Source organism: Bufo bufo, chromosome 5, assembly GCF_905171765.1.
Source record: "Bufo bufo chromosome 5, aBufBuf1.1, whole genome shotgun sequence".
In the NCBI taxonomy this organism is placed as follows: domain Eukaryota; kingdom Metazoa; phylum Chordata; class Amphibia; order Anura; family Bufonidae; genus Bufo; species Bufo bufo.
The window spans coordinates 203,973,951-204,046,039 of record NC_053393.1 but is presented as its reverse complement, the minus strand read 5'-3'; the positions used below and the strand labels follow the sequence as shown (position 1 = coordinate 204,046,039).

General features: G+C 44.0%; 1 long non-coding RNA gene across 1 annotated transcript; it reads left to right on the top strand.

The window, feature by feature from the left end:
* The first annotated feature begins 26,302 nt into the window (after positions 1–26,302).
* On the top strand, positions 26,303–51,292 carry LOC121001202. Its single transcript, XR_005779002.1, has 4 exons — positions 26,303–26,427; positions 40,726–40,735; positions 50,337–50,342; positions 51,283–51,292. It is a non-coding gene; the product is annotated as an uncharacterized LOC121001202 (long non-coding RNA).
* The last annotated feature ends 20,797 nt before the right edge of the window (positions 51,293–72,089 follow it).

The window sequence follows — 72,089 nt, the reverse complement described above, 5'->3', positions numbered from 1 at the left end:
CATTTGGATCCCAGACTTCTTCTCACGCTTTAGGGCCCCTAGAATGCCAGGGCAGTATAAATACCCCACATGTGACCCCATTTTGGAAAGAAGACACCCCAAGGTATTCAATGAGAAGCATGGCGAGTTCATATAATTTTTTTTTTTTTGGCACAAGTTAGCGGAAATTGATATTTTTTTTGTTTTCTCACAAAGCCTCCCTTTCCGCTAACTTGGGACAAAAATTTCAATCTTTCATGGACTCAATATGCCCCTCACGGAATACCTTGGGGTGTTTTCTTTCTGAAATGGGGTCACATGTGGGGTATTTATACTGCCCTGGCATTCTAGGGGCCCTAAAGCGTGAGAAGAAGTCTGGAATATAAATGTCTAAAAAATTTTACGCATTTGGATTCCGTGAGGGGTATGGTGAGTTCATGTGAGATTTAATTTTTTGACACAAGTTAGTGTAATATGAGACTCTGTAAGAAAAAAAAAAAATTTCCGCTAACTTGGGCCAAAAAAAATGTCTGAATGGAGCCTTACAGGGGGGTGATCAATGACAGGGGGGTGATCAATGACAGGGGGGTGATCAGGGAGTCTATAAGGGGTGAACACCCCCCTGTCATTGATCACCCCCCTATAAGGCTCCATTCAGATGTCCGTATGTGTTTTGCGGATCCGATCCATGTATCAGTGGATCCGTAAATATCATACGGACATCTGAATGCAGCCTTACAGGGGGGTGATCAATGACAGGGGGGTGATCAGGGAGTCTATATGGGGTGATCACCCCCCTGTAAGGCTCCATTCAGACGTCTGTATGTGTTTTGCGGATCCGATCCATGTATCCGTGGATCCGTAAAAAACATACGGACATCTGAATGCAGCCTTACAGGGGGGTGATCAATGACAAGGGGGTGATCAATGACAGGGGGGTGATCAGGGAGTCTATATGGGGTGATCACCCCCTGTCATTGATCACCCCCCTGTAAGGCTCCATTCAGACGTCCGTATGTGTTTTGCGGATCCGATCCATGTATCACTGGATCCGTAAAAATCATACGGACATCTGAATGCAGCCTTATAGGGGGGTGATCAATGACAGGGGGGTGATCAATGACGGGGGGGTGATCAGGGAGTCTATATGGGCTGATCACCCCCCTGTCATTGATCACCCCCCTATAAGGCTCCATTCAGATGTCCGTATGTGTTTTGCGGATCCGATCCATGTATCAGTGGATCCGTAAATATCATACGGACATCTGAATGCAGCCTTACAGGGGGGTGATCAATGACAGGGGGGTGATCAGGGAGTCTATATGGGGTGATCACCCCCCTGTAAGGCTCCATTCAGACGTCTGTATGTGTTTTGCGGATCCGATCCATGTATCCGTGGATCCGTAAAAAACATACGGACATCTGAATGCAGCCTTACAGGGGGGTGATCAATGACAGGGGGGTGATCAATGACAGGGGGGTGATCAGGGAGTCTATATGGGGTGATCACCCCCTGTCATTGATCACCCCCCTGTAAGGCTCCATTCAGACGTCCGTATGTGTTTTGCGGATCCGATCCATGTATCACTGGATCCGTAACAATCATACGGACGTCTGAATGGAGCCTTACAAGGGGGTGATCAATGACAGGGGGGTGATCAGGGAGTCTATATGGGGTGATCACCCCCGTCATTGATCACCCCCCTGTAAGGCTGCATTCAGATGTCCGTATGCGTTTTGCGGATCCGATCCATGTATCAGTGGATCCGTAAAGATCATACGGACGTCTGAATGGAGCCTTACAGGGGGGTGATCAATGACAGGGGGGTGATCAATGACAGGGGGGTGATCAAGGAGTCTATATGGGGTGATCAGGGGTGATCAGGGGTTAATAAGGGGTTAATAAGTGACAGGGGGGTGTAGTGTAGTGTGGTGCTTGGTGCTACTTATTACTGAGCTACCTGTGTCCTCTGGTGGTCGATCCAAACAAAAGGGACCACCAGAGGACCAGGTAGCAGGTATATTAGACGCTGTTATCAATTTCCGCTAACTTGGGCCAAAAAAAATGTCTGAATGGAGCCTTACAGGGGGGTGATCTATGACAGGGGGGTGATCAATGACAGGGGGGTGATCAGGGAGTCTATAAGGGGTGAACACCCCCCTGTCATTGATCACCCCCCTATAAGGCTCCATTCAGATGTCCGTATGTGTTTTGCGGATCCGATCCATGTATCAGTGGATCCGTAAATATCATACGGACATCTGAATGCAGCCTTACAGGGGGGTGATCAATGACAGGGGGGTGATCAGGGAGTCTATATGGGGTGATCACCCCCCTGTAAGGCTCCATTCAGACGTCTGTATGTGTTTTGCGGATCCGATCCATGTATCCGTGGATCCGTAAAAAACATACGGACATCTGAATGCAGCCTTACAGGGGGGTGATCAATGACAAGGGGGTGATCAATGACAGGGGGGTGATCAGGGAGTCTATATGGGGTGATCACCCCCTGTCATTGATCACCCCCCTGTAAGGCTCCATTCAGACGTCCGTATGTGTTTTGCGGATCCGATCCATGTATCACTGGATCCGTAAAAATCATACGGACATCTGAATGCAGCCTTATAGGGGGGTGATCAATGACAGGGGGGTGATCAATGACGGGGGGGTGATCAGGGAGTCTATATGGGCTGATCCCCCCCCTGTCATTGATCACCCCCCTATAAGGCTCCATTCAGATGTCCGTATGTGTTTTGCGGATCCGATCCATGTATCAGTGGATCCGTAAATATCATACGGACATCTGAATGCAGCCTTACAGGGGGGTGATCAATGACAGGGGGGTGATCAGGGAGTCTATATGGGGTGATCACCCCCCTGTAAGGCTCCATTCAGACGTCTGTATGTGTTTTGCGGATCCGATCCATGTATCCGTGGATCCGTAAAAAACATACGGACATCTGAATGCAGCCTTACAGGGGGGTGATCAATGACAGGGGGGTGATCAATGACAGGGGGGTGATCAGGGAGTCTATATGGGGTGATCACCCCCTGTCATTGATCACCCCCCTGTAAGGCTCCATTCAGACGTCCGTATGTGTTTTGCGGATCCGATCCATGTATCACTGGATCCGTAAAAATCATACGGACGTCTGAATGGAGCCTTACAAGGGGGTGATCAATGACAGGGGGGTGATCAGGGAGTCTATATGGGGTGATCACCCCCGTCATTGATCACCCCCCTGTAAGGCTGCATTCAGATGTCCGTATGCGTTTTGCGGATCCGATCCATGTATCAGTGGATCCGTAAAGATCATACGGACGTCTGAATGGAGCCCACAGGGGGGTGATCAATGACAGGGGGGTGATCAATGACAGGGGGGTGATCAAGGAGTCTATATGGGGTGATCAGGGGTGATCAGGGGTTAATAAGGGGTTAATAAGTGACAGGGGGGTGTAGTGTAGTGTGGTGCTTGGTGCTACTTATTACTGAGCTACCTGTGTCCTCTGGTGGTCGATCCAAACAAAAGGGACCACCAGAGGACCAGGTAGCAGGTATATTAGACGCTGTTATCAAAACAGCATCTAATATACCTGTTAGGGGTTAAAAAAATCGCATCTCCAGCCTGCCAGCGAACGATCGCCGCTGGCAGGCTGGAGATCCACTCGCTTACCTTCCGATCCTGTGAACACGTTCACAGGAAATCTCGCGTCTCGCGAGATGACGCACGGATGCGTCCAGGAGGAATGAATCAACCACCTTCCGGACGCATCCGTGCGTTAGGCGGTCGGGAGGTGGTTAAACAATACTACCAGAAATAACTAATTATAGGTATGTGTGTGTTCTTTACTTACTGTGTTCAGTACTCTATGTGGTGCTACTTAGATCTATACGTATTTTTTTCTTGTGCTTGTAGCCGTATCAGGAAAAATACCAGTAACTAAGATGGCTGCTGGGCAGGAAGTTCCCTCAGTTAATATGGTCGCTGGGCCGTCCGGAAGTTGCAGGAGTTAAGATGGTAGCCAGACCAGAAATTGGATTAGTTAAGATGGCCGCTGGTGAAGAAGTTACCTTAGCTAAGATGGCTGCTGGGGGTGTGTCGGGTCTCTCAGCGCATCTTGGAGGGTAGTATTAGAGGCATGTAAAAATAATTGTTTGTCTGTTCATCATACATTTCTGTCTGGCCTAATTTTATATACTTAAAGGGGTTGTCCAAGTTATTTTTTTATTCTTTCTATGTTTCTAACTAGGCAAATGTAACAGCTTTCCAATTAACTCACTTTATCTCCAGTTGCTGGTTTCTCAGATTTCACTGAGGGTCGCATGACCTATGATGTCAACTTCTCTCCCTGCTCCGATAATGTTAGTGCACAAGTCTGTTAGTGCACAAGCCTGAGAGATCTGTACACAAGACATCACTGTGCTGGCAACACCCCCCTGCACTGCTGGCTGCTGCTTATTGCTCTCTCCCAGGATTCTTAACCCCTTCTGCTGCACAGACTCAGGGCTGAAGAGTTTACTGTGTAGCTGAAGGCAGTGAGGAGATAAATGCTGGGCACAGGAGCTGAAAGAGAAGTTCTGCAGAGCATTGCAGGTAGGGGGAAGATACTGTGTGTATCAGCAGTGTCATTGTACAGCTAGTAGTTCTATACATATAACATGCTGCTGAGTCTCCCAGCAGGCAGACATGTTACTCAAAGCAGCACTTGTATTCACTCCCTTAGGCCCTTTTTACACGGGCGAGTTTTCCGCGCAGGTGCAATGCGTGAGTTGAACAAACTTTGTAATAATTTCACTCCTTTTTGGCCTAAAGCCAGACCTATGTCTCTGTGACAGTTCTTTTTTATTTTCGATTTAACTCTTAATTTGGTGTTATCACATCAGTAGAGGTGATTTCGCTAACAGTAAACTTGGCTGTGTGACACAAGGTCAGATTCCTGGTCCACACAGACATCCAATTCAACATAGAACAGACATAAAGAAAAAGACAGACATAAAGAAACATTTCCCATGCATTAGCACACACAAATCTTTGAACTTATTAACAAATAACATTTTCTAGAGCTTAATACATGCACACTCAGTACCTCACACACATTGCCTTGTTAGTATTGCAGACATTGTACTCGCTATCACACATTCCAATATTGTGATGTCATTCCCCTCACAGCTGCGGCCCCCACTGTCTTCCTTCATACACACTTGCAGCTGCGGATCCCACTGTCTCCCTTCATACACACTCGCAGCTGTGGCCCCCGCTATCTCCCTTCATACACCTCAGCCACCAGCTGCAGGGCCGTATATTCACCGGGCAACAGAGACACGGTACACCCCATGGTACACAGAGAGACAGGCAAGACACGACATTCCGTGAGGATCACAACCGGACTCAACTCTTGACAGTCCTTCCTCTTGGGGGAGACACACAATTAGGGCACCAACTTACTTCCGTCTTCGCGGGCTACCAACTCACTGTCCCGTGAGTTTAACTACTCACTCAAACACAAACAAGACAAAAACAACCAGCACCTTCCCCTTTTTACCACCAAGCAGAGCTCCACCCTGTGTAGAATTTATATATTTTTCCATGGCTCTCATGTCTGGTCTGCCTCCTAAGGAGGGACTAATCCAACTGCCGCCTCCTAAGGAGAGATCCCTTAAGATGCCCCAGTCCAGGTCCTGCAGGTCTTCGGCCTCCTAAGGGGAGATTTCGTAAGATGCCCCAGTCCAGGTCCTGCAGAAATTTACTGTAGTCCCCTGGGGCTACTCCATCTGCCACCTCCTAAGGGGAGATCTGTAAAGATGCCCCAGTCCAGCAGAAATCTATTGTAGCCCCCCGTCCACGAAGCTCCCCGAGGCTATTCCCTCTTCCACCTCCTAAGGGGAGATCTCTAGAGATGCCCCAGTCCAGGTCTCACAGAAATTTACTATAGCCCCTATCTTGAGCTCCCCCCTGCCAGGGGAATTCTCTTGCTCTGCTTAATTGTTAACCGTGAAGGTGCCTGATACAAAACACAGACAGAAAATAAGTACCCACTGTAGAGCAAATCTTTTTTCTCTTTCAATCTATGGTTCTAGGTCCTCAGGATTTCAACATCAGCCGAAGCTGCTACTCACAGGGTAATATAACATCAACCAGCAGAACAGGTCACCACTGCACAACAGGGTACAAGAGGCAGGTAAGATAATCAATTTTCTTACCTTGTTTCTGGGGCTGCAGTCCCCATCCTCAATTGTTATACACCGGGCTATGGGAACCCAGACCTTTGGGTACGAATGCTACCTTTTCCCGAGGCACCACGTTGGGCACAAGACTCTTAAAGATGCCCTCAATCGAGGCTAATTACGCTTGCTCTACTGCTCCAAATTGTTCTAATCCTAGGATTTTACATGCATGGAAAAACCCACACTGACACCAGAAAAGGGTCAAAGCAGTTCTAGTTTTATTACAGGAAATTAAGTAGTATATAAGTACATCAGAGGAGGCATCCCCACTGAGGCTTGTGGCATTGTTTCATTGGCTAGAATACAAAACTTTGAATAGAGATAACACTTGGCATCTGCGCATTGTGCATTGTTTTACTAACTCTGGTATGCAAATTATGTAAACATCTAGGTGCCAGCGCCATATTGTAATGGCTTCACACCAACAGCAGTACAGCATATGGTACATCATATATGACACATCAGGGAGGAGGGTCCTCTTGGAACTTAAGTGAATAAGGTGTTAGCTGAGAGGTGGAGGATATGGAGGTCATCTTACTTAATCAAGAATGATATCCACATCTCCATCAATAACTATGAGATCGGTGGAGTTCCTACCACTGGGACCCCCACTGATCACGATACGTGGGCCCTGCAGGCCCCTTGCTGGTCCCCTAAAATGGTTGCTAAACCAGTCGCACATAAGCACAGTCGCTCAATTAATTTCTATGGGAGTTCTGGTGATAGCCGAGTAGAGCAACCCCGCTCCACTCATTTTAGGGGAGCAGCAAGGGACCTTCAGGGGGCATGGGGCCCCCGTTTTCATGATTGGTGTGGGTCCCAGTGGTAGGACACCCATCAATCTCAGTCATCCTATCCTGTGGATAGAGGATAACTTGCATCTACCAGAAAACCCCTTTAATATGTAACGTGAGGGGTGTAATTTCTAAAATGTGGTCACTTATTGGGGGCGACATTTAGGGTGTTTCTAAAACCAGAAGACAGCATAAAAATAAGAGGGCTGACCTTTCACACTGAAACATGCTGAGCACAGTATATTGGGCTCTAAAATGGAGTATCTGTGCAAAAATTGCAATTTTTACTTTGCACATATGTTGTGAATTCATTTTTGCAAAACATCTGTGTGATCAAAGAGCTCTCTACATCCCTTGATAAAGTCTTTGAGCATATTGGTTTGTAAAATGGGGTCACTTTTTTATTTAATTTAACCTCAGAGACTCTTAATTTGCCAACCAGTGCTGTATAAATAACCAAACTAGGCCTCAAATGCACATGGTACTCCTTCTCTTCTGAACTCAGCAGTGTGCCCAAACAGCAGTTTAAGATACTCAAGAAAAAATATGCAACAAAACTTAGGGTGGTTTTTCTCCTGTTATACTTTATGAAAATGAAAAATCTGGGGCTAACATTTTATTGGAAAAGATGTATTTTTTTTTCTTTTTCAGAGCCAAGAAACTCATGTGAGGCTAATGAAATCACTACAACCCTTAATACATTCCTAGAAGGTTTAGCTTCCAAACACTAAAGTGGAGTAACTTTTTGGGGATTTCCACTGTAGGGATACCTCTCTTCAAATTCTACATGGTGACCAAAAGCATTTCAGCAAAATCTGTCCTCCAAATGTTATATGGCACTCCTTCCCTTCTGAACCCCGCAGTGTGTCCATAAAGCAGTTTATGACCACATATGGGATGTTGCTGTATTCATGAAAAAAAAGGGTAACAAATTATACGGAGTTTTTTCTCCCATTACCCCCTGTGAAAATGAAAAATTTGGGGCTGAGACAACATTTTATTAGAAAAAAATTACACTTTTCATTTTCACATTTTCATTCTATAAACATTTGTGGAATCAAAGTGCTCACTATACCCCTTGGTAAATCCTGTGATAGGCATAATTTGCAAAATGGGGTCACTTTTTGGAGGTTTTCACTGTAGAGATACCTCAAGGTCTCTTCAAATGCAGCAGGACTATTTTTCCGTCCTGCATAACAGAAACCAGACGGATACATTATGCTTGCCCATAGACTTCTATTAGGACGGAGCAAAACGGAATGCCTCTTAAAGGCTTCTGTTATGCATTCCGTCTGACCATTCCGTTATAAATGGAACCTATAACAGAATGGCATAACACTAGTGCGAACCCATTCTAAGCAGTTCTATTAAGGCCTCTTTCACACGACTGTTGTTTTTTTTCCGTTTACTGGCCGTTTTTTGCATTCCGTATACGGTCCGTATATGGAACCATTAATTTCAATGGTTCTGCGAAAAAAACGGAATGTACTCCGTATGCATTCTGTTTCTGTATTTCCATTTTTCCGTTCCGTTGAAAGATAGAACATGTCCTATTATTGCCCGCAAATCATGTTCCGTGGCTCCATTCAAGTCAATGGGTCCGCAAAAAAAAAGAAACACATACGGAAACCTGCAAAACACTGAAAAAGCCATACGGTCGTGTGAAAGAGGCCTTAGGCTAATTTTCCATGTAGGCAGTTAGGATAAAAAATAAGGAATTTTAAATTAATATAACATGATTCTTTGTAGTTATAATGGTTCATTAATGTATCATTAGAATATCATTCATTATATGTATACACATTGGGCATTTTTCTATGACACATTATATTATGAAGTGAGAACATTTAATGTGTTGTAAGTGTCAATTATTCACTTCTTCATCTAAATAACTTATTAAAATGGGTTTTCAGGGCTACAGATATTGACAACCTATCATCAGATGTAAAGATTCCAAATATTAAGGTACACTTTGTAGCCACCCACTTAAAACACTTGAATTGGTAGGAATAGATGGCCAAAAATAAGATATATTTCACAAACAGTGAGCTTCAATGTTACACAGTGGAGCAGATATATTAAGATAGGCCTATTTTGCTTCAGAATATTATCCTTGCCACTGCGCTATTTCAACTTGCTCCACATTTATGATTTGGATTGATATCTGTGATGTTGTGTTAGAAAGTGGCGAAGGGAAGATGTCACACAATACGCCACGGGGCTTTATACTATCAGAATGTTACATCACTTTTTATACCACCTTGGAGCTGGTATAGTTTACCTTACATCCAAAACAAAAGCCAACCAACAAAGTGTCTAAGACTACAACAAACGCCTCAAAGTAGGCCTAGACAAAAAGTTGGCGCAAAATTTGTTTTAAAAAAAATTGTATTAAGCATGTCGCAAATCAAACAAAATTGTGGCACAATCAGTTCATATACTGTATTTCGGGCAGCAAGCATGCATTGCTCTTTCTGGTACAAACCAACACTCTTTCCAGTGCAGTGACATTGATAGATCTGGCCTAGTGTATCAGATTTTAATGAATTGCCTTTTATCCAGGCCGGCAAATAGGCTAGAGGCTTTTTTTAAGGAGAAAAGCAGGTGTTAGTGGATCTTTATCTTTCTCAACTCTGGGATAAATTTAACTGAAGCGATTTCTATAATTTTGTCACTTTTTTAAATTTTTTAAATGAGACTAATACTTGTATCTCACCTGTTCAAAGAATGCATTTTTATTTCTTTTGCAGATTTTATATCTTGTTTTGCTTTCACTTATACTTTTTAACATTCAATTACACCATACCTACATTAGTGCTAAGGATAAACATAAGGTCCATATACGTACAATTTAATCCTGCCATGGAATTTTTGACTAACGTATCTATTCATGAGGGTTTTATTTCTTACTAAACATTAAGCCAGTCACAATAACGGGCGCTAGAACAGTAGTGCACAAAAATTAATAGGAACAGTCTATATTGAATGGCAAGGGAACTTGACCACACTGACTGGTGGCTGAAACTGGTGGCTGTGGCTGAGACTGCTGGTACTGACTGGTGGCTGTGGCTGGTGGCCGAGACTGGTGGCTGTGGCTGAGATTGCTGGCTGTGGCTTGTGGCTGAGACTGCTGGCACTGAGTGCTGGCTCTGGCTGAGACTGCTGACTGCGGCTGGTGGCTGAGACTGCTGGCACTGACTGGTGGCTGCGGCTGAGACTGCTGGCCTTGATCGCTTGGTATTACACTTTTTGCGATGCAAGGTGATAAAAAATGGCTTTTATGGCACATTTTTTATTTTATTGTTTTACAGCGTTCACCAGATAAGTTTGAGTCACATACTATTTTTATAGAGCAGGTTGTTACGGACAAAGTGATGCCTAATATGTGCATTTAAAAAAAAATTGGGTTTACACAATAAAAGCATTTTTTTTTTTTTAAATCATGTTTTTGTGTTTCCATTTTCTGAAAGCTATATCTATATTGGGACCAGCCTGGGTAAGGTTAATTTACTGTATAATATTTACAAATGCCTATCTTGGCAGAGAAACCTATCTTGACCCAGGTGTTAAAACTTCACTTTTAATGAATTAATTTAAAAGTAAATAGTGTGTATGTGCAACATGCACTCCTTAATTGAAGCAACCAAAGAATGAAAAATTAAAAATACAAATCACCTCAACTCTAATAACAGTGGTGCCTGCACTAAGTGAGGGGACGGGAGAATGGCTCTGTCTCTCACTAAATATCCCTATGAGCAGGGTGCCACTGTCAATGGCAAAGCTACACACTGCCTTGTCAGTTGCAAAAAGCGTATATCACTGACTGGAGTAATTGTGTAACTGTTATCGCACAGAGATGCTGTAATCAGCAGCTAACCTTAGCCTACTGAATGTTTGACCTGCACCAGACAGCGACAGCTGAATGACCATGGAGCTGTGGCTGCCAGTGAGGAGGTGAAATGCAGTTAAAATCTACTACTGCCCCCCGACATGTTTCGCCAGAGAACTGGCTTCTTCAGGGGCAAATGGGCAGCGACGAATGGCCCCAAAAGTCTGCAGGTTTAAATGTTGTGGTTACCTTGATTGGCATCTGTACATGCCGAATCAACCCACTGCACACGGAACGAGCGTCCAATCAGAGCCGTGGAGCATCCCCTTCATTCATCCCATTGGAGCATCACAAGAAAAACGCCCATCCAATACGTCAGAGGTGACGCTCTGCGTGTGGGGAGGATGCGCAGACACTTAGATTATATGCGCTACAGCGGTGATGACGCGCATATGTCTGTCGCCCATTGCAGTCGTCACCTATGAACTGCGCATGCGCTGCGCTCCTTGTATATGCGCACAGACTTGGACGTGAGGGAAGAAATGAAGGGATGAAAACAAAAGATCAGCTGGATGGTGCACCCAAACTGAACTAGAGGTGGTGGTAGGTAACCTTGGAAACACATCCCCATCCAAAACAAGGGGGGTACCTTGTTTAAAACTGCGATTACTGTGCCAGCAGTTAGCCAGTGAAACGCTACATGTAAAAACAGTAGAGGTGGCACATTATGGCAGTTGGCACTATGTAATCACAGCAGTTATTCCAGAATTAAAAATAAAAATAGAATAATGGATGGAGTGGCACAACCTATTGTAAATCAAGCAGTAAGTGGGAGCCATACATACCATTCTTTGGTTATGTGTCAAACCATATCACAAAATGACAAAACGAACAAAAATTGAAACAAAACAAACAAAAAATAGCAAACTGCTCCTCTTCTATTCATCCGAGGAAGGCAGTGAAGGCAAAACCTTCATTAAGCCCTTTGGGGCTCAGGCTGTCCAATCGATAAATCCACCTGGTTTCTTCCTGCAACAAGATGGCATCAAGATCACCTCTTCTGGCACCCAAGGTTTTCTTACATATACCCCAAAATTTAAGTACCTTATAGTCCCCTCCATGATGGGCTCTGACATGCCTGGAAACAGAGGTGTCAGCTTTGGTATTGATACTGCTGATATGTTGGCAAATCCTTCTGCGAAACTCTTGAGATGTCTTTCCTACATAAATCTTAAGACAGGGACATTGAATAGCATAGACAATTCCCTTGGTCTTACAGTTGATAAATTGTTTGATATAATATTCTTTTTTGTCTACAGGATTAATGAAGGATCGACATTTTTGGACGCGAGGACAAAAGATACAGTCACCACAGGGGTGAGTGCCCACTACATTTGACTTGAGCCAGGTAGTTTTGGGTGGCGTTGGACAGAAATAACTATGGACCAAAAGATCCTTGAGATTCCTACCTCTTCGGTAGGTGACACTGGGGGTCTGCATGATGACTGTCCTGAGATCATTATCTGCCCACAAAACATGCCAGTGTTTCTTTAAAATGCGAAAGATCTGGTTGTTTTGGGCATCATAGGTGCCAATACACCTAACCAGTGGTGTCTTAGGGTCCTTAGTTCTGGCCTTTAGTAAAACACTCCTGTCAGTACTCTTGGCTCTAGCATAGGCCTTATGTAAAGCCTTTTTCGGGTACCCCCTGGCACGGAACCGATCGTATAGGGCATTACACTCTTTAGCAAAGGTCACCTCATCCGAGCAATTCCTACGGGCCCTAATGTATTGTCCTACAGGAATGCCCATTTTTAGGGGTCTTGGATGATAACTGCCCCACTGTAATAAATTATTCGTAGCCGTGGGCTTACGGTAAATTTCAGACTGGATGTGGCCATCAGGGTCCAGGGTGAGCTTAAGATCCAGGAAAGTGATAGTGCTATCATGTATCTCAGAGGTGAAAACCATCCCTATAGTGTTGTGATTAAGTGCTGAAACAAAATTGTGAAACTTATCAGTGGGGCCTTCCCATAATATTAGTACATCATCAATGTACCTGCCCCAAAAAAGAATGTGCTGTGTGAACTCAAAAAAATCAGGTGTAAAGACAATGGTGTCCTCCCACCACCCTAAAAATAAATTTGCATAATTTGGTGCACACTTACTTCCCATTGCGGTCCCAACCTTTTGTAAATAGAATTGGCCGTCAAAGAGAAAATAATTGTGTGTGAGTAAGAAGCTGAGGAGAGTCAAGAGAAAATCATTATGTGCACGAAACTGGATGCTCTTAGTGGAAAGAAAAGAGGAGACTGCCCTAATCCCTAGCTCGTGTCTGATGTTGGTATATAGTGCCTCAACATCAAGGCTAGCTAATTTAGTGTCAGAAGTGACCTGAATATCCTGGAGCCTGATGACCACATCCTTAGTGTCTTTGATATAGGAGGGCAAGCTCGGAACAAAAGGTGCTATAAATACATCGACATACTGACTGATGTTTTCAGTCAGACTATTGTTACCAGATATAATAGGTCTACCTGGTACTGGTCGTCTCTGTTTATGCACCTTGGGGATGGCATATATAGTAGCAATGGTGGGGTGCGTCTTAAAAAGGTACCTATATTCCTCTTTTGAGATTAGGTTAGCTTCCCTAGCTGTTGAGAGTATTGTTTTTAATTCTCCCAAAAATTTGTCTGTTGGATTAAGATCCAATAGCTGATAAGTGTCTGTTTGTTTAACCAGGGAATCAACCATTTTTTTATAATCAGGTTTATTCATTAGGACGACATTTCCGCCCTTGTCCGAGGGTTTGATTACCAGTTGATCGTTTAAACTAAGTTCATCCAATGCCCGTTGTTCGTACACCTCCAGATTAGACTGAGTAGTCGGTATTTTTTCACTCAAAGTCTTAAGATCACCTGTCACCAGTTGTACAAAGGTGTCAATGTTGCCATACTGGGAAAAAGAAGGTGTATATTTAGATTGAGGTTTTAAATTTGATAGCGGTGCTTCAACTAGATCCTGTACATTCTCATCCAGAGTATCCAATGACTCAAGAATAGCTAGAGCTTCTTTTTCTCTAGCCTGTGTACGCTGGAAATCCCTGGACTGCTGGTTAAAAGACTTGTACAGAGCCAGCTTTCTTGCGAAAAGGTTTATATCTTTAACCCAGTTAAAACACTGGAAAGCTGGTGTTGGTGTAAAAGATAAACCCTTTCTAAGTACCTGAAGATGCCCTGGTCCTAACTGAAGAGTGGAGAGGTTAATCACTCTGAGTGGGTCGTCTATGTCCTGACATTGTATGCCCACTTCTCCCTGTCTCTCAGGGCTGGGCCCTGACCTAAAAAAGAGGGAAGACTGACAGGCGCTGTTGAGGTAGGCATTGTCATAGATGAAACACATGAAACACCAGATAATCCAGGCGGGAAAGATGGTCCTGGCTGTTGTAAATTGGACAGTGGTACTGGAATGGACACTGACGGAGTGGTATTTAGCATGGAATTGTACCCCTGGGTACCTTGCCATGTTTGCCCTATTTGCGTCACAGGACCCGTCTGAGGAGCCGTTGTCTTCCTTTGACTGGACTGACCTCTGGCCCGATATCTACGTTTAGGCCGCCCTGAATTTTTTAGGGGACGAGTTTCTGACTCTGACCAGTCAGATTCTGAGTAATCGGATTGGGAAGCACCTGACTTATTGGGATTGTATCTATTTCCAAAGTTGTATTTGTGGTGATAGATCTGGCCAGTATCAAAATCCCTCTTGTCTCTGATGTATTTATTGTGCTTCCTTTCCTTAATTTCAGTTTGAAATGATTCAATGTGTTTCTGAAGCTGCGCCTCTTGTGCAGCAAAATCTGGACTGTGCCTAAAGTTCTGAATCTGTGAGATTTCTGTCTCCAACTGCTTCACTGTGTTTGTCAGTGAGAGTCTCTCAAAATCTAGCAGATATTGCTGCATCCGCAGGGAGTTCTCTGTTAGTAACTGTTGCCAACCCTTTATAAAGGTGGCATCATCCTGATGTGAGTGGGGGATAATGTTGACTCGCATACCCCTAAACACCAGACCCTGCTGCTGATAGGTGTCTAGACTGGCGACTTCCCACTGAGCTCTGACATATTGTTTGTAGGTCTTATGGATTTCTTTAAAGGCTACTTGTATGTCCGTGGTGTTAATGGGGAGACAATCAGTGGAAAAAACTTGTGCTGCCTCTGTGATGTTGAAGCCAGATGGCGGTGCGTTGGACAAAAAACCTGCCATGTGATTTTAGTCCACCGTGGTGTTGGCTAGAATAAAACTGCAAACAACCATGGGACTAACTTGACATGAGGGAGAAAGCGTTTGCTACTAATGGGCGAAGCTAGGGTCCCCACAAAAAAGGCTGTTGAGCCTACAAAATATTAGATATATCTATATTGGGACCAGCCTGGGTAAGGTTAATTTACTGTATAATATTTACAAATGCCTATCTTGGCAGAGAAACCTATCTTGACCCAGGTGTTAAAACTTCACTTTTAATGAATTAATTTAAAAGTAAATAGTGTGTATGTGCAACATGCACTCCTTAATTGAAGCAACCAAAGAATGAAAAATTAAAAATACAAATCACCTCAACTCTAATAACAGTGGTGCCTGCACTAAGTGAGGGGACGGGAGAATGGCTCTGTCTCTCACTAAATATCCCTATGAGCAGGGTGCCACTGTCAATGGCAAAGCTACACACTGCCTTGTCAGTTGCAAAAAGCGTATATCACTGACTGGAGTAATTGTGTAACTGTTATCGCACAGAGATGCTGTAATCAGCAGCTAACCTTAGCCTACTGAATGTTTGACCTGCACCAGACAGCGACAGCTGAATGACCATGGAGCTGTGGCTGCCAGTGAGGAGGTGAAATGCAGTTAAAATCTACTACTGCCCCCCGACATGTTTCGCCAGAGAACTGGCTTCTTCAGGGGCAAATGGGCAGCGACGAATGGCCCCAAAAGGCTGCAGGTTTAAATGTTGTGGTTACCTTGATTGGCATCTGTACATGCCGAATCAACCCACTGCACACGGAACGAGCGTCCAATCAGAGCCGTGGAGCATCCCCTTCATTCATCCCATTGGAGCATCACAAGAAAAACGCCCATCCAATACGTCAGAGGTGACGCTCTGCGTGTGGGGAGGATGCGCAGACACTTAGATTATATGCGCTACAGCGGTGATGACGCGCATATGTCTGTCGCCCATTGCAGTCGTCACCTATGAACTGCGCATGCGCTGCGCTCCTTGTATATGCGCACAGACTTGGACGTGAGGGAAGAAATGAAGGGATGAAAACAAAAGATCAGCTGGATGGTGCACCCAAACTGAACTAGAGGTGGTGGTAGGTAACCTTGGAAACACATCCCCATCCAAAACAAGGGGGGTACCTTGTTTAAAACTGCGATTACTGTGCCAGCAGTTAGCCAGTGAAACGCTACATGTAAAAACAGTAGAGGTGGCACATTATGGCAGTTGGCACTATGTAATCACAGCAGTTATTCCAGAATTAAAAATAAAAATAGAATAATGGATGGAGTGGCACAACCTATTGTAAATCAAGCAGTAAGTGGGAGCCATACATACCATTCTTTGGTTATGTGTCAAACCATATCACAAAATGACAAAACGAACAAAAATTGAAACAAAACAAACAAAAAATAGCAAACTGCTCCTCTTCTATTCATCCGAGGAAGGCAGTGAAGGCAAAACCTTCATTAAGCCCTTTGGGGCTCAGGCTGTCCAATCGATAAATCCACCTGGTTTCTTCCTGCAACAAGATGGCATCAAGATCACCTCTTCTGGCACCCAAGGTTTTCTTACATATACCCCAAAATTTAAGTACCTTATAGTCCCCTCCATGATGGGCTCTGACATGCCTGGAAACAGAGGTGTCAGCTTTGGTATTGATACTGCTGATATGTTGGCAAATCCTTCTGCGAAACTCTTGAGATGTCTTTCCTACATAAATCTTAAGACAGGGACATTGAATAGCATAGACAATTCCCTTGGTCTTACAGTTGATAAATTGTTTGATATAATATTCTTTTTTGTCTACAGGATTAATGAAGGATCGACATTTTTGGACGCGAGGACAAAAGATACAGTCACCACAGGGGTGAGTGCCCACTACATTTGACTTGAGCCAGGTAGTTTTGGGTGGCGTTGGACAGAAATAACTATGGACCAAAAGATCCTTGAGATTCCTACCTCTTCGGTAGGTGACACTGGGGGTCTGCATGATGACTGTCCTGAGATCATTATCTGCCCACAAAACATGCCAGTGTTTCTTTAAAATGCGAAAGATCTGGTTGTTTTGGGCATCATAGGTGCCAATACACCTAACCAGTGGTGTCTTAGGGTCCTTAGTTCTGGCCTTTAGTAAAACACTCCTGTCAGTACTCTTGGCTCTAGCATAGGCCTTATGTAAAGCCTTTTTCGGGTACCCCCTGGCACGGAACCGATCGTATAGGGCATTACACTCTTTAGCACTCAGAGCCCATCATGGAGGGGACTATAAGGTACTTAAATTTTGGGGTATATGTAAGAAAACCTTGGGTGCCAGAAGAGGTGATCTTGATGCCATCTTGTTGCAGGAAGAAACCAGGTGGATTTATCGATTGGACAGCCTGAGCCCCAAAGGGCTTAATGAAGGTTTTGCCTTCACTGCCTTCCTCGGATGAATAGAAGAGGAGCAGTTTGCTATTTTTTGTTTGTTTTGTTTCAATTTTTGTTCGTTTTGTCATTTTGTGATATGGTTTGACACATAACCAAAGAATGGTATGTATGGCTCCCACTTACTGCTTGATTTACAATAGGTTGTGCCACTCCATCCATTATTCTATTTTTATTTTTAATTCTGGAATAACTGCTGTGATTACATAGTGCCAACTGCCATAATGTGCCACCTCTACTGTTTTTACATGTAGCGTTTCACTGGCTAACTGCTGGCACAGTAATCGCAGTTTTAAACAAGGTACCCCCCTTGTTTTGGATGGGGATGTGTTTCCAAGGTTACCTACCACCACCTCTAGTTCAGTTTGGGTGCACCATCCAGCTGATCTTTTGTTTTCATCCCTTCATTTCTTCCCTCACGTCCAAGTCTGTGCGCATATACAAGGAGCGCAGCGCATGCGCAGTTCATAGGTGACGACTGCAATGGGCGACAGACATATGCGCGTCATCACCGCTGTAGCGCATATAATCTAAGTGTCTGCGCATCCTCCCCACACGCAGAGCGTCACCTCTGACGTATTGGATGGGCGTTTTTCTTGTGATGCTCCAATGGGATGAATGAAGGGGATGCTCCACGGCTCTGATTGGACGCTCGTTCCGTGTGCAGTGGGTTGATTCGGCATGTACAGATGCCAATCAAGGTAACCACAACATTTAAACCTGCAGCCTTTTGGGGCCATTCGTCGCTGCCCATTTGCCCCTGAAGAAGCCAGTTCTCTGGCGAAACATGTCGGGGGGCAGTAGTAGATTTTAACTGCATTTCACCTCCTCACTGGCAGCCACAGCTCCATGGTCATTCAGCTGTCGCTGTCTGGTGCAGGTCAAACATTCAGTAGGCTAAGGTTAGCTGCTGATTACAGCATCTCTGTGCGATAACAGTTACACAATTACTCCAGTCAGTGATATACGCTTTTTGCAACTGACAAGGCAGTGTGTAGCTTTGCCATTGACAGTGGCACCCTGCTCATAGGGATATTTAGTGAGAGACAGAGCCATTCTCCCGTCCCCTCACTTAGTGCAGGCACCACTGTTATTAGAGTTGAGGTGATTTGTATTTTTAATTTTTCATTCTTTGGTTGCTTCAATTAAGGAGTGCATGTTGCACATACACACTATTTACTTTTAAATTAATTCATTAAAAGTGAAGTTTTAACACCTGGGTCAAGATAGGTTTCTCTGCCAAGATAGGCATTTGTAAATATTATACAGTAAATTAACCTTACCCAGGCTGGTCCCAATATAGATATATCTAATATTTTGTAGGCTCAACAGCCTTTTTTGTGGGGACCCTAGCTTCGCCCATTAGTAGCAAACGCTTTCTCCCTCATGTCAAGTTAGTCCCATGGTTGTTTGCAGTTTTATTCTAGCCAACACCACGGTGGACTAAAATCACATGGCAGGTTTTTTGTCCAACGCACCGCCATCTGGCTTCAACATCACAGAGGCAGCACAAGTTTTTTCCACTGATTGTCTCCCCATTAACACCACGGACATACAAGTAGCCTTTAAAGAAATCCATAAGACCTACAAACAATATGTCAGAGCTCAGTGGGAAGTCGCCAGTCTAGACACCTATCAGCAGCAGGGTCTGGTGTTTAGGGGTATGCGAGTCAACATTATCCCCCACTCACATCAGGATGATGCCACCTTTATAAAGGGTTGGCAACAGTTACTAACAGAGAACTCCCTGCGGATGCAGCAATATCTGCTAGATTTTGAGAGACTCTCACTGACAAACACAGTGAAGCAGTTGGAGACAGAAATCTCACAGATTCAGAACTTTAGGCACAGTCCAGATTTTGCTGCACAAGAGGCGCAGCTTCAGAAACACATTGAATCATTTCAAACTGAAATTAAGGAAAGGAAGCACAATAAATACATCAGAGACAAGAGGGATTTTGATACTGGCCAGATCTATCACCACAAATACAACTTTGGAAATAGATACAATCCCAATAAGTCAGGTGCTTCCCAATCCGATTACTCAGAATCTGACTGGTCAGAGTCAGAAACTCGTCCCCTAAAAAATTCAGGGCGGCCTAAACGTAGATATCGGGCCAGAGGTCAGTCCAGTCAAAGGAAGACAACGGCTCCTCAGACGGGTCCTGTGACGCAAATAGGGCAAACATGGCAAGGTACCCAGGGGTACAATTCCATGCTAAATACCACTCCGTCAGTGTCCATTCCAGTACCACTGTCCAATTTACAACAGCCAGGACCATCTTTCCCGCCTGGATTATCTGGTGTTTCATGTGTTTCATCTATGACAATGCCTACCTCAACAGCGCCTGTCAGTCTTCCCTCTTTTTTAGGTCAGGGCCCAGCCCTGAGAGACAGGGAGAAGTGGGCATACAATGTCAGGACATAGACGACCCACTCAGAGTGATTAACCTCTCCACTCTTCAGTTAGGACCAGGGCATCTTCAGGTACTTAGAAAGGGTTTATCTTTTACACCAACACCAGCTTTCCAGTGTTTTAACTGGGTTAAAGATATAAACCTTTTCGCAAGAAAGCTGGCTCTGTACAAGTCTTTTAACCAGCAGTCCAGGGATTTCCAGCGTACACAGGCTAGAGAAAAAGAAGCTCTAGCTATTCTTGAGTCATTGGATACTCTGGATGAGAATGTACAGGATCTAGTTGAAGCACCGCTATCAAATTTAAAACCTCAATCTAAATATACACCTTCTTTTTCCCAGTATGGCAACATTGACACCTTTGTACAACTGGTGACAGGTGATCTTAAGACTTTGAGTGAAAAAATACCGACTACTCAGTCTAATCTGGAGGTGTACGAACAACGGGCATTGGATGAACTTAGTTTAAACGATCAACTGGTAATCAAACCCTCGGACAAGGGCGGAAATGTCGTCCTAATGAATAAACCTGATTATAAAAAAATGGTTGATTCCCTGGTTAAACAAACAGACACTTATCAGCTATTGGATCTTAATCCAACAGACAAATTTTTGGGAGAATTAAAAACAATACTCTCAACAGCTAGGGAAGCTAACCTAATCTCAAAAGAGGAATATAGGTACCTTTTTAAGACGCACCCCACCATTGCTACTATATATGCCATCCCCAAGGTGCATAAACAGAGACGACCAGTACCAGGTAGACCTATTATATCTGGTAACAATAGTCTGACTGAAAACATCAGTCAGTATGTCGATGTATTTATAGCACCTTTTGTTCCGAGCTTGCCCTCCTATATCAAAGACACTAAGGATGTGGTCATCAGGCTCCAGGATATTCAGGTCACTTCTGACACTAAATTAGCTAGCCTTGATGTTGAGGCACTATATACCAACATCAGACACGAGCTAGGGATTAGGGCAGTCTCCTCTTTTCTTTCCACTAAGAGCATCCAGTTTCGTGCACATAATGATTTTCTCTTGACTCTCCTCAGCTTCTTACTCACACACAATTATTTTCTCTTTGACGGCCAATTCTATTTACAAAAGGTTGGGACCGCAATGGGAAGTAAGTGTGCACCAAATTATGCAAATTTATTTTTAGGGTGGTGGGAGGACACCATTGTCTTTACACCTGATTTTTTTGAGTTCACACAGCACATTCTTTTTTGGGGCAGGTACATTGATGATGTACTAATATTATGGGAAGGCCCCACTGATAAGTTTCACAATTTTGTTTCAGCACTTAATCACAACACTATAGGGATGGTTTTCACCTCTGAGATACATGATAGCACTATCACTTTCCTGGATCTTAAGCTCACCCTGGACCCTGATGGCCACATCCAGTCTGAAATTTACCGTAAGCCCACGGCTACGAATAATTTATTACAGTGGGGCAGTTATCATCCAAGACCCCTAAAAATGGGCATTCCTGTAGGACAATACATTAGGGCCCGTAGGAATTGCTCGGATGAGGTGACCTTTGCTAAAGAGTGTAATGCCCTATACGATCGGTTCCGTGCCAGGGGGTACCCGAAAAAGGCTTTACATAAGGCCTATGCTAGAGCCAAGAGTACTGACAGGAGTGTTTTACTAAAGGCCAGAACTAAGGACCCTAAGACACCACTGGTTAGGTGTATTGGCACCTATGATGCCCAAAACAACCAGATCTTTCGCATTTTAAAGAAACACTGGCATGTTTTGTGGGCAGATAATGATCTCAGGACAGTCATCATGCAGACCCCCAGTGTCACCTACCGAAGAGGTAGGAATCTCAAGGATCTTTTGGTCCATAGTTATTTCTGTCCAACGCCACCCAAAACTACCTGGCTCAAGTCAAATGTAGTGGGCACTCACCCCTGTGGTGACTGTATCTTTTGTCCTCGCGTCCAAAAATGTCGATCCTTCATTAATCCTGTAGACAAAAAAGAATATTATATCAAACAATTTATCAACTGTAAGACCAAGGGAATTGTCTATGCTATTCAATGTCCCTGTCTTAAGATTTATGTAGGAAAGACATCTCAAGAGTTTCGCAGAAGGATTTGCCAACATATCAGCAGTATCAATACCAAAGCTGACACCTCTGTTTCCAGGCATGTCAGAGCCCATCATGGAGGGGACTATAAGGTACTTAAATTTTGGGGTATATGTAAGAAAACCTTGGGTGCCAGAAGAGGTGATCTTGATGCCATCTTGTTGCAGGAAGAAACCAGGTGGATTTATCGATTGGACAGCCTGAGCCCCAAAGGGCTTAATGAAGGTTTTGCCTTCACTGCCTTCCTCGGATGAATAGAAGAGGAGCAGTTTGCTATTTTTTGTTTGTTTTGTTTCAATTTTTGTTCGTTTTGTCATTTTGTGATATGGTTTGACACATAACCAAAGAATGGTATGTATGGCTCCCACTTACTGCTTGATTTACAATAGGTTGTGCCACTCCATCCATTATTCTATTTTTATTTTTAATTCTGGAATAACTGCTGTGATTACATAGTGCCAACTGCCATAATGTGCCACCTCTACTGTTTTTACATGTAGCGTTTCACTGGCTAACTGCTGGCACAGTAATCGCAGTTTTAAACAAGGTACCCCCCTTGTTTTGGATGGGGATGTGTTTCCAAGGTTACCTACCACCACCTCTAGTTCAGTTTGGGTGCACCATCCAGCTGATCTTTTGTTTTCATCCCTTCATTTCTTCCCTCACGTCCAAGTCTGTGCGCATATACAAGGAGCGCAGCGCATGCGCAGTTCATAGGTGACGACTGCAATGGGCGACAGACATATGCGCGTCATCACCGCTGTAGCGCATATAATCTAAGTGTCTGCGCATCCTCCCCACACGCAGAGCGTCACCTCTGACGTATTGGATGGGCGTTTTTCTTGTGATGCTCCAATGGGATGAATGAAGGGGATGCTCCACGGCTCTGATTGGACGCTCGTTCCGTGTGCAGTGGGTTGATTCGGCATGTACAGATGCCAATCAAGGTAACCACAACATTTAAACCTGCAGCCTTTTGGGGCCATTCGTCGCTGCCCATTTGCCCCTGAAGAAGCCAGTTCTCTGGCGAAACATGTCGGGGGGCAGTAGTAGATTTTAACTGCATTTCACCTCCTCACTGGCAGCCACAGCTCCATGGTCATTCAGCTGTCGCTGTCTGGTGCAGGTCAAACATTCAGTAGGCTAAGGTTAGCTGCTGATTACAGCATCTCTGTGCGATAACAGTTACACAATTACTCCAGTCAGTGATATACGCTTTTTGCAACTGACAAGGCAGTGTGTAGCTTTGCCATTGACAGTGGCACCCTGCTCATAGGGATATTTAGTGAGAGACAGAGCCATTCTCCCGTCCCCTCACTTAGTGCAGGCACCACTGTTATTAGAGTTGAGGTGATTTGTATTTTTAATTTTTCATTCTTTGGTTGCTTCAATTAAGGAGTGCATGTTGCACATACACACTATTTACTTTTAAATTAATTCATTAAAAGTGAAGTTTTAACACCTGGGTCAAGATAGGTTTCTCTGCCAAGATAGGCATTTGTAAATATTATACATTTTCTGAAAGCCATATTTATTTTTATTTTTTGGGCGATTGTTTTAGGTATGGTCTCATTTTTTGCGGGATTAAATGACAGTTTGATTGGTACCATTATGGGGCACATATGACTTTTTTATTGCTTGGTATTGCACTTTTTGTGATGTAAGATGATAAAAAAAAATCTTTTTGGGCACATTTATTTTTTTATTGTGTTCACTAGATGGCTTGGATCACATGCTATTTTTATAGAGCAGGTCGTTACGGACATGACGATACCTAATATGTGCATTTTTATACTTTAGTTTATTCAATAAAAGCATGTTTGAAAAAAAAAATCTTTTTGTGTCTCCATTTTCTGAAAGCCATATTTTTTTTATTTTTTAGAAGATTGACTTACGTAGGGGCTCCTTTTTTGTGGGATGATGTCACGGTTTAATTGGTGCTAATTTTGGATACATATGACTTTTTTCATCACTTTTTATACCATTTTGTGGGAAGTGTGGTGGGCAAAATTGCAATTCCATCATAGTTTTATTTTTTTTATGGTGTTCACCATGCGGTAAAAGTAATATGATCTTTTTATAGATCAGGTCCTTACGGACACATTGATACCAATCATGTTTAGTGTTTTTTATTTTTTACATTTTTAACCAATTATGTGTGGATATAGGAATTTTTTTTGCTTTTTTTTTTTGCTTTTTTTGGACCCAGACCCACTTGGTTTTTGAAGATCCAGTGGGTCTGATGGCTTACAATACACTGCAGTAAACTATATAGTGTACTGCAGTGTATTGAACGCACACTAAGCCTGTTCAGGCTCCAGAGTACCGCTCTGCCATCCTGAAAGGGTGGGGTGCTGTGCACTCTGCATCTCCTGAGCCGATAGAGGAGCGGACAGTGGCAGGGGAACTGTGGCCTCGGAGGTATCTATGGGCAGTCAGGCAGCAGGGAAACTTGTGTGTAGCGCTGTGTCAGTGTGGAGCACTGTGTCCTGATTGGACGCATGCCCAGTGCAAAACTGGTGACACACACCCGGAAACAGCGCACTCACACAGGATTTTTATTATTATAGATGTTTAATCAGCATTCTTGAAGATGGGTACTTCTGTCAGGGGTATCATATCACAGGACCCATATCACAAACTGGTCAAGGGATACTCGATGGAGATGAATGTCATTTTTTTTCATTTCCCTACAGGTACCTGCCTTATAACTATCATAGACTGACTCAGTTTAATATCATACATATAATTTACTACTCAGCTAAATTTCTTCATTCTGTTAAGTTGAGGGATTCTGATCAACGCCCAAGACAGAATCCATCTAACTGGGAAAGGTGCCTGAAGCATCCATAGGTTGGCAGCCATCGGCGGGTGAAAATTGGGACGTGCCCACGTACCAGAGGTAGCGCACATGAGCCCTATGGGCAGGATGAAAGGGCAAGTTGTGGCCTGCTGGGGAGGACAGCGGTTATGTACCACAAAGGAAGCTGCAGGAGGTCCCTGGCTGTGAGCGGTCCAATCGCAGCAGAGAATGTAAGATGGAGAAACAGCCACTGATTCTTGAATGCTGTTTCTGAGACTGTCATTCCGTTTTTCGGCCACAAGAGGCTGCTGTTTCCCCACACAGCGAAGTTACTGCTGGATCTAGATATGCAAAACAGATGATGACTCATGCTGCTGTGTGCCAGACTGAGCAGGAACTGGTGACATGAGGAGACATGCTTGTGCAGAGGCTGTATACGGGATCCAGGGTCATCCTCAGGTCTGTGGGACTTAGAGCGGTCAAAGTCACTGCCAGAAGTGACTGATGCCTGTCAGCAATGCAGATGTTGCCAAGGGAGAAAGGATCGGTTCCCAGAAGGTCAGTTGGGCCGTGGAATGTGGTTAAAGACCCTGTGAGGCCTCATGGTGGATGGAAGGACCTGCGAGTTGGTGTAAGTCCCCATCGGATAAGGACCAGGCCAGGGTCAGCGATCCAGAAGGCTTCCCAAAGAGAGAGAGAGAGAGAGAGAGAGAGAGAGAGAGGTCTGGGTCCTGGAAGGCTGGAAGAGCCGTGGAACTGTTGGAGCTACCAGGAGAGGTGGAGTTGCTCAGCTTGGAGAAGAATTAGTCCGCCATTTTGTGAGCTGCATGAGAGAACCGTGTGGATCCGGATTCTGTTCGCAGGAATGAGTATCGGCGTCAGGAAGCTGATCGGAACAGAGGGTCAGAGTACAGGTTCTGCAGGGTCACATGTGGCAGGGACTTGCTGTCTGTCTGGAGCAACCAGTAAACATAGGACATAGCCAGGTCAGTGACTTAGCGGCACGGTTATTGAAATGTAGGCTCTGCCGTGTGCGCCAGCAGTCAGGTCCGTTACCCTGCTGCACAGTATCGACTTGCGGGCTCTGCTGTGTACGCCGCTTTGGGTATGGTTTTTTCATTTGGGCTGGTACCGTGACTCTGAGCTTGGGGTATAGGGTATTCTGGACACTCCACTGTTGCTACACTACAAGGCCACTCCAGCGTTCAAGTCTGGAGTACTCAGGGCACATGAACAGTGTCATTTGGGGGCAAGAGAAAGGAATGTGAGGTGTTTATTGTATTTGATATATACTCTCTGTAACCACGGTTGTCATTACTGTTAATACTACTGTTTATCCCCCTGTTCAGTAAAGTTACTGTTTTTGCATCAGGAGCTGGTGTCTGTGTCGCTTTCCTTATTCCATGACTTCGCTGTATCCTGGGGGTCCCTCCCCGTTCACGGTCTTACAAGAATATCACAGCCAGGGAGAAAAAAAAAAGCTAACCTTCTCCCTGACTGTGACTCTCTCCACTGCGATTGGATCGCTCACAGCCAGGGAGAAGGAGCCGCCCATTGAGAAGCAGGGCCGTCTCCTCCCCCTTGTACTTTACATACAAGGCAGGAAAAGTGAACGGGGGGCATAGCGGGCGAATGTAGCAGCGCATACAGAAAATAGTAAGCGCTGTAATATGTCATAAGTATGCCCCACAGAATCCACTAGTTATATTATAATGTCCGGACCCTTGAAAGGTCCTCTTTAAGAACTTGGCAAGCAGCCACAGGTGCCTTTGTGAGTTCTTAGAATGGTATTACTATTACCTTTAATAATCATTAGTTTAATGTGAGATAATAAATTAGGTAGCACATACAAAGCCTTATTGTTATGTGTCAGATGGCCACCGGGCCACATTCCAGAGTAGTTAATTCACAGGACATGCACACTGCAAACTGGGAAGCATCTCAGAGAGGCCAGAAGGTATACATTTTAGTGAATTTAACAAAAAGCTAGAAGCTGCAATGGAGCATCCGTAAGGAAGGATGTCTGTTACTTCACCTCTCACATCACCTCAGGTGTTGGTCATGTGCCATGTTGGTAGCATGGCCGATTGGAGATTGCTCGTTGGTTTGTTACAATGTCAGAGTGATTGTCTTTATTATGTATATGATTTGGCCGTCTGTATATGTCTTTACCACTGTTAGTAAACATATTCACTTCGACTGTGTTAAGCTTACCTTATTCCTGTGACAAGGGAAGCAGTATTTTCTGTAATTTCCCAGTCCACCCCTACTACTTGATCCTGCTCCTTGATTGTGAAGCGCTCTCTGCTCTGAGTGACAGCTGTTGTGGTCTCCTGGTTGGTTGCCAAATCGAACCCGAAATAAAACTTCATAATCACACTAATGCTTATGATAAAAGCTGCTCATAATGTATAATTGTACTGCTCTTTTCAGCCTCTATCTTCTGCTGGCAGCAGTTTAGTATGATCACAAATGCTGACAGATTCCTTTTAACCCTACATCCAGGTATGTGGACTTTAATTACTTTTTTTGTATGTCAGTATAAGGTTCACCTATGCTTAAGGCCTTCTGCACACGACCGTTTTTTATTTTTTCATTTACGGGCCGTTTTTTGTGTTCTGTATACGGTCCGTATACGGAACCATTCATTTCAATGGTTTCGCAAAAAAATCAAAAGGTACTCCATATGCATTCCATTTCCGTGTTTCCGTTTTTCCGTTCAAAGATAGAACATGTCCTATTATTGCCCGCAAATCACGTTCCGTGGCTCCATTCAAGTCAATGGGTCCGCAAAAAAAAACTGAACACATACAGAATGTACTCCTTATGTCTTCCGTATCCGTTCCGTTTTTGTGGAATCATCTATTGAAAATGTTATGCCCATGGGAGCCCAATTTGGGCTATGCGTGGGATAGCCCAATTTTTTCTATGTAATTACTGTATACTGTATATGCCATACGGAAAAATGGAACGGAAACACAACGGAACAACGGATCTGTGAAAAACGGACCGCAAAACACTGAAAAAGCCATACGGTCGTCTGCAGGAGTCCTAAGGCAACAATGTTTTTATATGTGGTTTTTAAGGAAAACCTCCTTAGAGTACCTAAGTCAGCAAAGCACAATATACTATAATACAAGCTAAGAGTTCTAATAAAGTAAGTAAGTCATCAATATGTTAAAGAATGAACTATAGTATGTAATGCCTATGTATACAGTATACATTATAAATGCAAAAAGCATACATCATATGGTACTGTGGAATAAATATAGGTTTATAGGAAAACCAGTCATAAACAGTCGTAGAGCTACAGCCTTTCACCGTGCCCTTAGACCACAGGCTTAGGTTCCTTTTCCGTCTTAATATAGTCCACTTTAACACAGGTCTGTTAGTTATTCAGAAATGAAACATGTGATAGTTTAAATTTATATCTAACAGCAATGAGAATGAATCAGAAGAAAATGCCCTCTGAATTGAATTATGCAAACCCCCTCTTGGCAAGGGCAACACATGCAATAGACACTTTCTGATGCTCAGGAGAATTTGTGCTTTGGCCTTTTGTGGATACTGCTGGAATAATTTTGATACATATGGAGGTTGTTCACATTATGAGACAGTAGATATTAGAATCCAAGGTCATTTCATTTTTCAAAAAAGTTTAACAGGCAGTAAAGTATAGACAGCTTCTCATGCAATGACATACAAGCTCAGAGAAGTTACATATTCTTGAAAGCTATAATGTAACTAAGCACCAACAACTGCACTTGTCATTGCTAATTTGTGACCTCTCCTACCATCTAATGCAGTTGTATCTCCTATTATGCAATGTTTTCAAATCTGATGCCAATGACATAAAACAATATTATTTTTAGTTACAATTATATCTGTTCAATAGTGTTGAGCGAACCCGAGCTGTAAAGTTCGGGTCCGTACCGAACTTTACGATTTTTGGTACCGGGACCCGAACTTCGCCTGAAAAGTTTGGGTTCGAGTTCGGTGTTGGGGCATTTAATAAAGCTTGTTGAAAGGCTGCAGGGCAGCCAATCAGCAAGCTTTTAAGCTCTGTGCCCTCAGAAGCAATCATAGCCATGCCTGCTAAGGGCATGGCTGTGATTGGCCGGTGCATCATGTGACCCAGCCTCTATACAAGCTGGATCATGTGTAGCACCGCCCATCAGCTCTCAGTAGTGAAGGGACAGAAAGCAGGCAGCTGAAGTGAGGGACAGTGTTAGTGCCATTTTTTGTGGGTGCAATTCACCATCTTTGCATCCCTGACACAGTAAGTTAATCATAAATCTGGCTGTTAATTCTGTGGGTGACCTTCAGCGATTTTTATTGTGGGTGCAATGCAACATTGTACTTTGTACCCCTGACACACAAATATAATAATTAATCCGTCTGTTTTTTAGGTGCACGTCATATACCCATTTATTGCGTGAAGTACACCTGCACTGCATATGTGACAAGGAAATTGATATAGTTAATCCGTCTGTTAGTTAGGTGCACATCATATACCCATTTATTGCATGAAGTACACCTGCACTGCATACGTGACAGGGAAAAAAAATATAGTTAATCTGTCTGTTAGTTAGGTGCACATCATATACCCATTTAATGCGTGAAGTACACCTCCACTGCACACGTGACAGGGAAATTGATATGGTTAATCTGTCAGTTAGGTGCATGTCATATACCCATTTATTGCGTGTAGTACACCTGCACTGCATACGTGACAGGGAAATTGATATAGTTAATCAATTTGTTAGTTAGGTGCACGTCATATACCCATTTATTACATGAAGTACACCTCCACTGCATATGTGACAGGGAAGATAATATAGTTATTCCGTCTGTTAGTTAGGTGTGCATCATATACCCATTTATTGCATGAAGTACACCTGCACTGCATACGTGACAGGGAAAAAAAATATAGTTAATCTGTCTGTTAGTTAGGTGCACATCATATACCCATTTAATGCGTGAAGTACACCTGCACTGCATACGTGACAGGGAAATTGATATAGTTAATCAATTTGTTAGTTAGGTGCACGTCATATACCCATTTATTACATGAAGTACACCTCCACTGCATATGTGACAGGGAAGATAATATAGTTATTCCGTCTGTTAGTTAGGTGTGCATCATATACCCATTTATTGCGTGAAGTACACCTGCACAGCATATGTCACAGGAAAATTGATATAGTTAATCCGTCTGTTAGTTAGGTGCACATCATATAACCATTTATTGCGTGAAGTACACCTACACTGCATTCATGACAGGGAAATTGATATAATGTAGTTAATCTGTCTGTTAGTTAGGTGCATGTTATATACCCATTTAATGTATGAAGTACACCTGCACTGCATATGTGACTAAGTGAGATAGTTAATACATCTGTTAGTTAGGTGCGCATCATATACTGATGTATTGAGTGAAGTACACTTGAGTGAAGTACACCTGCACTGCATACATGACATGGAAATTGATATAGTTAATCCATCTGTTAGTTGCTCGTCATATACCCATTTATTGCGTGATGTACTCCTGCACTGCATACGTGACAGGGAAAGTGATATAGTTAATCCATCGATTAGTTAGGTGCGCATCATATACCGATGTATTGTTTGAAGTACACCTGAGTGAAGTACACCTGCACTGCATACGTGACAGGTAAGTTAATATAGGTAATCCGTCTGTTAGGTGCACGTCATATACCCATTTATTGCGTGAAGTACACCTGCACTGCATATGCTGGTCGATCTGTGCCAGCAACACGCCAAAATGAAACACCTTCCTCAGATGCACGTATGCGTAGGCCTGAATACCGTTGTATGAATGGTGAGGCCAGAACAAGTAGAGGGGTAGTAGATTGCGTTATTGACAGTGCCTACAGTTCCTTTACATTGTTTCCCACCTGGTCCCCTGCTGAAAGTGCAAAGTGTGCAGACCGGCAAGGAGGGCAGGGGTAAAGAGTGGGTGGAAGATGATGTGGAGGATGATGAGATCCTAGAACCCACATGGAATCAAGGTCATGCGAGTGATGTGTGCAGTTCGGAGGAAGAGGTGGTGGTCACACAGCACCAGATGCACAGCAAAAGAGGGAGCAGTGTGCAAAAGCAGAGTGGCCGTCCCCTTGCCAGTATGCCTGCTACTGCAGTGCCCACCGCACCCAGGGACTGAGCACACCAAAGCAAGCTCCAATGAGTTCCCTGGCATGACTGTTCTTCAGACAATCTGCTGACGACAAAACGTGAGTGGTTTGCATGCTGTGCAATCAGAGCCTGAAGCGAGGCATGAATGTTCTAAACCTGAGCACCACCTGCATGACCAGGCATCTATATGCAAAGCACAAGCTGCAGTGGAGTAAACACCTCAAACACCAGGAAAGGTCTCAGGCTCCTCCTGGTCCCTCTTCTGCTGCAGTCTCGGCCTCTTCCTCCGCCACTCCGCAAACAGAGGATGTGGCAGTAACACCAACACCTCCGTCACCAAGCATCTCCACAATGTCCCATGGAAGCGTTTAGCTGTCCATCTTCCAAACACTGGAGAGAAAGAGGAAATACCCCTCTACCCACCCGTGATCCCTGGCCCCTGAATGCCAGCATTTCAAAATTTCTGGCTTTTGAAATGCTGTCATTCTGTCTGGTGGAGTTTTTAAAAAAAACTTATGGTGGTGGCTGTCCCACGGTACGTGGTTTCCAGGCGAGCCATCCCCATCCTGCACAACAAAGTGGTGGAAAAAATTAGGTGTGCACTGCGCAACGCCATCTGTGGCAAGGTCCACTTTACCAGTGGACCAGTAAGCACGGGCAGGAACGTTATATCTCCCTAATTGCACACTGGGTAAATGCAGTGGTGGTTGGACCTGAGGCAGATAGCAGTTTGGCGCATGTCCTTCCTCCACCGAGGATTGCAGGACGTTTCTCTTTGCCTCCTGTTTCTTCCTCCTCCTACTCTGCTTCCTCCTCTATCGCCTCCTCATCTGGTCAGCGTAACACCTTCACCACAAACTTCAGCACAGCCAGGGGGAAACAACAGCAGGCTGTTTTGAAACTCATCTGTTTGGGGGAAAAACCTCACACCGCGCAGAAGCTGTGGATGGACATGGAACAACAGACCGATGAGTGGTTGGTGCCACTGAGCCTCAAGCGTGGCCTGGTGGTTTGCGATAATGGGCGAAATTTCGTAGCAGCTCTGGGTCTAGCCGGTTTGACACATATCCCTTGCCTGGCGCATGAATTTGGCGGTGCAGAGGTTCCTGAAAAATTACCCCGATATGTCAGAGCTGCTGCAGAAAGTGCGGTCCGTCTGTGCGCGCTTTTGGCATTCTCACCCTGCTGCTGCTCACCTGTCAGTGCTTCAGCATAACTTCTGCCTTCCCGCTCGTTGCCTCATATGCGACGTTCCCACAAAGTGGAGAGACTGTGCAAGCAGCGACAGGCGATAGTGGAGTTTAATCTGCAGTGCGCACAGGTAAGTCACTTTGCGGAACAGCACCACTTTACCACCAACAAGTGGGCCTCCATGCGGGTGTGTGTGCCGTGTTGCACTGTTTCGAGTACTCCACTATGGCCAGTGCCAATGACGAAGTCCTCAGCGTTACTATCCCACTTCTATGTCTCCTTGAAAAAACTCTTCAGGCGATGATGGAAGAGAATGTGGCACAGGAGAAAGAGGAGGAGGAAGAGAGATCATTTCCATGGTTATCAGGCCAGTCATTCACAAGTGGCTCAGAGGGTGGGTTCCTGCACCAACAGAGGCTAGGTACACAGTTTTCCAGCCATGGCACAGTTCTGGAGGATGAAGAGGAGGGTGATGATGAGGAGGAGTAACCGTGTTCACAGCAGGGTGGCACCCAAAGCAGATTATGGGCATCACTGGAGCGTGGCTGGGGGGATACAGAGGACACAGATGATACACCTCCCACAGAGGACAGCTTGTTGTTGCCTCTGGTCAGCCTGGCACACATGAGAGACTACATGCTGCAGTGCCTGCGCCGAGTTGCCAACATTCTAACCAGTGCTGATTACTGGGTGTCCACCCTGCTGGATCCCCGCTACAAGGACAACGTGCCATCCTTAATTCCATCACTAGAGTGTGATTGGACAATGCGCGAGTACAAGCGCACGCTGGTAGACACTCTGCTGATGTAATTCCCACCTGACACTTGGGGCTCAGTGGAAGCACAAGGAGTAGGAAGAAGTCACTAACGCAGCTGGGGCACCAGCACCTCAGAAGGGAGGGTTAGCATGGCTGAAATATGGAAAAGCTTTGTCAGCACGCCACAGCAACCAGCACCACCAGCTGATATGGAACGTCTTAGCAGGAGGCAGCATTTCAGAAACATGGTGGAACAGTACCTGTGCACACGCCTACAAGTACTGACTGATGGGTCTGCCCCATTCAACTTCTGGGTCTCCAAATTGGGCACATGGCCTGAGCTTGCCCTTTATGCCTTGGAGGTGCTGGCCTGCCCTGCGGCCAGTGTATTGTCCAAACGTGTGTTCAGCACGGCAGGGGGGGTGATCACAGACAAGCGCAGCCGCCTGTCCCCAGCCAATGTGGACAAGCTCATGTTCATTAAAATGAACCAGGTATGGATCCCACTGGACTTGTCCATACCTTTTGCAGAAAAGACAAGTATACCGGCTGCACCCAGCCATTGTTAAACTCCAGCACGCTTTCTCTTTGTTTTCTTTTTATTTCCCAATGTTTTGGGGTCTTCCCATATTTATCCCAAAAAATAAAAAATGTATTTAAAAAAACAACAAAAATAGTGTTGGCTCCGTCCTCCTCCTCCACCACCGCTTCTACCTACACCGCCGCGTCCCTGCCTCCTCAACCTCCTACTGCACTTTGACCTCTGCCTCCTAGTTCAAGATAATAATTTTTTACTTTTTTTTTTTATTCAATGTTATTTTAATTTATTTCCCTATTCACATTTATTTGCAGGGCAATTGTCCTGCTCTTAGCCCTATTTAGCTTCTTTTTGCAGCCCTCTAGCCCTTTCTTTGACTTTTTTATAGCCATTTTAGTGCCCCAAAGTTCGGGTCCCCATTGACTTCAAAGGGGTTCGGGGTCAAGTTTTTCGATCAACCCTACTGTTCAATATTTATAATGTTTGGGATTACCATAAAATATGGCCATAAAATAAAGGGGTTCGGGGTCAAGTTTTTCGATCAACCCTACTGTTCAATATTTATAATGTTTGGGATTACCATAAAATATGGCCAGATTCACAGGAGCATAGACAAGATGTATTATCCACCCATATAACTCGTGTGACTTGGCCCCAATTCTGAGAAGCACATGGACACAGCTGAACTATCAGCTGTCATCTACACATAATATGATTCAGAGTGCTGATACAGGCAGAGACCGGAGTTTACATAGGGCTGAGTTCTCTGTATTCTCACACAGGCCGTCCTGCAGCATCATTAGGAGAACGGATTCCATGTCCAGGAATCTGACAGCAGCCATTTTAACTCCTCCATTGATTGTCCCCTAGACAAAATGAGCCATTATAAATAATTAAAGGCATTTAAGAGTTTATTTATAATAACATGTTTTTTCAGTATTTTCATTTTTATATTTCTTGGAGAAGGCTGTAAGTTTACAGAGTTCCTTTATGAAGAAAGTACTAAACTAACTGATCTGCCTCCCCCTGTAACAGCACCAGGGGAATTCTTCCCCATTATAATTTCTATGTGAGATGAGAGGGAATCCTCCGTGCAACAGCCAGCTAGCTATATATCAAACACAGTAAAGGCACTATAAAAAAAGAGGGAGTTAACATGACATAAAATTACAAAACGTATGGCCCAGGGGAGGAAGAAGTTCCACCATCTTACAACTGCACCTTGAAAAATTATGGTTTCATATTCTGCTACTACCACTGCTCTGGGATCTCAAGGTAATCGGTGTGCCATAAACTAAAGTCTGAAGTGATGAAAGACATTTATTCACAGTATAAAATAGCAAGTGGTCTAATTGAGTCTATAATAACATTTTTGCAGTTATTCCATAAGAATAGACTGCTTATTCTACTCAGTCTTATGCCTGTAGTAATATATGCGTTAAATAGCAGTATAGAAGCACACTATATGACAATTACGTCATAATGAGAATTAACACCACTTTTTGCTGTAAATTTCGCTTTCTGAAGATTGTCACTTAGGTGTCTAATTAGCATAGGCCCAAATGTGATAATAGACACCAGAAACCATTAAAGCATAAAAATTGCCTTTGCCATTAATCACTGACAACATTGGCATCTCACCGAGAAATCTCAGTAGCGCATGTAACACTGCTTGTCTCTTTATCCTATCTGCTTCCATCATATTGATCATGATGAATAAAAATAGAAAGATTTGAGATGTATGGGGAAATAAATCTACATTTACAGGACCACTTGGACTAGAGGACTATTTTAGCACTATAGCCCTGTAAATTGTGTTTGTATTCTTTCTAACAACACAGATGTTATATCTATCTACCATATTTTCCGTCCTATAAGACGCACCGGCCCATAAGACACACCTAGGTTTTTGAGGAGGAAAATAATAAAATAAAAATTTGAACCAAAAGGTGTGCTTTTGGTGGGTTTTGAACTAATGGTGGTCTGTGGATGACACTATTATGGGGGTCTGTGGATGACACTGTTATGGGGATCTGTGGATGACACTGTTATGGGGGCATCTGTGGATGACACTGTTATGGGGGCATCTGTGGATGACACTGTTATGGGGGCATCTGTGGATGACACTGTTATGGGGGCATCTGGGGATGGCACTGTTATGGGGGCATCTGGGGATGGCACTGTTATGGGGGCATCTGGGGATGGGATAACACTAGTTACGGCCTCGGGCTGAAGTGTTTACTGTGTAGCTGCAGGCAGTGAGGAGACAAATGCTGGGCACAGGAGCTGAAAGAGAAGTTCTGCAGAGCATTGCAGTTTTTCGGGCACGCGATATTTGAGCAATATTTTATACTTTTATATGTACAGATCTGTTTTAATCTATGTGAGTATAATAAAACACATTTGTCTATTGAAGAGTTGCGGTACCTCACTATGTTCAGTTCTCTTATTTAACATCAAGGAGATGAAAAATCTGAATGTGAAGGGAACCTAAACTCCAGTGATCGATTGCATCTAAAGATACTATCCACCTACCCTAATTATCTACATCCCTATGGAAAGAGTTTGAGCTGCACAGTCTTTTTTTGGATAGATAATAGCTGCATAGCCAGTTACTTTAAAAAAATTTAAATATATGATACTTCTACTGTACTTTGCTGTTCGCTCAACACTAACACCCAGGTCTTTAGCAATTCATTTGTAGCCTTTTCTAGCTTTATGCACCTTTATAACACACCTTCACCTTCATGATGTTTGCGGCAAAATAATGTTTGCATCAAGGAATAGTTCAAATTAACTAAACATTCTTGAGCAAAGATTTGTCAGTAACCAGGCATTTTGTGTCTTTACCTAATGGGTAGAGCACCTTTGAAACCCATACTACAAATCTCGTCTCCTTAAGGCCTCCTGCACACGAACGTATTTTTTTGCGGTCCGCAAAAACGGGTCCCGTTTTTCCGTGATCCGTGACCGTTTTTTCGTCCGTGGGTCTTCCTTGATTTTTGGAGGATCCACGGACATGAAAAAAAAGTCGTTTTGGTGTCCGCCTGGCCGTGCGGAGCCAAACGGATCCGTCCTGAATTACAATGCAAGTCAATAGGGACGGATCCGTTTGACGTTGACACAATATGGTGCCATTTCAAACGGATCCGTCCCTATTGACTTTCAATGTAAAGTCTGGAGTCCCTTTTATACCATCGGATCGGAGTTTTCTCCAATCTGATGGTATATTTTAACTTGAAGCGTCCCCATCACCATGGGAACGCCCCTATGTTAGAATATACTGTCGGATATGAGTTAGATCGTGAAACCTCATTTCCGACAGTATATTCTAACACAGAGGCGTTCCCATGGTGATGGGGACGCTTCTAGTTAGAATATACTACAAACTGTGTACATGATTGCCCCCTGCTGCCTAGCAGCATCCGATCTCTTACAGGGGGCCGTGATCAGCACAATTAACCCCTCAAGTGCCGCACCTGAAGGGGTTAATTGTACTATCATATCCCCCTGTAAGAGATCAGGGCTGCCAGGCAGCAGGGGGCAGACCCCCCCCCCTCCCCAGTTTGAATATCATTGGTGGCCAGTGCGCCCCCCCCCCTTCCTCCCTCTATTGTAATAAATCGTTGGTGGCACAGTGTGCGCCCCCCATCGCCCCCCCCCCTCCCTCTATAGCATTAACAACATTGGTGGCCAGTGTGCGGCCTCCCATCTCCCCCCCCCCCCCCCCGATCATTGGTGGCAGCGGGTTACTAGCAATAGTACAATAGTAAAAGATTCATACTTACCTGGGAGCTGCGATGTTCGTGTCCGGCCGGGAGCTCCTCCTACTGGTAAGTGACAGTTCATTTAGCAATGCGCCGCACAGACCTGAGGCTGTCACTTACCAGTAGGTGGAGCTCCCGGCCGGACACGAACATCGCAGCAGCCGGTAAGTATGAATCTTCTACTATTGTACTATTGCTATGTAACCATGGCAACCAGGACTGTAGTAGCGTCCTGGTTGCCATGGTTACCGATCGGAGCCCCAGCGATTAAACTGGGACTCCGATCGGAACTCCGCTGCCACCAATGATGATGGGGGGAAGGGGGGGGGAGATGGGAGGCCGCACACTGGCCATCAATGTTGTTAATGCTATAGAGGGAGGGGGGGCCAATGGGGGGCGCACACTGTGCCACCAACGATTTATTACAATAGAGAGAGGGAGGGGGGGGGCGCACACTGTGCCACCAACGAATAATTACAATAGAGGGGGGGGGGGCGCACTGGCCATCAATGATATTCAAACTGGGGAGGGGGGGGGGGTCTGCCCCCTGCTGCCTGGCAGCCCTGATCTCTTACAGGGGGATATGATAGTACAATTAACCCTTTCAGGTGCCGCACCTGAAGGGGTTAATTGTGCTGATCACGGCCCCCTGTAAGAGATCGGGTGCTGCCAGGCAGCAGGGGGCAGTCTTGTACACAGTTTGTAGTGTATTCTAACTAGAAGCGTCCCCATCACCATGGGAACGCTTCTGTGTTAGAATATACTGTTGGTTCTGAGTTTTCACGAAGTGAAAACTCAGCTTTGAAATAGCTTTAGGCAGACGGATCTTCGGATCCGTCTGTATAAAAACTAACCTATGGCCACGGATCACGGACACGGATGCCAATCTTGTGTGCATCCGTGTTCTTTCACGGACCCATTGACTTGAATGGGTCCGTGAACCGTTGGCCGTGAAAAAAATAGGACAGGTCATATTTTTTTCACGGCCATGAAACACGGATCACGAATGCGGCTGCAAAACGGTGCATCTTCCGTTTTTTCCACGGACCCATTGAAAGTCAATGGGTCCGCGAAAAAAAACGGAAAACGGCACAACGGCCACGGGTGCACACAACGGTCGTGTGCAGGAGGCCTTACTGAAACAATTGATCTTGGAAATGTCATTAGCACAGAGGTTCACTAACTGTTGTGGATGTTTACTCAATGTGATTAATAAAAGACATGAACACTACAACTGTTTGCATGTTATTAGTTTAAGTAGGCTGTGTTGGTTTAATAAATTAGCAAAGATTTCAAACATTCTGTTTTCACTTTGTCATTATGGGGGTTTCAATGCAGAAAAATAGCAACTAGATTTTTTAAAAATTTTAGCACAAATAATAATAATAAAGTTAATACTAACGGCGATCGCTCCCCCCCCCCGTCATTGAACCCCTTAGATGCCACACTCATCGCGGCATCTGAGGCTACAATTTAGGCCTTTCAGGGGTTAATCAGGGTAAATAAAATACTCACCTTATCCATTTGTTTGCATAGAGGCCATCGCAGCCATCTTGATTGAAGACACCATGCAAATTCTCACGCAGTGACATGATGACATCATCACTAGTGCATTTCTTTGTAAGTAGAGGGTGCAATGATGGGGAATGGCGATTGCACCACCCCCTGTCATTGAACCCCTCAGGTGACACATTCATCACTGATCTGATATGAAAAATTAGAGCTTTCAGGAGTTAATCAGTTAAAAAAAAAAGAAAAATACTCACCTTATTCTTTTGAGTGAGAAGAGATGAAATCTTGCGTGGTGTGGTGATGTCATAAGTCCCCACGCACAAGATTTTGCACGAGATCTTCAATCAAGATGGCTGCGACAGCCTCTTCGCGCTCAAATGTATGATTTTTTTTTTCTTACCGCCATTTCAGGGAAAATTTATTTGTTACCACAAAGCACTATTAAATTCGGCTTTGCGGCAAATCGAATGTATCCTGAAATTTGCATTGAAGTCCACTTCGGATACTTCGATTCGCTCAACAGCAGTCATTATGCCATCACGCCGGCCTGGCGTGATGATGTCGTAAGTGATGATATGTGCATGCATTTAGAGAAAAATATAATTTTAATATATGCAAATGAGCCTCTAGTGGCAATGCACATGGCCGTTGCCCGGCCGTGGCCGTATTGCGGCCCGCATACATCGGGTCCGCAATACATGGGCACCGGCCGTGTGCACCCCGCATCACAGATGCGGACCTATTCACTTGAAAGGGTCCGCAATCCGGGAGATGCAGTGCGGAACGGATCGGAAGCCTACGGAAGCACTATGATGTTCTATTTTTTTACAGTGTGGACGGATCACGAACACATTCAAGTTGAATGGGTCTCGATCCATCCCGGCCGCCGCACGTATGTTGCCCGTGCATTGGGGACCGCAAATTGTGGTCCCCAATGCCAAAACGGCCGCACAACGACCGTGTGCATGAGGCCTTACTCCTAGAGGCTCTGCCCTCTCTGCAACTAGAGCACCCTCTCTGCTTTGATTGACTTTAGGAGAATTCAGGGCTAGGTGTGATGATGGTTTCACTGCCTGCCCCTATCAAAGTGCAGAGGACTCAGCAATTGCAGAAAGAGCTGAGCTTCTAAGTGGAACAGCAACACCCCTGTTTCTCCTAGGGGCTCATTTCCATATATTAAAACTTTATTTTTCTCAGCAATGTGGGAACATATGAACATGGGAATAAGACAGATGCCAGTTTCATAGGTACAAAACTGTGAAAATCAGACATCATATAGTACATAGTTCTAATTGCTTTGCCGGAGTTGTTTCAAGCTGACAGCTCAAGGGGTGTGCCCTTTCTGGGGGGCATGTCCATTCTATAACAACTCTCTCCTTGTAAGGGCTCATTAGGACGGCATTATGCTGTCCGCAAAAATGCGGATAATTTTTTTTGCGGACAGTTCAGCATGTTATAGCTTCTAACAGTAGATTCAGCAGGTTGCAGTTGAAGGATGTAACTAAGATTGTTTGTCCACCCCAGCAACGTTGCTAAGATGGCAAGTGGCGCCATACAGATACATTTTATGCAGTTACAAAAGTATTCAGGTGCTGGGCTGGTTTGAAAATGTAGTATATGTTTGGTGGGACAACCTCATTGAGTGGTATTTGGCATGAGGTGGTGAAGGGGGAGCTGCAGTTTACAAGAGCTTACAAGTCTGTAGTGGAGAGGTGTAAGGCCCCTTTCACACGGGCGAGTAATCCGCGCGGATGCGATGCGCGAGTTGAACGCATTGCACCCCCACTGAATACCGACCCATTTATTTCTATGGGGCTGTTCACATGAGCGGTGATTTTCACGCATCACTTGTGCGTTGCGTGAAAATCGCAGCAAGCTCTATATTGTGCGTTTTTCACGCAACGGAGGCCCCATAGAAGTGAATGGGGTTGCGTGAAAATCGCAAGCATCCGCAAGCAAGTGCTGATGCGGTGCGATTTTCACGCACGGTTGCTAGGAGATGATCGGGATGGAGACCCGATCATTATTATTTTCCCTTATAACATGGTTATAAGGGAAAATAATAGCATTCTGAATACAGAATGCATAGTAAAAAAGCGCTGGAGGGGTTAAAAAAAATAATAATAATTTAACTCACCTTAATCCACTTGCTCGCGCAGCACGGCATCTCCTTCTGTCTCCTTTGCTAAACAGGACCTGTGGTAACGTCACTCCGGTCATCACATGATCCATCACATGATCTTTTACCATGGTGATGGATCATGTGATGACCGGAATGACGTCACCACAGGTCCTGTTCAGCATAGGAGACAGAAGGAGATGCCGGGCTCCACGATCAAGTGGATTAAGGTGAGTTAAATTTTTATTTATTTTTTTAACCCCTCCAGCGCTATTTTACTATGCATTCTGTATTCAGAATGCTATTATTTTCCCTTATAACCATGTTATAAGGGAAAATAATACAATCTACAGAACACCGATCCCAAGCCCGAACTTCTGTGAAGAAGTTCGGGTTTGGGTACCAAACATGCGTGATTTTTCTCACGCGAGTGCAAATTGCATTACAATGTTTTGCACTCACGCGGAAAAATCGTGGGGGTTCCCGTAACGCACCCGCACATTTTTCCGCAACGCCCGTCTGAAAGAGGCCTAAAGGTAGAGCAGCAGCACATAGAATAGACCGTCAGAGAGAGTAACACTGGTTCTTACCTAAAGGAGGCCATCTTTCTATGATGCTCTGCAGTTTGCTGTCAGCAGCTCTTCTTTCAGTGGGTGAATTAAATTGCACAAGGCCTACACCGTAATGACTGTCCTCCTGATAAAGACAAAGGTATTCTTTCACAAGATACATTATACTTGCATACACTGTAGACTTTAATACATTTAAACAGACCTGCCCATAGGTTAAGGTAGGTATCTGTCAGGGAACAGAGAGGAAGGCAAAAGGTGCACTCTGACTCCACCCACAACCCCTGTCCCTACCTACTTACACTACCCGCCCTAGGCGACGGGGTGTAACTGGGCGACGGTCCCTTACTTACATAAGTGCACAGAGGAAAGATGCGGAAGGTCAACAAGCCAGGGGTCAGAACCAGGAGAAGCGGGAGTACAAATGGAGCGGGCAAATGTAAAGTCAACAGTCAGAGCCGAGGTCAATCTAGGAGAGCAAATACGTACAAAGGATTAGACGAAGTCGAGGTCAAAGAACGAGCCGAGGTCACTAGGTCAATCAGAACAAGCAGCCGCAGACTAGAACCAAGGAACAAGGAAGCCCCAATGGACCAGTATCACAGGCAACCTGTAGCCAGCAGGTTGCCTGTATTTATAGTGAGGAGTGAGGGTCATGTGACGTGGCCAGCATCACATGACCGACAGACAGACAAGTCAAGCACCGAGTGATCAGCTCGGCTCTCAAGGCAGACCTAGGAGCAGGGAGCCTCCCAGCTAGCAAAGCCGCCCTGGGAACGAGGCCGAACACAGATCCTCACTCCCAAAGCTAAACAGCAGATCTGCGGCTGATGGAAGACAGAGTGCGCCTTCGCCGCCCTGTTACAGTATCATAGCTCAGCTCTATTTTCTTCATGTATCTGAGCTGCAAAACTAGACACAATATGTGGACAGAAGTGACACTGCGGTTGAGAGAAAAATGCCATGATTTTCAATCTTGGACAGCCCCTTTAAAATATAACAAATGTACTGGTTATATATACAGTCAGGTCCATAAATATTGGGACATCAATACAATTCTAACATTTTGGGCTCTATACACCACCACAATGGATTTGAAATGAAACGAACAAGATGTGCTTTAACTGCAGACTGTCAGCTTTAATTTGAGGGTATTTACATCCAAATCTGGTGAACAGTGTAGGAATTACAACAGTTTGCATATGTGCCTCCCACTTGTTAAGGAACCAAAAGTAATGGGACAATTGGCTTCTCAGTTGCTCCATGGCCAGGTGTGTGTTATTCCCTCATTATCCCAATTACAATGAGCAGATAATAGGTCCAGAGTTGATATCAAGTGTGCTATTTGCATTTGTAATCTGTTGCTGTCAACTCTCAAGATGAGATCCAAAGAGCTGTCACTATCAGTGAAGCAAGCCATCAGGCTGAAAAAACAAAACAAACCCATCAGAGAGATAGCAAAAATATTAGGAGTGGCCAAAACAACTATTTGGAACATTCTTAAAAAGAAGGAATGCAATGGTGAGCTCAGCAACACCAAAAGACACGGAAGACCACAGAAAACAACTGTGGTGGATGACCGAAGAATTCTTTCCCTGGTGAAGAAAGCACCCTTCACAACAGTTGGCCAGAGTCAACAATCAAGAGAAGACTTCACCAGAGTGAATACAGAGGGTTCACCACAAGATGTAAACCATTGGTGAGCCTCAAAAACAGGAAGGCAAGATTAGAGTTTGCCAAATGACATCTAAAAAAGCCTGCACAGTTCTGGAACAACATCCTATGGACAGATGAGACCAAGATCAACTTGTACCAGAGTGATGGGAAGAGAAGAGTATGGAGAAGGAAAGGAACTGCTCATGATCCTAAGCATACCACCATCAGTGAAGCATTGTGGTGGTAGTGTCATGGCGTGGGCATGTACAGTATGGCTGCCAATGGAACTGGTTCTCTTGTATTTATTGATTATGTGACTGCTGACAAAAGCAGCAGGATGAATTCTGAAGTGTTTTGCGCAATATTATCTGCTCATATTCAGCCAAATGCTTCAGAACTCATTGGACGGCGCTTCACAGTGCAGACCAACAATGACTCAAAGCATACTGCAAAAGCAACCAAAGAGTTTTTTAAGGGAAAGAACTGGAATGTTATGCAATGGCCAAGTCAATCACCTTACCTGAATCCGATTGAGCATGCATTTCACTTGCTGAAGACAAAACTGAAGGGAAAATGCCCCAAGAACAAGCAGAAACTGAAGACAGTTGCAGTAGAGGCCTGGCAGAGCATCACCAGGGATGAAACCCAGCGTCTAGTGATGTCTATGCGTTCCAGACTTCAGGCTGTAATTGACTGCAAAAGGATTTGCAACCAAGTATTAAAAAGTGAAAGTTTGATTTATGATTATTATGTCCCATTACTTTTGGTTCCTTAACAAGTGGGAGGCACATATGCAAACTGTTGTAATTCCTACACCGTTCACCTGATTTGAATGTAAATACCCTCAAATTAAAGCTGACAGTCTGCAGTTAAAGCACATCTTGTTTGTTTCATTTCAAATCCATTGTGGTGGTGTATAGAGCCAAAAATTTTAGAATTGCGCCAATGTCCCAATATTTATGGACCTGACTGTATATGTAGCCTGCAGTTTTACTTTAATTGTCCCACAAAATGCCAGTGAAATTGTACAGAATTCTGTCCTCCAACACTTGACACATTAAGTGAAAACAATGTGTGCTGTATATCACGTCCCTTGAGAAATTGCAATTTTTTTCTGAAGTAGAAGTCTTTAGGGAGAGATAAAAGCAATGCTTTGTTCTTACAACCTGTAATAACAGCTTGTTTTCTTTATGATGGCTTAACCACTTGCTACCTCGGAGGCTGCTCGAGATGAGAAATGCAAAGCTGAACACTTGTGATGTAATAATGTTTATGAGCTCAATCTCAGGGTAAAGTTAGGCACTCAACTGGCATAAGTCAAACCAAATCACTCCTTCTCTTGTCATCAATATTTTAGGTTTAGCTGAATTTTATGTTTTCGTTTTTCTGTGGTTGGTGAAGTCATAAACTCCAGTAAACTTCAAAAGATTATCTATACTTGACAGCAGCTTACCGTAACTCACTAAACAGAAAGCCTATGAAAAAAATAGTAGCTGCCAAAAGCTATAGCAAAAGTGATCTCACAGGATCATACAAGTCTACAAGACCAAATACATACGCACAATAAATTTGTTTTAGTAATGTAACAAAAAGCATTTAATAAGTAAATAAATCACGAGTCAACATCCTTTTACAATCATTGTCTGAAACCTACAGTAGCAGGCGCATATACTCTTGTTGACTCTGACCTTTGAAGAAAGTCAGATCTGAGTGTCAGGGTATGTTCACATCGATTTTTTTGCACATGCCTAACATTAACTGATCATTGATTAAAATGAGAAAATATGCTGTTTAGGGTCCATTCACACGTCCAGATCCGCAATACACCCGGCTGGCACCCACATAGAACAGAAGATCAGGGCCGCGGTCCAGAAATGCGGATGCGGACAGCACTCTGTGAGCTCTCCGCATCTCTTCCGGCCCCATAGAGAATGAATGGGTCCGGATTCGTTCTGCAACATTGCGGAACGGATCCGAACCCATTCTACGGACGTGTGAATGGACTCTTAGGCCTCTTGCACACGACCGTATGGCTTTTTCAGTATTTTGCGGTCCACAAAAAAACAGATCCGCAAAAAATATGGATGCTGTCCGTGTGCATTCCGTTTTTTGCGGAACGGAAAAGCTGGCCCCTGATAGAACAGTACTATCCTTATCCGTTATGCGGACAATAATAGGACATGTTCTATCTTTGAACGGAATGGAAAAATGGAAATACGGAAATGGAAGGCATACCAAGTACCTTCCGTTTTTTTGCGGATCCATTAAAATGAATGGTTCCATATACGGTCCGTATAAGGAACACAAAAAAAGGAAAAATGAAAAGGTCTATGACAAGTTTTGTAATTTTTATTTTATATTTTTTTCATTTTAAATCTAACTTGCCCATTGTATCCCCAACTAGGGCTTTTTTTATCAGCCATATCATGCTTGGTAGCTGACAGTTCTCAATTTCTCTTCCTTAGATGGTCCCGACTTCAGTCCCTCGCCAAGACACCTAAAGTACATGGCCATCAAGATTATTAACAAAAGAGGGGCAATACAGACACCATCACAAGAGTGGTGAATACTCCACTCCTTTTGGTCAGAAACTAATCGTGGAGTGTCTGTCTGGTGGCAGCCTGAAACTTTGATCAGGATGTTTATTAATACAGTAGTCTGGGATTTCCTTATACTGAATAAGAAAAAAAACTTAACTTTTAGTTGATTATTTAAAACGTCTAACATTAATACAAAAAGTGCTCGAAATGTTCAGTAGTCCAGGTACAGTAAAGGTTCAGATAGCTCTGGCTTGGTATAGCTAATTGTATCTCAAATACAGTGGTGGTTTTTAAGTGGAAGGACCGCTTAAATTATTATTTACCTAGGTACTCTGACCCTATAGATACTAGTCTTATCAGCGGGGAGCACCTCAAGTGGCTGTCATCGGACCACCTGCCCTGAAAAGAGTGACCCCCAGCCTGTTGGAACCTTGGACCTGTGCTAGATTACCATGTTGCTTACTAGACCCTCATCGCTCCCACGAGCTTCACTGGGTCCTCCGGCTCATCAGGGAGCAGTGCCACGGGTAGTTGCAGTACAGAATGGCAGTGGCAAGTGAACTCTGCAAACCATTTCCTTTTAAGCACCAAGTCCCGCACATAAGGAGGGCTCGTCAACGCAGGCTTTCAATCTAGGGTGGAGGGCTAGAGCTTGCTAATTTGCACAAACTCCCTCCCACCTCACTCACTGAGCAGCAGCACTGGCTTCACGAGGGGTGGAGAAGTTGCTATGGGGATGACTGACGCTTCCCCAGCAGGTTTGTTTATGTCGTGCCAAATAGTGATGAGCGGGAGGTGCCATATTAGATTTCGACGAAATTATCGAATATTCGCTAGAATATTCATCTCATATTCGTCGAAATCGAATATTCGTCATTATTCTAGTTATCGCGATTAATATGCGATTTAAATAATCGAGTATTGCGATTTTAACTTAAGGCAACTTTCCTTTTGGTTTGATATCTAGAATTAGCGAAGATGCCGAATATGACGAATGTATTCGTCATATTCCTCAAAACGAAGATAACGAAATATTCTCCATCTTTGTTTTAGCTCCATATTCGTCAACTTCGCTAATTCTAGCAATCAAATAGGAAAGTTGACTATAGAGACAGCTGTGTTTAATTCGCTATGCGATTATATTACTTTGCTTTTTTTTTTAATAAATAGAATAATTATAATTATCAAGTATTATAATTATTCTATTTATTTTAAAAAAGCAAAGTAATATAATCGCATAGCGAATTAAACACAGCTGTCTCTATAGTCAACTTTCCTATTTGATTGCTAGAATTAGCGAAGTTGACGAATATGGAGCTAAAACGAAGATGGAGAATATTTTGTTATCTTCGTTTTGAGGAATATGACGAATACATTCGTCATCTTCGCTAATTCTACCAAGCCAACCATAGTAAACCAGGTCTAAGTTGAAATCGCAATGCGATTACTTCAAGTTATATTAATCGCATTGCGATTTCAACTTAGCACTGCTATATTCCATATTTGTTAACTTCGTTAATTCTAGCAAGCTGACCCATTAGAAACCCAGCTCTAAGTTGAAATCGCAATGCGATTACTTCGTTATATTAATCGCATTGCGATTTCAACTTAATTCTCACATCCGACAGTACATTCTAGTATGGAGGCGTTCCCATGGTGATGGGGACGCTCCATGAGAAGCGGCAACGGGCACTGACTGGAGCAGCCAGGAAGCCAGGAATCCTCAGAACAGGTAAGAACTATTTTTGGGAAGTGGGAAAGAAAAAAATATAATAATAAAAAAAAAAGAATATTCGAAATAACGAATTTATAGCGCTATATTCGAAATATTCGCGAATTAGCGAAGTGCCGATATTTGCAAAAAAAAATTGCTATTCAAATATTCGCGCTCAACACTAGTGCCTAACTAAAGCCACACATGATGCAACTCTTAGTTCAAGCTAAAAATACTTATTAGGCCTATTGCACACGACCGTATGGCTATTTCAGTGTTTTGCGGTCCGTTTTTCACAGATCCGTTGTTCAGTTTTTTGTTTCCGTTGTGTTTCCATTTCTGTTCCGTTTTTCCGTTCCGTTTTTCCGTATGGCATATACAGTATACAGTAATTACATAGATAAAATTGGGCTGGGCATAACATTTTCAATAGATGGTTCAGCAAAAAACGGAACGGAAACGGAAGACATACGGATGCATTTCCGTATGTGTTCTGTTTTTTTTGCGGACTTATTGACTTGAATGGAGCCACTGAACGTGATTTGCGGGCAATAATAGGACATGTTCTATGTTAAAACGGAACGGAAAAACGGAAATACGGAAACGGAATGCATACGGAGTACATTCCGTTTTTTTTGCGGAACCATTGAAATGAATGGTTCCGTATACGGACCGTATACGGAACGCAAAAAACGGCCAGTAAACGGGGGAAAAAAAACGGCCGTGTGCAGGAGTCCTTAGTCTGCATTGCTTATAATATACAGACAAACAATTACTGTATATACAAGGGGAGGCTGTTAGACACCGAACTACATAGGCAAATACATGAAGAAGAAATACATATACAGTATATGGGTGAAACGCTAGGAGTCATGGAAGAGCGACATAGAAATGCCGCAAGCAGATCCCCTCAAGGACTGTCACCCACATATAATCAGTAGAGAGAGTATCATATAGGATCCATCTGAAATCACACAACACCAGACTCGCGGTATGATTATTGCTTAAAAGAGCTATATTAAGACATCTCATATTGTCTGATTACAAGAAAGGCTTAAATGAAAGCACTTCATTCAGACCATCAGGGGTAACACTCTTCATTTTAAATATCCATTTAGATTCTGCTCTGAGGATAGCACCATCCCAGTCACCCCCACGGGGGTTCTGGGTATATGCTGAATAAATCAAATGTTGGATGTGTTCCCATTATGTACCTCATTTATATGTCGAGCTACACTTGTGTCCTTATTGTTCAGAATGTCATTGAAATGCTCCCTAATTTTGCGTCTAAGCTCTTTTAGTTTTGCCTGTGTAATCCAGTGGGCACGAGCATTTAGCAAGATGGATCACACCGCTTGTCTGGCAGTTGATAAAGTCTCTGATGTCATATTCAGAACCTGAACCATGCCGATCTAAATCTTTTCGTGATCAAAACTTCATCACAGGCAACACATCTGCTGCATCTGAACATCCCCCTTGGTCTCCCTGATAACCATGTGTCAGATTGTAGTCGGGATTGGTAGTGGCTATTGACCAACCTATCCCTCTCCTTTGGGTGAGTGACATATTTCGATCTTTCAGAAAATGGTGTCAAGGGATCTTGAGGGCCTAACCCCTACTGTTAGGGGTTTGACAACCTCAGTATTGAAGAACATGTCTCTGTGAGGAAACTGGAGCAGAATAGAAGTCTAGTTATCAAGCCCTCTGACAAGGGTGGTAATGTTGTGGTTTTAGACAGTATCACATATGAAAAGATGTGTCTGGCTATACTTAGTGATACTAACTTCTATTGCAAAATAGAGAAGAACCCAGGTCCCATCTTTCTAACTGAATTAGGGGAACTTGTCACTAATGGCCTCAGACAAAATAAATTCTGTCAACTTGAGGCAGATTTTCTCATACCTAACTACCTGATGACGGCGACTTTATATTCATTGCCTAAAATACACTTAAGGAGATCTCACTAGATGATGAAATGCTTCTTGTGTCAATTGACGTAGAAGCATTAAATAGTTCTATTCATCATCACCTGGATCTTAAGGCAGTAGCAAGCTTCCTTGCCACTAGAAATACTGCTCTGGTGACACATAATAGATTTGTTCTTAACCTTTTGGAATTCAACCTTACTAGGAAACATTTTATGTATAATGGCCGTTATTACCTCCAGCTCAGGGACACCGCAATGGGAAGCCCCTGTGTGTTGTCTTATGCAAACTTGATCCTGGGCTGGTGGGAGGCCAATGTCATATGGTTGGATGATCTCAGCCACTTGCATCATCATACAGTATCTGCCTGTGGCTGAGATTCATCAATATTTATTTTTTGGAAGGGGACTAAGGAATCCTTCAGTAATTTTGTGGGGGTCATTAACAAAAATGATCTTGGATTGAACTTTACTTCAATCTGTGACCCCCAACATATGCCATTTCTTGATGTCCTGTTTCAAAGCGGCCCAAACAACATGATTACAACAGAGGCATTTAGAAAAGCTACCACCTCAAGCAGTCTACTCAAATGGGAAAGTGCCCACCCATACCCTCTGAGCAAAGGGATCCCAGAGGGCCAATATCTCAGGCTATGGAGGAATTGCTCAAACATGCAGGCCTTTAAACATCAGGCCAATAAGCTGCGCCATAGGTTCTGGGAGAGAGTTTATCCAGATAACATTCTGAGGACAGCATTTGAATATGCTTGTAACTCAAAAAGGGAAGAACTGTTAACTCCTAAGAAAAAGGATACCCATTAAAAGCAACCAATTCGGATTATTGGTCTCTTTGATAGTGCACATTTTGAGGTGAGACAAATCATTAGTAAATTTTGGGGTATATTATGTGATTACCCAGATCTGAAGGAAGTCATCAGTCCTTACCACAAGATTACATACAAGAAGGGGCGGCGCCTGAGGAATAGTTTGGTCAATAGCCATTACCATCCCCCACTACAATCTGACACATGGATATCATGGAGACCAAGGGGGATGTTCAGATGTAGCAGATGTGTTACCTGTGATGACGTTTTGATCACGAAAAGATTTAGATCGGCATGTTCAGGTCATTAATATGACATCAGAGACCTCATCAACTGCCAGACAAGCTGGGTGATCTAGCTTGCTAAATGCATGTGCCCACTGGATTACACAGGCAAAACTAAAAGAGAGCTTAGACGCAAAATTAGGGAACATTTCAATGACATTCTGAACAATAAGGACACAGGTGTAGCTCAACATATAAATGAGGTACATAATGGGAAAACATCCTCCATTTGCTTTATGGGGATTCAGCATATACCCCAGAACCCCCGTTGGGGTGACTGGGATGGTGCTATCCTCAGAGCAGAATGTAAATGGATATTTAAAATGAAGAGTGTTACCCCTGATTGTCTGAATGAAGTGCTTTCATTTAATCCTTTCTTATAATCAGACAATATGAGATGTCTTAATATAGCTCTTTTAAGCAATAATCATACTGCGAGTCTGGTGTTGTGTGATTTCAGATGGATCCTATATGATAGTCTCTCTACTGATTATATGTGGGTGACAGTCATTGAAGGGATCTGCTGGCAGCATTTCTATGTCGCTCTTCCATGACCCCTAGTGTTTCACCCATATACTGTATATGTATTTCTTCTTCATGTATTTGCCTATGTAGTTCAGTGTCTAACAGCCTCCCCTTGTTTGTCTGTATATTATAAGCAATTCAGACTAAAAAGTATTTTTAGCTTAAACTAAAAGATGGAAAATACAAATGTGATAGCACTCTGCATCCAGCATTCTGCCCTGCCTCCATGCTGGATGAGGCATTGGTGTACATTTTGGTCAAAGCGTAATAAGCCACTCACCACGTCAAGGTCGCCTCTATTGAGTGGTCCCTAACACTAGTTCCTACCTGTTTATGGGCCATGACAGCCACACAAAGTCCAGGGAATGCAGGTCAGCATGCACGCCAAGCACACTCTGCTCAGCGTGCATGTTGGTACTTGCATCCCTGGATCCGATGAAAGCTGTAATGGCACCGGACGTTGTTAAGAGCAGAGTGTGCTTGGCGTGCATGCTGACCTGCATTCCCTGGACTTTGTGTGGCTGTCATGACCCATGAACAGGTAGGAACTAGTGTTAAGGACCACTCAATAGAGGCGACCTTGACGTGGTGAGTGGCTTATTACGCTTTGGCCAAAATGTACACCAATGTCTCATCCAGCATGGAGGCAGGGCAGAATGCTGGATGCAGAGTGCTATCACATTTGTATTTTCCGTTTGTATATGTATTTCGCCATAGTGATGTGCACCTACATACAGGTTGTGCTGACTCAATCCCCCACATTTAAACTAAAAGATGCCTCATGTGTGGCTTTAGTTAGGTACAACATAAACAAACCTGCCGGGGAAGCGTCAGTCATCCCCATAGGAACTTTTCCACCCCTTGTGACGCCGGTGTTGCTACTCAGTGAGTGAGGTGGGAGGGAGTTTGTGCAAATTAGCTAGCTCCAGCCCTCCACCCTAGATTGGAAGCCCTCATTATGGGCATGACTTTGTGCTTAAAAGGAAATGGTTTGCGCAGCTCACTTGCCACTGCCATTCTGTACTGCAACTAACTGTGATAGTGCTCCCTGATAAGCCGGAGGACCCGGCGAAGCGCGTTGGGGCTATGAGGGTCTAGAAAGCAAGCAACAGGGTAACCTAGCACAGGTCCAAGGTTCTAGCAGGCTCGGGGTCCCTCTTTTCAGGGAGGGTGCTCTGACCACAGCCACTTGAGGTTCTCCCAGCTGATAAGACTAGTATCTTTAGGGTCAGAGTACTTAGGCAAATAGTGATATAAGCTGTCCTTCCTCTTAAAAACCGCCACTGATATATTTGAGATACAATTGGCTATACCCAGCCAGAGCTATCTGAACCTTTACTGTACCTGGACTACTGAATATTTTGAGCACTTTTTGTATCAATGTTAGACATTTTAAATAATCAAGTAAAAGTAAAGTTTTATATTATTCAGTATAAGGAGATCCCAGACTACTGTATTACTTTTTTACCACTCCCTGGGTCAAACTGACAATAATTTATATCATTAGTCAGACGTGTATACTTTAATCAGGATGTGCGGCTACCTGAACATCAGAAATGCAATGTGATTTTTCTTTGTAAACTTTTCTTTGTATCTGCAAATTTTCCAATAAATTATAATAAATAAATAAGTGTAAATTGAGAAAAGGGGAATATGTCGAAAAGAGGATAGGTGGGAGTGGAAAATAAAAGTTAAGGTCAAGGACAATGGTGAAACTATAGGAGCAACAGTGACAAACCCTCTCAGCAGACTGAGGCTTATTGTACTTATTTGATCTAATTTCTTATCACCTTTGATATCCAGCAGCCTGTGCATTGTAGATCTTTCTCCTCTGTTCTGTGGTGTGTTGAATTGATGGAGAAGACAAGGAAAGAAGATTCATATTGAACAAGGTTCTGGGAATCCTCCACTATCAGGAAGGAGATTAGTAACCGTTTAACAGCAAAAATAGCGATAGTTCGGTATATAGTTGATGAAGGGAGGCTCTAGAGAAAAAATCCACTCAGGCGGCCGATAGGGGTATATTATGTTTATTGTTCTCTGGTTATTTCATGATTTTTTTATTTATATAGTGTGGGGATTCGCTCTGGTAAATGGGATAAGTGGGTGCAGTACAGAGGCAAAGTACAAGTTCGTTATTTAAATGTCCGTGTTTATTCACACATAAGGTCAAACAAAAACCACTTTTGCAGGGTTGGTGTTTGTTCACACTGAGTAGAAAGTTTGTGCATAACAAAAAACGTCACCTTGTCGGCGGTTCTGCCTCCAGCAGTCAAAATGCAGGCTTTAGGTGGCCTGCTCTCCCAACACACAGGTCTCAGCTTTTCAGCCCAGCACAGGGCTCAGTTCCCACACTATCGATTGCCAGAGCTCCTCTGTCAGAGAGAGGTAATCATTCCCAGCTGATACTGCCGGCTGGGTTTTTTATAGGCCAGTCAAGACCCGGCCTGGAACTTGGGGAGTATTCACCCACCCAGCACTTTGACCACTCCCAGTAAGAGCCATACTAAAATAGCAAAGTGTCAATCAGCATTAGCTGCCACTGACACCTGAAAATACCGGCTCTTACTTCACCGAGACCAAGAACCTTGGTGACAAATACCTTCCATCAACAACAGACCCTTGCGGGAACAATGGGCTTAGGTCGTCGCTCCGTTCCTGGCGTCTGGACCCCAAGCAGGTGTATTTCAACTTACTGGATGATCACGCGGCTGATTACCCGACAGTAAAAGGTGAGATCCTGGCGAGACTAGGGGTGAATGTATTAGTCCGGGCCCAGCGGGTGCATCACTGGGAGTTTAACACTTGCACCTTCCTACATACCTCCCCCTTTGTTCAACCCTGAGGGGGTGAACACTTGCCAGACAGTATACCCGGGACAGGGCATCCACGTTTCCCTGCAAGCAGCCTGCCCTGTGTTCCACTGATAACTTTAAGTTCTGTAATGACAAGAACCATCTGGTGACCCGAGCATTCCTCTCTTTGGCCTGGTTCATCCACTTGAGAGGGGAGTGATCGGTCACCAGATGGAACTTTTTTCCCAACAGATAATAGCGGAGAGACTCGAGTGCCCATTTGATGGCCAGGCACTCTTCACTATACTGTACCTAGTCTCGGCTGGGGTGAGTTTGCGGCTCAGGAAAAAAATTGATTTCTATTGATTTCCTGAGAGAGTACAGCTCCGAGGCCTACTTCAGAGGCATGGGACTGTATCACAAATTCCCTCTTCAAGTCGGGCGTCACCAAAATCGGTGACCCACACAGGACCGACTTCAACGCGGAAAAAGCCTCTTCTGCCCGGTCATTCCAGTGGACTATCAAGGACTTCCATCCCTCCAAGAGTCCTGTCAACGGAGCCGCTAAAGTGGCAAAATGGGGAACAAACTCATATAATAGCCCACCATTCCCAGGAACTACGTTACTTGCCTTGTGGTGACAGGTCGTGGCCAATTCCGAATCACCTCCATTTTATTCACTTGGGGTTTGATAACTCCATGTCCAATGATGTACCCCAGGTACTTAGTCTCCTCTAACCCTATCGCACATTTCTTTGGGTTAGCAGTCAGTCCAGCCTTCCTAAGGGAGTCCACTACAGCCTGCACTTTTAGTAGATTACTTTCCCAGTCGGTACTGTGGGTGATGATATCGTCCAGGTAAGCCGACACGTACCGACGATGTGGACGAAGTACAATGTTCCTGAGTTGTTGGAACGTGGCGGGGCACCATGCAGACCAAAGGGTAACACTTTATACTGATACAGCCCCTCAGGGGTGTTAAAGGCAGTTTTCTATTTGTCAGCCTCCATAAAGGGCACCTGCCAGTAGCCCTTCGTGAGGTCCAAAACAGAAAAATATTGGTCTTGTCCTAACCTCTCGATAAGCTCATCTACCTGGGGCATGGGATACCCATCAAACTTGGAGATTTCGTTTAGTTTGCGAAAATTGTTACAGAACCGTAACGTCCCGTCTGGCTTGGGTATTAAGACTATCGGACTGGGCCATTCACTTTTGGACTCAATGACGTCTAGTTGCAGCACGAGCTGCACTTCCTCTGCAAAGGCTTGTCGCCGAGCCTCGGGTACCTGGTATGGTTTTAACCGGACTTTTGCCTGAGGCTCAGTGACAATGTCATGCTGGATTATGGAAGTGCGTCCAGGGAGGTCCGAGAACACATCCGTATTCCGACTAATGAACTCCCTGGCTTTCTGAACCTGTTTAGAGGAAAGGCTGTCGGCAATTTTTATTGTGGTAACTGCTTCTCTTGCATCAGACCGAGAAGTCTGAACCTTTTCTCCTACAAAACCTGACCACGGGCTGTCTTCAGTAGAGGACTCCCTATCTTTCCATGGTTTTAGTAAATTCACACGATACACCTGCTCCGGCTTTCGCCGCCCCGGCTGGTGTGCCTTGTAATTTACCTCTCCGACTTTCTCGAGTACCTCGTAAGACCCCTGCCACCTAGCTAGAAACTTACTGTCTACGGTTGGTACCAGAACCAAAACCTGATCACCTGGGTTAAAGCTCTGGACCCAAGCCTGCCGATTATAGACCCTACTCTGGGCTCACTGCACTGCCTCCATATGCTCCCTGACCAGAGGCAACACTGTCTCCATCCGTCCTTGCATCTGGGTGATGTACTCAATAACACTTTTATGCAGTGTGGGTTGTTGTGCCCATGCTTCTTTGGCTATGTCCAACAGACTGCGAGGATGTCTACCATATAGCAGTTCGAAGGACGAGAACCCAGTAGAGGTCTGGGGCACCTCTTGCACTGCGAATATGAGATAGGGCAGAAGAAGGTTCCAGTCCCTCCCATCCTTAGACACCACTCTTTATAACATGTTTTTTAATGTTTGATTAAATCTCTCTACCAGGCCATCCGTTTGCGGATGATACACAGACATCCATAGCTGTTTTATGTGGAGCAACTTACAGAGTTCCCTCATGACCTTGGACATAAAAGGGGTCCCTTGGTCAGTCAGAACCTCTTTAGGTAGTCCCACTCGGGAAAACATCTCCATTCACTACTTAGCTATGAGTTTGGCTGATGTATGTTGCAGTGGCACTGCTTCCGGGTACCGAGTGGCGTAGTCGAGGAAGACCAAGATGTGTTGGTGCCCTCTAGCGGACTTCCTTACTGGCCCTATGAGATCCATAGCGATTCGCTCGAACTGAACCTTGATAATCGGGAGAGACACGAGGGGGCTCCGAAAATGTGGCTGGGGACTATTTATCTGGCAGGTTGGGCAAGACTTACAAAACTCTTCTACCTCTCTGAACACACTGGGCCAATAAAACCGCTGTAGTATCCGGTTCTGCGTTTTCTGCCACCCCAAGTGACCGCCAAGAACATGTTGGTGGGCAAGCTCCAATACAAACTTGCGATAGACCTTGGGCACCACCAGCTGTTCAATATGCTCACCCAGTAGTTGGTTTACCTGATATAGCATTTCCTGGTGAATGACAAAATGGGGAAGCATCGACTCGGCTCCAGGTTTTTGTGGTTTACCATCAATTATTATCACATTCTCCTAGGCCCGGGATAAGGTTGGGTCCCGGTGTTGTGCGGTTCCGAAATTTTCACCGAAGACATTGAGGTCTTCCAATTCAGGCCCCGCCGGCAAGTCCTTAACGTCTTCTACCAACACACTCAGCGGGGTTGTCTCCCCCTCATCCACCGAATTGGCGGTCACCCCTACCATTGGCCCTTCAGCCTCGGGTTCCCAGGGTTCTGGCCTCCCGCCCGAGCCAGGCCACGCTGCTGAAGTTACCCCTGACTCAGGGGTATCAACAACTCTCACAGCCAGCCACAAGGCCGGGAAGCCCAGAAAGCCTCTCTCTATTATTAGTTTATGAGGTAAAGTGGTGGCAATGGCCACCTCGTGGGTCCACTTGCCACCTCCGGTGGATAAAGACACCAGGGCGGTGGGATAGTCCTTTAAATCTCCTTGTATGCACATGACCCCGATTTTTCGGCCAGTATACTCGTTAGGCCGCACCAGGGTAGCTCTTACCAGGGACACCAGACTCCCTGAGTCCAACAAAGCCACTGCCAGAGTGTCTCCCACTTCTATCTGGCACAGGTGGTTATTGTCTATAGTCTCTGGGATACCTGATGCACACAGCTTCCTGGCGTACAACGAGTTGCGGTATCCATAGTTAGTCTCCATGGGTTCACCCCGATGGGGACAGTCGACGCTTACGTGGCCAGGCTCCTGACACCGCCAGCATACTATCGGAGCCGGGTCTACGGGGGGTACACCCCGGACGGGCTTCGTTGGCACAAGTCTCTGGGTCTGGGATGGAGATTGCTGGGGTTTGGCTGCCCCCCTTCCAAAAGAACCCCCTTTAAAATTCCTGGTAGCCTCATAGCATTCCACCAGGTCCACCATTTCAAGGGCATTATCAGGAGATAACTGGCCGATCCAGTGCTGGAGGGGGTACGGCAAAGGCCTTCAGAACACATCAGCCAACAGACGGTCCAACATAGCAGTGGGACTCAGCACGTCAGGTTGCAGCCATTTTTACAGGTGTAATAGGGTATAATTAGATTGTAGCTAGAAAGGAAAGCAGGCGGAACTCACCACTGGTACAAATCACGTCTTTGGTGCCCTAGGCCTCTACTGGGTTCTCGCCCTTCGAACTGCTATATGGCCGACATCCTCGCAGTCTGTTGGACATAACCAATGAGACGTGGGAACAACAACCCACACCGTATAAAAGTGTAATTGAATATGTCACTCAGATGCAAGAGCTGATGGAGACAGTGTTGCCGCTTCTTAGGGAACATATGGAGGCAGTGCAGCGAGCCCAAAATAGGGTCTATAATCGGCAGGCTCGGATCCGGATCTATAACCCGGGATATCGGGTTTTGGTTCTGGTACCAACGGTGGACAGTAAGTTCCTGGCTAAGTGGCAGTGATTTTACGAAGTACTTGAAAAAGGTGGTGAGGTAAACTACAAGGTACACCAGCCAGGGCAGCGAAAGCTGGAGCAGGTGTACCATGTGAATTTACTTAAACCTTGCAAAGATAGGGAGACCAGTACGGACGACAGCCAACGGCCGAGATTTCTAGGGGAAAAGTTTCCAGCCCCACGTTCTGATACAAGGGAAGCAGTTGCCACAGTGAAGATTGATGACAGCCTTTCCTCTAAACAGAGGCCATCGAGTTCGTCAGCAGGAACACGGATGTGTTCTCGGACCTCCCTGGACGCCCTTCTACCATCGAACATGGCATTGTCATTGAGCCTCAGCCCAGAGTCCGGTTTGTTGTGCTTTTTCATAAGTGTAAACAGTTATATCTACTTATTTTAGTTATAATGGGTATTCATTGCCTTTAAGAGCAATGTTGATTTATATTCACTGTTTTGTATGGATTTTCTTGTAGGCCAAAGTAAGTCCATGAGAAGATTACTGTGCTGTTCAAGAGTTATAGTAACAATATATTATACATTTAGAAAGTTAGAAGATACACCGCACCTGCAGATTCTGAGGCTTCATTGTTTTTCCTATCTGAACATGAATTCCACAGTGTGAGAATTGTCTAGATGTTCCTCAAAGTATACGTTCATGTATCAAAGTTTGTCCCTCGGCCCTGAGACAAGGCCTCTAGACGTCAGAGGTGTAGTAGTGAAAATATCAGACATGTATGAGTTAACCCTTAATGGTATGATGCCTATTGCTTATACAACAGTGCCACCTAGATATGAGCAGTTAATACTACATCAGTAGCAAAAGTGCATTCTGGGTAGTATTATGACGTCAGGCTCCTTATCAATGCACACACCCATCTAACAATGATTGGAAAGTTCCAAACTCGGAGGGCGTGTTCATCTGATAAGTTTTGGGTTAAGAAACCAGTTACAAGAAAAAAGAGAGAGGAAAAGGAAAAAAAAACAAACAAACAACACATTTGGATTATAGATCTCTGGAGAATCATTTGGATTATCGGGAAAAACTCTTGAGAGCTGGCTGCCCCAAGACTCTGCACATCACTTGACCCTTGGGTAATGTATATTTTTGTTTTATGTAGTATTGATCTAAATTAATTGGCTTGATACTTAGTCAGATACCCGCTTATTTGCGGACGTGTAACGTTAGTTGCCACATCAGTATTCTCTCTTATTTCAGTTACGATGCATATAACTGAATAAGGGGGATAATATTGAAGAAACTCTCTGTTGGGAATCTTAGTATTCCCTAGTTTGATATCAAGCCAATAATTTATAAGTTTTGTTGCAATACTACGATTATCTGAGTTTGGTCATCATTTTTTTTGGTGGAGCAAGGGCTCGTATCTGTCATCTTCTTGATTGAGTTTTCCGCATAATCCATTGATTGTATATCTCTCACAAATTTAAAGCTGTATTGCATAATATCCTTGTGTTGGTTGAGTATTGTTTTGTTGGCATCATATAGTGGTGAATTCTGGGTACTGCATATCATTGTATATTATTGAAATTTACATTGATTAATTTTTGATTGTATTGTAAACTATTGTATAATAAACCATTTATATTTTTGCATAGACGCTTGTACCCTGTTTTACTGATTGCACAAAATAATCAGGTTCTTGATCGAACTCTTTTGAGATGATTATGTCCATCTCACTGACCAATATCGTTTGCATAATTTTTCTTTTGATCCGTTAAAATTTTTTCATCTTTATATAGAGCATTTGCTTTATATACCCGACAGGTTGAAACCATACCAGGTTCCCGAGTCTCAGCGACAAGCCATCTCGGAAGAAGTGCAGCTAATGCTACAATTAGACGTCATTGAGTTGTCGAAAAGTGAATGGGCCAGTCCGATAGTCTTAATACCCAAGCCGGACAGGACATTACGGTTCTGTAACTATTTCCGCAAACTAAATGAGATTTCTAAATTTGATGCGTATCCCATGCCTCGGCCAAGCCCGGTATTTTTCTGTTTTGGACCTCACCAAAGGGTACTGACAGGTACCCTTGACGGAGGCTGCCAAAGAGAAAACTGCCTTCATCACACCAGAAGGGCTGTACCAATATAAGGTGTTACCCTTTGGTCTGCATGGTTCCCCTGTTACTTTTCAACTGCTCATGGACATTGTGCTGCATCCACATCGTCGGTACACTTTGGCTTACCTGGACGATATTGTCATTCGCAGTACCGACTGGAAAAGTCACCTACCAAAAGTACAGGCTGTAGTGGACTCCTTTCGAAAGGCTGGACTAACAGCTAACCCAAAAAAATTTGCAATAGGGTTAGACGAGACAAAATATCTGGGGTATGTGATTGGGCGCGGAGTCATCAAACCCCAAGTGAACAAAATAGAGGCGATACGGAATTGGCCCCGATCTGTCACTACTAGGCAAGTAAAGTCGTTCCTGGGAATGGTGGGATATTATATGAGGTTTTTCCCCCACTTTGCTACGGTGGCCGTACCATTGACAGGACTCTTGAAGGGATGCAAGTCAGTGATGTTTCACTGGGATGATCAGGCGGAAGAGGCTTTCTCCACTTTGAAGTTGGCCCTGTGTGGATCACAGGTTTTGGTGACGCCCGACTTCAAAAGGGAGTTTATAGTTCAGACCGATGCCTCTGAAGTAGACCTCGGTGCTGTACTGTAGCAGGAAGTCAACGTGGAGGAGCATCCCATTGTCTTTCTCAGCCGTAAGCTGAACCCCAGCTGAGACCAGGTACAGTATAGTGGAGAGAGAGTGCCTGGCTATCAAATGGGCACTAGAGTCTCTCCGCTATTATTTGTTGGGGAGAAAGTTCAGCCTGGCGACTGACCACTCCCCTTTCAAATGGATAAGCCAGGCCAAGGACAGAAATGCCTGGGTCACTCAATGGTTTCTCTCTCTACAAAATTCTAAATTTCGGTGGAACACAGGGCAGGCCAGTTGCAAGTAAACGCGGATGCCCTGTTCCAGGTACACTGTTTGAGGTGTGTTCACCCCCTTAGGGTTGAACAAAGGGGGAGGTATGTAGGAGGGTTCAAGGGATGATCGTGGATGATAGATATGTGTCACCGAGGTTCCTGGCCTCGGTGAAGAGCTGATTTCATGTATTAGCAGCAGTTGCTGTTTGACATGTTGCTGTTTAGAATAGCTGTAATAACTGATCCAGGATGGCTCTTATTGGGAGTAGTCAAAGTGTTGGGTGGGTGACTACTCCCGACGTTCCAGGCCGGGTCTTGGTTTTGTGCTATAAAACACAGGCAGCACTGTCAGGTGGTGTGGATTACTTCTCTCTGACAGTGGAGCTCTGTCAGTCTCTGTGTTGGGACCTGGGAGTTTAGGCCTGGGTAAAGGCCTGCTACCTTGTTGGTGTGAAAGCAGGTGGATTCTGCTTTGTCCAAGGACATCTTCTTTGCTGCATGGAGAGAATGTACACCAGAATCACAAGGTGACTGTTTTCCTTGAAACTGACTTTTTGCTTTGTCATTTACTTAATGTGTGAAAAAACACTGAACTGTTTAATTTAAAGACTTTGTTGTTGCCCCTATACTGCATCCGCTAACCTGCCTATCAGAGCGAATCCCCACTATATACAGTCCTGATCAAGAGTTTAAGACCACTTGAAATATGGCAAAAAAACATATTTTTCATTGTTGGATCTTAACAAGGTTCCAAGTAGAGCTTCAACATGCAACAAGAAGAAATGAGAGTGAGACAAAACATTTTTTGAGTATTTAATTAATTGAAAATAACGATTAAACTGAAACAGGCTGTTTTTCAGCTGATCAAAATTTTAGGACCACATGCCTTTAAAAGGCCAAATCTGTGCAAAGATGTGGATTCATTGTCATTTTCTGTCAGTTAGTCACACGTTGTGATGGCAAAGGCAAAAAAACTCTCCCTTTTTGAACGTGGTCGGGTTGTTGAACTGCATAAGCAGGGTCTCTCACAGCGCGCCATCGCTGCTGAGGTGGGACGCAGTAAAACAGTCATTTGGAATTTCTTAAATGATCCTGAGGGTTATGGAACAAAAAAGTCAAGTGGAAGACACAAAAATTTCATCAGCACTGAGCCGGAGGATCCAATTGGCTGTCCGTCAAGACACTGGACGATCCTCGACCCAAATTAAGTCCCTTACTAGTGCTGACTGCAGCCCCATAACTATCAGACGGCATCTGAGACTGAAGGGCTTCAAAAACAAAAAACGTCTTCAAAGACCTCGTCTCCTTGAACGCCACAGAACTGCTCGTTTGGACTTTGCAAGAGAGCACCAAACATGGGACATTCAAAGGTGGAAGAAAGTTTTATTCTCTGATGAGAAAAAAAGTAACCTTGATGGTCCTGATGGTTTCCAACATTATTGGCATGACAAGCAGATCCCACCTGTAATGTTTTCTACGCGCCACAGTGGAGGGGGTGCCATAATGGTCTGGGGTTCTTTTTCCTTCAGTGGAACAATGGAGCTTCAGGAAGTACAGGGGCGTCAAAGAGCCGCTGGCTATGTCCAGATGATGCAGAGAGCATTCCTCATGACTGAGGGCCCTTGTCTGTGTGGTAACGACTGGGTTTTTCAACAGGACAACACTACAGTACACAATGCCCGCAGGACACGGGACTTCTTCCAGGAGAACAACATCACTCTTTTGGCCCATCCTGCATGTTCCCCTGATCTAAATCCAATTGAGAACCTTTGGGGATGGATGGCAAGGGAAGTTTACAAAAATGGACCACAGTTCCAGACAGTAGATGGCCTTTGTGCGGCCGTCTTCACCACTTGGAGAAATGTTCCCATTCACCTCATGGAAACGCTTGCATCAAGCATGCCGAAACGAATTTTGGAAGTGATAAACAATAACGGCGGAGCTACTCATTACTGAGTTCATGTTTGGAAGTTGGATTTCTTTTTTTTTTTTTTTTTTTTTGGAGTTGTGGTCCTAAACTTTTGATCAGCTGAAAAAAAAGCCTGTTTCAGTTTATTCGTTGTTTTCATTAATCTGAATGCTCAAAAAATGTTTTGTCTCACTCCCATTTCTTCTTGTTGTATGTTGAAGCTCTACTTGGAACCTTGTTAAGATCCAGCCATGATAAATATGATTTTTGGCCATTTTTCAAGTGGTCTTAAACTTTTGATTAGGACTGTATATATATATATATATATATATATATATAATATGTAGTCAGTAATAATGTACAGATAGTGTAGTAGATGAGTGTGAGCCCCCAGAATTCAGAACACACAGTGTGACTTGAAGTCTGGGGCCAGGCTGCTACAGTGTGGGCCAAATTCTATATCCACCCTCCCATCACTACAGAACATACAGGGTAAAACAGCGCCCCATACCTCTTACACCCAGTGACGTCTCCTTTGATGTAGATGTTCTCTTTCCTCATCTTTTCCTTTCAGACCTTCAGACCAGACCGCCATTTCTCATCTCTGCAGTTTGAGAAACAAAATCTTAGTTTACTACTTTTCCATCATCCTCTCATCTTCTGGACAAATCATTCGACCACCCCCAATACTGTGCCGCTGTGCTCTCCAATATTATACTGCAGAAACCGATAACCCCCCTGACAATACTAAGTAATTATTGGCATACACTGCCCTAAAATAACTGTGCCCAGCATATAGTGCCCCTGACACTAATAGTGTAAACATAACGTCCCCCCAAAATAATTGTGGTAAGCTGATACTTACCACAGTAATAGTGCTCCCAAAAGTCCCACCAATAGTAATAATTCTCTGCTACAGCACAAATGGTAGTGATAGTGCTCCTACAGTGCCCCCAACATGTCCCCACTGTGCCCCAGAAGTAATAATGCTCCCATAGTGCCCATACTAGTAATCATGTTCCCCATAGACCCCCAGTAGTAATAATAAAGCCCATCATAATGACCCCCAGTAGTAATAATTCTCCTTATAATGTGTGCCAGTCCCAAAAATACCCCCTTTTAATGCCCCTAGTTGAGATAATGTCCCCATAGTGCCCCCATAATGTGCCAGTATAAAATACCCCTATATAGTGCCCCCAGTAAATGCCACCATAGTGCTCCTCTCCCCGCTTCCACCTAGTGCCCCCCATAATGTACCAGTATAAAATGCCCCATATATAGTGCCACAGTAGATGCCATCAGTGTCCCCCATAATTTGTAAGTATAAAATACCCCTTCTTAGTTCCCCCCATAGATGAGCCCATAGTACTCCTCTCTCCCCTTTCCCATAGTACCCACCATAATGTGTCCCAGTATAAATTGCCCCTATACAAAGCCCACCATATAAAATATCCCTTCTTTGTGGCCTCAGTAGAAGCCCCCCTTGTGTTCCTCTCCCCCTTCCCCCATATAAAATACCCCTTCTTTGTGGCCTCGGTAGATGCCCCCATAGTGCCCCCAATAATGTGCCAGTAAAAACTGCCACCAATAATGTGTCAGTAATTGCCCCCATAGATGCCCCCACAGTGCCCCCAATAATGTGCCAGTAAGAAGTGCCCCCATTGATGCCCCCACAGTGCCCCACAATAATGTGCCAGTAAGTTGTGCCCCTATAGATGCCCCAATAAAGTGCTAGTAAGAAGTGCCCCCATAGTTGCCCCCCAATCATGTGCCAGTGACAAGTGCCCCCATAGATGCCCCCCGAATCATGTGCCAGTAACAAATGCCCCCATAGATGCCCCCAAATTATATGCCAGTAAGAAGTACCATATAAAAAAAATAAACACTTATACTTACCTCCATCTGGCTGGCAGCGATGTGATGCAGGCCTCTTCCGGCCTGTGTCCCGCGCTGTACGGCTCAGGCGGCGGGATGACATCATGACACACTAGTCATGCATCCTATCAGAGGAACGGGGAAGGGAGACGCCTCTCTCCTGCCCCGCTCAGCACATCTATCTGTATCTCTGTCCTGAGGATGGTGATACAGATGACTATGGAGATGAGCGCTTCCACAATGGAAGCGCTCATCTCCCTGTGCCCTGCCGCCACCCCCACTTGTCACCAGGGCCACGCCGCCTGGGGCATTCGCCTCACTTTGCCTAATTGGCGGTGCGGCCCTGCTAGCACCTCATGGAATTTTGGACGATGGCCTGGTGTCAAGAAGGGCAGCAAAGAAGCCATTTCTCTCCAAAAAAAACATCAGGGACAGATTGATCTTCTGCAGAAAGTATGGTGAATGGACTGCTGAGGACTGGGGCAAAGTCGTATTCTTCGATGAAGCCTCTTTCCGATTGTTTGGGGCATCTGGAAAAAGGCTTGTCCGGAGAAGAAAAGGTGAGCGCTACCATCAGTCCTGTGTCATGCCAACAGTAAAGCATCCTGAGACCATTCATGTGTGGGGTTGCTTCTCATCCAAGGGAGTGGGCTCACTCACCATTTTGCCCAAAAACACAGCCATGAATAAAGAATGGTACCAAAACACCCTCCAACAGCAACTTCTTCCAACAATCCAACATCAGTTTGGTGAAGAACAATGCATTTTCCAGCACGATGGAGCACCGTGCCATAAGGCAAAAGTGATACCTAAGTGGCTCGGGAACCAAAACGTTGACATTTTGGGTCCATGGCCTGGAAACTCCCCAGATCTTAATCCCATTGAGAACTTGTGGTCAATCCTCAAGAGGCGGGTGGACAAACAAAAACCCACTAATTCTGACACACTCCAAGAAGTGATTATGAAAGAATGGGTTGCTATCAGTCAGGAATTGGCCCAGAAGTTGATTGAGAGCATGCCCAGTCGAATTGCAGAGGTCTTGAAAAAGAAGGGCCAACACTGCAAATACTGACTCTTTGCATAAATGTCATGTAATTGTCGATAAAAGCCTTTGAAACGTATGAAGTGCGTGTAATTATATTTCACTACATCACAGAAACAACTGAAACAAAGATCTAAAAGCAGTTTAGCAGCAAACTTTGTGAAAACTAATATTTGTGTCATTCTCAAAACTTTTGGCCACGACTGTACTTGATGATACACTAAATATCATGGTCAATAAATTTGTACAAAGGGGTTCCCCCCCCCCCCAGGCTATTGAAGTCTTAAATTGATCAAACATATGTGATTGATAGGAAGAAAACTCTGATGAGGAAAGAAGTAAAGGAGTCCCATACCAGGATTCCATTTATTTCTAGCTATACTGAACACAGCAATGCAATTAACTGTATCATCAAGAAACATTGGAGCATTCTGGGAGGTTGCCTTGGTCAAATTCCTGAATTTAGGTCCCCTCCCCTTTTCTCTTACAGCAGATCAAGAAATCTGCGTGATCAGTTGGTGAGAGCAGACATCGGTCCTGGTCCCAGAGTGACACAGAGCACATTGACCCAGCGGAGTCAGGGTTGTTTCCCTTGTCTCAATTGTGTCAATTGTAAACATATTTGCAAGGGCAGATTTTTTATACATCCAGTGACAGATATTAGGTATTTGATACCTTTTTTATCTTACGTGCAATTCTAACTTTGTTATTTATGTTTTAACCTGTCCTTGCAAATTACTATATGTGGGCGAGACATCTACACATTTGAAGACTCGCCTTAACAACAATCAGTATACGATCAGAAAAAAAACTTCAAGATTTGCCCATTCCTAAACATTTTTCTGATTTTATTCATTCAGAGAGTGAGTTAAAATGCTCGATTATTGATCACATTCCCCCACCTAGGCGAGGTGGCAATAGAATTTAGCTATTAAAGAAATAGGAGCTGTTTTGGATTCATACGTTGAATTGTCTTAGACCTAATGGTCTTAATATTGACTATAACCCTGAGATGTATACATAGAGGATTGGTTTGCCCCATGATGACAATGTGTATATGTCTTTTTCTACATCCTGAGTGGGTGGATGTTTTTTTTTAACACAAGTAAGCCATATTAACATATATTTATGGCCTTTTTTTTGTTTTTACAGAATTTTGGATGAATGAGGTGGAACCATATGGAGAAGGAACATGCATGCCCTTGGGAATAATATTGTTTTCCCATGCTATAGTGAATTGATTGTTTTACTTTTATTTTTGCCATTTTCCAGGTTGTGTCATTGTGCATCTATTATAATGTCCCGGAGTTTTCAGGAGACCCCTGTTTCTGGCTGCGTTAGGAGGTTCATATGGGGCAGCCTTGTATTGCGTGATTTGCATGGCTGTGCGGATCCCCTGACAAGGAGTATCCCCTCCCTACTATTGTCCTCCTGCATGCCGTTATCATAATGTAAAATAACTCTGGGCAATCTTGCCAATATCCAATATGGCGCTGCCCGTTATGACATCACATGGGCATGCGCTCTGGAATTTAGTTCTTGTGACTTGCTGCGCTGTGGCCGGAGAAGGGGGAGGCAGGCGATATGCATGCTCCACTGACGGCATCGAGTCACATACTCCTGACGCAACTCCTGGCGCATTGTAAGTTATCACACGCTGATCGCATGTGGATTCACAGTATATCTGATGGGTATGTTTATGTTTTATTCCTATGTCCCACCCCCTGACATCTTATCATCATTATTATGATACACAGCACTTGTGTCTAATTGGTCTCATTTATCGATTATATTGTTTTTGTAGGTATATTCACTGTTAATTCATTTTATATGCATTGCGTATCAATGGATGTCGTATATCTGGACTTCTCCAAAGCATTTGACACTGTACCACATAAAAGGTTAGTATATAAAATGAGAATGCTCGGACTGGGAGAAAACGTCTGTATGTGGGTAAGTAACTGGCTCAATGATAGAAAACAGAGGGTGGTTATTAACGGTACATACTCAGATTGGGTGACTGTCACTAGGTGGGGTACCTCAGGGGTCAGTATTGGGCCCTATTCTCTTCAATATATTTATTAATGATCTTGTAGAAGGCTCGCATAGTAAAATATCAATTTCCGCAGATGACACTAAACTGTGTAAAGTAATTAACACTGAAGAGGATAGTATACTGCTACAGAGGGATCTGGATAGATTGGAGGCTTGGGCAGATAAGTGGCAGATGAGGTTTAACACTGACAAATGTAAAGTTATGCACATGGGAAGGAATAATGCAAGTCACCCGTACATAATAAAATGGTAAAACACTGGGTAACACTGACATGGAAAAGGATCTAGGAATTTTAATAAACAGCAAACTAAGCTGCAAAAACCAGTGTCAGGCAGCTGCTGCCAAGGCCAATAAGATAATGGGTTGCATCAAAAGGGGCATAGATGGAGTACTGTTTACAGTTCTGGGCTCCTGTGAACAAGGCAGTCATAGCAGAGGGTCCAGAGGAGAGCAACTAAAGTAATAACTGGAATGGGGCAACTACAGTACCCTGAAAGATTATAAAAATTAGGGTTATTCACTTTAGAAAAAAGACAACTGAGGGGAGATCTAATTACTATGTATAAATATATCAGGGGTCAGTATAGAGATCTATCCCATCATCTATTTATCCCCAGGACTGTGACGAGGGGACATCCTCTGCGTCTGGAGGAAAGAAGGTTTGTACACAAACATAGAAGAAGATTCTTTACGGTAAGAGCGGTGAGACTATGGAACTCTCTGCCTGAGGAGGTGGTGATGGTGACCAGGGGCGTAGCTATAGGGGATGCAGAGGTAGCCCAGGAGCCTGAGGGGCTCAAAGACCCTTGTGCCACATAAGACACTGGCATTATAGAAAGTGCATGCTGGTCATTTTACACCTCTGGCTGGAGGGAAGGGGTTAGGTTATTGTGAATTTGGCATGAGGAAGTGCCCTTTCAATGTTTTCCTCAGGCAACAGGAAGGCTACGTGCTCCCCTGCCCCTTTCCAGCAAGCACTGAGGGACGGGGGTTCAAGCTGAACTCTTGCACTAGGGCCCATGAGCTTTTAGCTACGCCCCTGATGGTGGCTACAATAAAGAAATTCAAGAGGGGCCTGGATGTATTTCTGGAGTGTAATAATATTACAGGCTATAGCTACTAGAGAGGGGTCGTTGATCCAGGGAGTTATTCTGATTGCCTGAATGGAGTTGGGAAGGAATTTTATATTCCCCTAAAGTGGGGAAAATTGGCTTCTACCTCACAGTTTGTTTGTTTTTTGCCTTCCTCTGGATCAACTTGCAGGATGACAGGCTGAACTCGATGGACAAATGTCTATTTTCGGCCTTATGTACTATGTTACTATGTCTTTGTGACTATAATCATGTATCACATTATGTTGTTTCTCACTTGTATTTATTATGTATTATGGTCCTTTTTGAATATTATCATGTATATTGATTGCTCCACCTTTTAATCATGTAATTATCCTTTTTATGAATTGTTTGTGCTATTTATACCTTGCACTTCACTTGTGTTTTATGCTTGAGAAAGGCTCTGTGTTTGAGCCAAAACGTTGCTCTCTGTACCACATGTGAATAAACCCACAAGTTTTTTCTACTGGATGTGCTGTCTGTTTTTTGGAATATATATATATCTATATATTCTATATGCTTTTCCTTTAAGGAATAGTCTTGTCAATGCTGTTTTTCTCTACAGGTTGTGCCTAGCAACCAAGGCTGACCCCTGCAGATGACACAATCTGTGGTAGGTTATATACAGTCACACAGAAAAAAGATGTCCAAGACCTAACTAATTTCCTTGCAGATAGCTCCTGGAATCCTCAGCAATTAGATGTTATCACTGTCGTAACCTAAGGACACCTACCTACCACTATTTTAAGGATGAGCAAATTGATTCATATGAATCGATTCGTTCATCAGAATAAATTTACACTAATGGAGTGTCCTCACAACTGTAGATGCTCCCTCTGCAGGCAGATTAACTTGGCCACACATATAGCGCGGCCTTGATAATCATGTTTACCCATGTTAATCTGCTGGCACGGACTGATAACTTGTTCAGATGAATGACTTGATTAGTTTGAATCGATTCGCTCATCCCTACTTCACTCAAGCTGTTGAATTCAAATGAATGAGTGACCAGGTAATTCTTTTTTTGAGTCCTCCAGAGTGGACAAGAAGTAGGTTCTAATAGCTTTGCTGTGACCATGGTGTTACAGTAAAAAACAATTAACTCATACAATGACACCACTAATGTTTGCAGCTTTTTTTTTTTTAACAAATGAACAAAAGAAGCTGAGTTCCATAATATCATGCTTTTCAAAAATGTATATTTTGTCCATAAGTGTCCATTACAAAATCTATAATTTATTTCATTATACTGCACCTTACATTTGCTTAAAAGGAACTTTTCACTATGAAAAGTGCTTAAAATTAAGAAGTAAGTTATAAGACACAAACAAGAATGGAAGTTTGATGCATTTACCAACTGAAGGTCAGAAAGCCTTTTCCATCATAAGCAATACATGAACAATAATTATGCAAAAAAAAAAAATGAATCAAGTCCCTGGCTGATTTTTTGTATCAGAGGTCAAAGACATCTTGATGAGATACTAGGACACATTCTTGACTTATCTTGCCTACATATCACAAACATATGGGTACTGAACTCCAGGCTAAGCTAAATCTCACAAAACACCATCAGACTGTAGGAAATACGTTCTACATGATGCAAATAAATAAATAAAAAATGCTTTCCAAATAGCAGTCGCAGTCTCTAGAGCCCACCAGTTAAGCATCATCCTCTAAGAAGTGAGGTGCAGTTATCCATGACTGCTGATGCTGACCACAGGACAGAGAGTGAAAGGAACTATGTATAATTCATTAAGTGTAGCTCATCTTGTGGGTATCTTATGGCAAGTTTACTTGGGCACTATATGATCCATCATTTGGTCTATTTGGCACACCATAACATAGGGTGTAAATAAAAAGTACACTGCACTGTAACTAATCTAAGTCTAGACCTGGCATCACCACTTTTCCAGTATTCACTGTTGTATATACAGTCTTACAACTTTTCTAGTGATAAATCGTGGCAAGCTTTATCTTAATCCATCTTGGCAAGCTTAATCCATCTAAAACTTGACAAGGAGAAAAATGCCTTATGATTATGTAGCTTCAAACATCCAGCTAAGGTGTTACTTTAATTTGGTTTGGTGTAGACATTGCTTCGACAAATTTATGGGGTCATTTATCAAACTGGTGTAAAGTAGAACTAGTTTAGTTGCCCCCAGCAACCAATCAGATTCCACCTTTCATTTTCCAAAGGAGCTGTCAAAAATGAAAGGTGGAATCTGATTGCTTGCTATGGGCAACTAAGCCAGTCCTACTTTACACTAGTTTGATAAATTACCCCATTAGTTTTTTCACGTAAGTCAAATCCATACATATTGTTGACCTCTTAACTTTTAGATATTTTAGGGGCAAAGGAAAAAATATGTTTCATTTATATTTGAAAAAAAATCCATAGGAAAAAAAAATCCTAAGGCCTTTGACAGTGTGGCTCTTTTTCTGGGCTGTTTTGGAAAAATACCATTTTGGCCCTAGTTTCTTGTGTTGGCTTACACTTTTTTTTTTATAGGTGAACCACCACCAGACTGATTATTAATGGAGAATTGACAAAGGATAGCAGAATTGCAGGGGCATGGGGGTGACACCAGCCGGCATTTACGAATCATTTGTATTGCCGTCCTCAGGAAAGATGTGTCTGGGATTCAAACCCACGACCTTCTGCATCAGAGGCAAAGCACTGCGATGCAGCCTCTTCCTGTGTTCCGCCCTGTATGTCCATATATGGAGTCAGGCTGTATATCAGAAAAGCTTCTGCTGGGATTTGAACCCACAACCTTCAGTATCAGAGGCAAAGCATTTAACCACACGGCCATAAGAGCAGCCTTGCTACTGACTGAAAAAATATGAGACTTCTACTGTTATAGCTGTACATCTATACACATGACAGCTGCCCTAACACACCCAGCACTGCTATATCTCTATATGACAGCTGTCCCAGCACACTCATTTCTGCTATATCTCTATAAATGATAGCTGCCCCAGCACACCCAGCTCTGCTACATATAATACACATGACAGCTGCACCAGCACACTCAGCTCTACTATATCTCTATATATGACAGCTGCTCCAGCAAACCCAGCTCTGCTACATCTATACACATGACAGCTGCCCTAACACACCCAGCTCTGCTACATCTATACACATGACAGCTGCCTCTGCACACTCAGCTCTGCTACATCTATACACATGACAGCTGCCCCAGCACACCCAGCTCTGCTACATCTATATATCTCTAAGTATTGCTATACAGTAGATCGATATATAGAGATATAGCAGTGCTGAGTGTGCTGGTGCAGCTGTCATGTGTATAGATGT